This window comes from Schistocerca americana, chromosome 8, assembly GCF_021461395.2.
Source record: "Schistocerca americana isolate TAMUIC-IGC-003095 chromosome 8, iqSchAmer2.1, whole genome shotgun sequence".
NCBI classification, from domain to species: Eukaryota; Metazoa; Arthropoda; class Insecta; order Orthoptera; family Acrididae; genus Schistocerca; species Schistocerca americana.
In genome coordinates, this window is record NC_060126.1 from 176,703,275 (window position 1) to 176,764,222 (window position 60,948).

Here is a 60,948-nt window from a genome sequence, read left to right on the forward strand (position 1 = left end):
CTGTGGTAAACTATGCCTTCAGAGATCAAAAGTTATTTCCCTGTACCTGATGGTACATTATCATGGGAACCCATTTTAAGCTTGTATGTACACTGTGCAGATGGCAATACCTTTATGGGTGGTGCACCTTGCGACATAGCCTTGCTTGCAGCAGTATCACCCAGTGGAAACAAAGGCCCTCCAAGCTCTATGGTATGTCATGATGTTTAGTAAGGAAATCAAACACAAGAAGTGCAGAATACCCTTCACCAACATGGGGCAACACTTCCATGTGCTCGGAAAATTCTCTGCCTGAATGCTAAACTTTACCCAATGAACATATATCATTAATACCAACTCCACATAACCTGTAATGCAGAGACCCTAGTCTCTTACTACCCAAGAGATTTAACGTAGTGGCCGAAACATGTGCCCCTCTATCTACTAAAAGCCTATGATCCCTGCCACCAATAGTAGCATTCAATCTCTGCATTTGCTCTTGCAGTACTATACTTTATCGAGAACATATTCTGGCAGCTGATACATTCCCATTCATGTTTAACACACACTTTTGCTCATACCAATTTTCCCATTTCTTATTTCTACACTCCCAGATACTGTGACCCACTTGTCCACACTTCTAGCATTCCAGCTGATGACAATACACTGAGAGTCTTATTCTCAGTGTAGCACTGTACTGACTTCCTTATTCTGCGTTAGCCCATAGGTTTGGACTTTGATCTTTCAAATCCTATTCGAGAACGGTTCCATTGCGTCAACATATTTGATTTCTCCCTGATGAAACGAATGCTGTTTTGCATATGATACTGCTGTCATTATCCCTCAGATAACTGTTTGAATGTCTGCACATCCTACAAGGACTCATGGAAGTAACATATGCCTTAGCCTCTCAAATCCACCACAAATTGGCTGTAAAAAGGCAAATTTCATCAGACCAGCTGCCCAACTCAACTGGATCTAAGCTGTCATTGAGAAATGCGGTCATGTCCTCTGTTTCCTGGCCAGAAAAAGGCAATATCAAGCTTACTACTGGAGGATCGATAGAAGGAGAGGGTACACTCATTACAGTCTTAACATCTTCAACTTGCCCTAGTACTTGCTGCTTCTTGGCATGCAGTAACTCTGCCTGGTTCTTGTAATCTTCTAATTCACCAGCTTTCTGTTTAAGCATTGTTGTAACTTAATGATCTGCTCTGTCATTGTGGCAAGAGAATTATTCGGACTAGTGGTGAGCATTTCTACTGGAATCTTGCATATTCTACTACGGCCCAGACAATTAAGGAATATATAATACAAAAGGGAATGACACCAGGTTCAGGCTACAGAGTGCACAATACACAATGACTTAGTCTAGTTCTTCCGGCGTATCAAAGCCCACCTAAATTCACTACAATCTCATGCCAAAATACTACACCATAGATGAGTGAAACATATGTCTGGCACAGACTTCATGTATGGTGACCCTTGCCCGGAAAGACTGCAAAGTGCACACATGACAGGCGTTAAATGTGACTAAAGACAGTTACCCTTAGCAGCAGACAAGTCAGGAGGCATAGTTGAACAAGAGTGACCTTCACACTAACATTAATGTCCCTAGTCTCCACCATGGTCAATGAATTACACAATAAAAATGACGAATTGCAAGATAAACAAAATGTTTCTCACACGCTGCCCTGCATTGTACAAAACATTGGTTGCATGATGAGCAAAGCTGTTGTGATAATGACAGCAATGTCAAAAACTGGTACCAGTGATAGCGGCATCGGCATGAGGCCCACTTCTGATCACCAGCTGCACTGGTCACCCTGTATATAAGGATTTTTAGTGGGTGTGGAAGCAGAACAGGTGAGGTGGTAGTGCTATTGGTCCAGGAGACCAAGCTCGAGAGCTGGTGTGGGTGTCTGTCATATTCCCTATGGGGTTTGGATTGTCTTCTCTGGTGCAGAAGAAGGTGGGCTGATTCACACATTGTGACAAGGACTGCAGACACTGCACTTTGTCAGCTGTGGCCATTTTGCAGATCAGTACTCAGCGACAATGCCATGCAGGTAGCTGAAATAGGAGTCTGTACACACAGGTCTACAGTGGCTCACCAGCAGCTAGTGCAGGCCACCTCAGCACTCTCAAAGACAAGTGTGTTCTTAGGCATGTGCCAACAGTGTATCACAGGTGGTGTGTGCCATGAGACAAAAGCACAGGATAGGATCCAGCAACAGTGCCATGAGGATAGCTGAAACAGGAGTCTGTACACAAAAGCCTACCAGAGCTCACCAGTGACTAGTACAGCCCACCCCAGTACTCTTGAAGACAGCTGTGTGCTTAAGCAGGTGCCAACAGCATATCATGAATGGCGTGTATCATGAAGACGGAAGGCCATGATCCAAAACAGCAATACAGTGTACACCCAGTGAGGTGTTACGATGTAAAACTATGGAGGCGGCACTCAGGTTCTTGCCCAACAGGTTGTAGGTGGTAGTTTGCAGTAACCTGGTACAGGGGAAGACCCAGGCTTGCCAACATCTTCACTGCAGCAGTGACCAAGCAATAGAGGCAGCTCGCAGTAAGCAAGCTCCACTACAGCCAGCTGCAGTCTTGGAGGCAAAGTCTTCTCTCACCAGAAGGCAGCACATCATAATTCGCCAACCAAATTATCCTGTGACTGAAGAGACTGTCATTCTATCAGAATCAAAGATGCAAAAGGGATGGCAAGACACTGAAATGGAGGCTTTTGGAATTATTGTAATTAAACTGAATATAACATCATAGTGCCTGGTGATGCTGTCATTTGCCCTCGTTGTCTGGAGGTGTCATCAGAATTCACTGTAGTGTCTTATTTGTTGTCAGTGCCCCTTGCCTTCACACTTTCTGTTGGTGCTATGACACTGTTGAGTGGCTGAGCTTGGAGGCTACACATTATGGCTCTGTATTGCAAGGCTCTCAGAATGATGCATAAGGTGCTCTCTTACTGCAGCATTTGCACTTCTTGATTATGGCTCACCTTGGTGTGGAAATGTATTATAAGCAAAGCCCAGTCTTCTGCAACACTGTAGTCCTTACATGCCCCAGGTACTGATTGTGTGACACATGTTATCTACCGGATCTGATTTTCTGCTGCCTGCACCAAGTAATAACGTTAAAAATTTATAGGTGCACTCCGCTAGTTGGATCTGCTGTGCAACATAGCTCTTCCTCTTGCACAGCCCCTGATTACAAGCATTGCTTTATATCTTACAATTTCTCAGTCGCGAGTACATTAAATTTTGAAGACCCATTTGCTGTCAATTGGTTTCTTCTCTGGACAGCACTCTGTTAACTCCTATCTCTCTTTAAGTTCCAATGACTTTATTTCTTTGTTAATTGCTTGCATCCATTTGTGTTCATCACATCTTCTTCATATATCTACATAAAATTCAGGAACAACAACAACAAAATATTGATCTTGCAAAGCCAATCCTACACAAGTGTCAAATTGGGCAGGCATCCTTTGTTTCCTGTTGATTTGTTGAAGAGTTTACTTTTCAGCTGTCTTGGCCAATTCTATTGAATTTCCGGTCTTCTTTTCTTCTGTCTTGTGTCCTCCTGCCTTGTCTTTACCTGTGGGGTATTGCTGTTTTCTTCTTCTCCTGAAAGCCACTGTTCAATAGCTGTACTACCAAAAATGAATTTCATTTCATCAAAAACTGCATCCTTTCCCAAAATTACTTTTTTCAGCTCTGGCCACCAAAATCTTTACTCATTTGCACAATGCCAGACAGAAATGCAACTAACTGAATGTGACTGAAACTTTCTAACTACAAGTTCTACTTCTATATCTACATCTACAGCTACATCTATACTCTGCAAATGACCATGAAGTGCATGGTAGAGGGTATGTCCCTTTGTACCGGTTATTAGGGTTTCTTCCTGTTCCATTCATGTATGGAACATGAGAATAATAAGTGTTTGAATGCCTCTGTGCATGCAGTAACTGTTCTAATCTTATCCTCGCAATCCCTGTGAGTGATACACAGGAGGTTGTAGCATATCCCTAGAGTAATCATTTAAAGCCAAATCTTGAAACTTTATTAACAGATTTCCTCAGAATAGTTTATGTTAGTCTTCAAGAGTCTGCCATTTCACTTCCCTCACTATCTGTCTGACCCTCTCCCATGATTAAACAAACCTGTGACCAATCGCGCTTGTCCTTCTCTGTATACATTCAGTATCCCCTGTTAGTTCTATCTGGTACGGGTCCCGCACACTTGAGCAATATTCTAGGACAGTTTGCACAAGTGACTTGTAAGCAATATCTTTTGTAGATTGATTGCACTTTCCCAGCCTGGCTTTACTATTAATATTGTTTGCAAGTACATTAATATACAAAATAAACAGCAAGCATCCCAACTCAGTTTTCCAACGCTCTTCCCTGGGGCACACCTGAAGCTACTTCTACATCTGACAATGACTCTCCATACAAGATAACATGCTGTGTCCTCCCTACCAAAAAGTCCTCAGTCCAGTCACTAATTTCACTTGATGCTCCATATGATCATACTTTTGACAATAAGTGTAGGTGCAGTATTGAGTCAAATGCTTTCCAGAAATCAAGAAACTCTGCATGTACCTGGTTGCATTGATCCAAAGCTTTCAATTTGTCATCTGAGAAAAGTGCAAGTTTTCGAAAAACATGCTGGTTGACATTGAGGAGATCATTATGTTCAAGATAACTCAGTTTATTTGAGCTGAGAATATATTCTAAGATTCTACAGTTAATTGTCAAGGATACTGGACGGTAGTTTTGTGGATCACTTTTACTACCCTTCTTGTAGATGGCAGTGACCTGTGTCTTTTTCCAACAACTGGGCATGGTTTTTTGTTTGAGGGATCTGTGATAGATTACGGTGAGAAGAGGGGTTAACTCAGCTGCAAGTTCAGTAGAGAATCTGACAGGGATTCCAGCATGGACTGGGGCTTTATTTAGTTTTAATGATTTCAACTGTTTCTGAACACCACTGACACTAATATTTATTTCATTCATCTTTTCAGTTGTATGAAGATTAAATTGGGGCTATTCTCCTGGGTTTTCCTTTGTAAAGGGATGTTTGAAAATGGGGTTAAGCATTTCAGTTTTTGCCTTGCTACCCTCAATTTCAGTTCCTGTCTCATTCGTTAGGGACTGGACACTAACTTTAGGGCCATTAACAGCATTTACGTGTGACCGGAATTTCTTTGGGTTTTGTGAAATGTCATTTGACAATAATCTGCTATGGTAGTCTTGAAGGCATCACACACTGCTCTATAGACAGCCAAAGGTGATTCATCCAACATCTCTCTATCTATATCCCTATGCTTTGTTTTAAACATATTATGTAATTTCTTTGGAATTGTTGAAAAGATTATACAACAAACCACTTTCACCTTATCGAATTTCTTCCATAATGCAGAACTACTGAAGCTTTTTCTTCCAAGCCTGTAGAGAGACTCCTGTTTGTAACAGACTGTGGCAAATGCTACTTTTGTCCAGAAACGCTTGTCTAGTTTTGATCTGAGAAGCATATAACATGCTTTGTTCAGTTGAATGACCACAATGTAGGGAGATAGGCATGTGCATGAGTGTTTCTCCTACAGACTGAGAAAGGAATTTCATTCTGAATGCTAGCAAAGCAAAGCTCTGTACCTTTTGTTTGTGTATCTGTCGATGGTGCAGCACATAATTCATTATTTCCACCAGAACTTTCTCTGCATTGTCCTGCTTATATGTCCTGATACTCCAATGTGCTGGTTTGCTGGTTTTTATACTTCACTGTGCACACAGATTGAATGGCCGGCATTCACAGAAAGACTTAAGCTCATTTGATTATACTGGAGCCCATTATCAAAATTCAGGAGAGTATTTTCAAATTAAAATGAGCTATAGACATTGCTTCTAAAATATAAAAAAAATTGTCACTTCTGACTTTGTTTCTCATCAATGTACACAAGGAACTTGAGTAAGGTCATCGATAAATGGTGAAATGTCCCTTTTATGAGTAAGTCTTAGCGATCTGGTTGTTTTTACTCTTCATGTTTTATGAGTCTACGACGTGTGATTTCCTTTAACACATATATGACAAATATCATACTCAGACTTGTAAGATTAAGATTCATACCATGGGCTTGCATCTGAATCTTACAAATGTTACCTTAACTCAGATGAACCAATATTTTGTGCCATATTTCAATCGTCTCTGTTGGTGAAGCTACATGATGCTGAAGTTCCTTGTTTATAAAATGTAGTGTACATGTTTGACTCAATTCTCTGTTCAATGGCAAGAGTCATGTTTTCCTCCTGAATAATACCTTTCCAGTTCTCAAAAACTACTCACAAACTTTTTTAATGCTAGTTTACATACTGACAACAAGTTATAGCTGAGGCCTGGAACTGACAATGTTTGTAACCAAAACTGGAATTTTCTTGCCATTTACATAACTTACAACTTCAATTTCTCATTTACCATATAGAAATGTTACAGACTTTGAAACATTAATTTTAATTGTTTCTGGCACCATTTCACATTTTTCAACTTCATATTACTATTTATTCTATGCTCTGTAGCTCTCAAATTCAACTAATATTTAATTTCAGTTTAAGTTGCAAAATTTTCATGGTTAGCTGCAGGGAATAGAAATTATTCTCTTTTCTGTATTGATCAACCGAGGCTACACCTGCAGAATTTTGTTTTGGCTTTTGTGGTACATTTTTATTTGGTTTACGACAGTCTTGTGACCTTTCAACCCACAGTTATAACACTGAAAAATAAAACAATTAGTCATATGTTATCTAATTTGTTATTGTTACCCACTTCAAATTCTATCCTGACTCCTACAAAAAAGTTAATTACTTATGTGGTCTTTCCTCTTCATCTCTTCATCCAAAAGTCAGTTCTTCATGAAGTCTAGAGTTACTGCACCTGGTGACAGTGGGGTGATTAGATTATCAACTGGTGAACAATAGATGGTAAACAATATCAGTTCCTTCTAACCTTGCTCTAGATGATTGTGAAAGTGGTAGTTGCTGCTCACCATGTAACAGAGATGCTGAGTCATAGATAGGCACTTTCCATTGCTTGCTTTAGATGATTGTAACTCTCAAATTAATTTGTTGAATTACAGAAAACGACCAGGAAGCAAGTTATTTGATAGGTCAAATTTATCATTAGCAAAGTTTTCCAAATTAACGACTGATCTGCCATTCCTCTTCGCTCAAAAAACACTGCAAAGTGACAAGCATAGATCATCAAGTGGGGTAACTTTTTTTTGCGTACTCCAATACTTGCAAGTCAGCAATTTCTGTATGATTTGAGACTTACATTTGTTGTCACATTTCTTCAAATTTGTTAACTGCACATCTTTCTTTGTGTGCACTTCTGCCATATCATTCTCTTCTCATATGACCATTTCACAATATTTCATTTGAATATCTTCCAACAGCTCCATTTCACTTAAAAATACCCCAGAAAGAATTTCCAACAACTAAAACTCTTTTCATCAAACAGTGGACTTTTTTATTTCTCTGACTCGTCAACTTTAATCGATAGTGAGATCACATTCATTGTCAATAGAAAAATCACATAAGTAAATTGCATGTACTGTACATCAACACAGCTCTGGGCCCATAACCTGATTAACTTAGAGAACTGCAAGGATTTACCAGACACACAAATTATAAGTCAGTTGTTATAATAACAATTTAGTTGCCAAAATGATGACTTAGCAACTACTGTGTAAGTAAAAAGAAACTGAATCACATGGCAACCACGTATCAATAACAACAGAATAAAAAGATAATATAACTGAGTTACCATTAAAGAGAAAAGGAATATATTTAAAAAAAGAATTAATTTGAGAGATTCGAATTGCAACTCTCAACAATGCTGGTTAGCTGTTTGATTGGTGTGTCACAATAATGGATCAGGAAACATATGAGCTTGTAGTATTGACAGTTTACAGGATACCAACATGGAAATAATTGTTTTTGGAGAATTTAATTTTGATTTTCTGTCAAACAGCACTAATCAAGAGCACCTACAGTTGCTGAAGGATCTAGTGCAATAGCCACTGACAATTTGTGTTTAGCAATGCTTTGGCTGTGGAACTGACAGTCAATGGTTTATTTGATTACGATGGTCAAATGTTAAAAACAGAACACACTTACCAGCTTGGTTCAGATCACAGATGTAAAGTATGGTACCACAGTTTCATAAACAATGTCTCACTATTAGAAATAAGTTACGTGAAGAATGTCAAGAAGAGGTTCATAAAATAGTGTAAATGGAAAATTTAATTATATATATAAAAACAAAGGTGAGGTGACTTACCGAACAAAAGCGCTGGCAGGTCGATAGACACACAAACAAACACAAACATACACACAAAATTCAAGCTTTCGCAACAAACTGTTGCCTCATCAGGAAAGAGGGAAGGAGAGGGGAAGACGAAAGGAAGTGGGTTTTAAAGGAGAGGGTAAGGAGTCATTCCAATCCCGGGGGCGGAAAGACTTACCTTAGGGGGAAAAAAGGACAGGTATACACTCGCACACACGCACATATCCATCCACACATACAGACACAAGCAGACATATTTAAAGACAAAGAGTTTGGGCAGAGATGTCAGTCGAGGCAGAAGTGTAGAGGCAAAGAAGTAGTTGAAAGACAGGTGAGGTATGAGTGGCGGCAACTTGAAATTAGCGGAGATTGAGGCCTGGCGGATGACGTGAAGAGAGGATATACTGAAGGGCAAGTTCCCATCTCCGGAGTTCGGATAGGTTGGTGTTGGTGGGAAGTATCCAGATAACCCGGACGGTGTAACACTGTGCCAAGATGTGCTGGCCGTGCACCAAGGCATGTTTAGCCACAGGGTGATCCTCATTACCAACAAACACTGTCTGCCTGTGTCCATTCATGTGAATGGACAGTTTGTTGCTGGTCATTCCCACATAGAATGCATCACAGTGTAGGCAGGTCAGTTGGTAAATCACGTGGGTGCTTTCACACGTAGCTCTGCCTTTGATCGTGTACACCTTCCGGGTTACAGGACTGGAGTAGGTGGCGGTGGGAGGGTGCATGGGACAGGTTTTGCATCGGGGGCGGTTACAAGGATAGGAGCCAGAGGGTAGGGAAGGTGGCTTGGGGATTTCATAGGGATGAACTAACAGGTTACGAAGGTTAGGTGGACGGCGGAAAGACACTCTTGGTGGAGTGGGGAGGATTTCATGAAGGATGGATCTCATTTCAGGGCAGGATTTGAGGAAGTCGTATCCCTGCTGGAGAGCCACATTCAGAGTCTGGTCCAGTCCCGGAAAGTATCCTGTCACAAGTGGGGCACTTTTGTGGTTCTTCTGTGGGGGATTCTGGGTTTGAGGGGACGAGGAAGTGGCTCTGGTTATTTGCTTCTGTACCAGGTCGGGAGGGTAGTTGCGGGATGCGAAAGCTGTTTTCAGGTTGTTGGTGTAATGCTTCAGGGATTCCGGACTGGAGCAGATTCGTTTGCCACGAAGACCTAGGCTGTAGGGAAGGGACCGTTTGATGTGGAATGGGTGGCAGCTGTCATAATGGAGGTACTGTTGCTTGTTGGTGGGTTTGATGTGGACAGACGTGCGAAGTTGGCCATTGGACAGGTGGAGGTCAACGTCAAGGAAAGTGGCATGGGATTTGGAGTAGGACCAGGTGAAACTGATGGAACCAAAGGAGTTGAGGTTGGAGAGGAAATTCTGGAGTTCTTCTTCACTGTGAGTCCAGATCATGAAGATGTCATCAATAAATCTGTACCAAACTTTGGGTTGGCAGACTTGGGTAACCAAGAAGGCTTCCTCTAAGCGACCCATGAATAGGTTGGCGTACGAGGGGGCCATCCTGGTACCCATGGCTGTTCCCTTTAATTGTTGGTATGTCTGGCCTTCAAAAGTGAAGAAGTTGTGGGTCAGGATGAAGCTGGCTAAGGTGATGAGGAAAGATGATCCTAATGCTACTCCTAATGATCCGACTCCTCAAGACACCATCCAAATTGAACCCTGCCTGGAACAGTTCCGTCCTCCGTCACAGCGGGACCCACCTCCTCTTCCTCAAAATCACCCTCTCCAAACCTTCCAGGAATTTCTGACTTCCAGCCTTGCATCTCAATCCTTCTTAAAAAACCTTAATCCTACACCCAACATCACCACTGCTGAAGCCCAGGCTATCCGTGATCTGAAGGCTGACCGATCCATCGTCATTCTTCCGGCGGACAAGGGTTCCACGACCGTGGTACTTGATCGTCGGGAGTATGTGGCTGAGGGACTGCGTCAGCTTTCAGACAACACCACATACAAAGTTTGCCAAGGTAACCCCATTCCCGATGTCCAGGCGGAGCTTCAAGGAATCCTCAGAACCTTAGGCCCCCTGCAAAACCTTTCACCTGACTCCATCAACCTCCTGACCCCACCGACACCCCGCACCCCTACCTTCTACCTTCTTCCTAAAATCCACAAACCCAATCATCCCGGCCGCCCCATTGTAGCTGGTTACCAAGCCCCCACAGAACGTATCTCTGCCTACGTAGATCAACACCTTCAACCCATTACATGCAGTCTCCCATCCTTCATCAAGGACACCAACCACTTCCTTGAACGCCTGGAATCCTTACCCAATCTGTTACCCCCAGAAACCATCCTTGTAACCATTGATGCCACGTCCTTATACACAAATATTCCGCACGTCCAGGGCCTCACTGCGATGGAGCATTTCCTTTCACGCCGATCACCTGCCACCCTACCTAAAACCTCTTTCCTCATCACCTTAGCCAGCTTCATCCTGACCCACAACTTCTTCACTTTTGAAGGCCAGACATACCAACAATTAAAGGGAACAGCCATGGGTACCAGGATGGCCCCCTCGTACGCCAACCTATTCATGGGTCGCTTAGAGGAAGCCTTCTTGGTTACCCAAGTCTGCCAACCCAAAGTTTGGTACAGATTTATTGATGACATCTTCATGATCTGGACTCACAGTGAAGAAGAACTCCAGAATTTCCTCTCCAACCTCAACTCCTTTGGTTCCATCAGTTTCACCTGGTCCTACTCCAAATCCCATGCCACTTTCCTTGACGTTGACCTCCACCTGTCCAATGGCCAACTTCACACGTCTGTCCACATCAAACCCACCAACAAGCAACAGTACCTCCATTATGACAGCTGCCACCCATTCCACATCAAACGGTCCCTTCCCTACAGCCTAGGTCTTCGTGGCAAATGAATCTGCTCCAGTCCGGAATCCCTGAAGCATTACACCAACAACCTGAAAACAGCTTTCGCATCCCGCAACTACCCTCCCGACCTGGTACAGAAGCAAATAACCAGAGCCACTTCCTCGTCCCCTCAAACCCAGAATCCCCCACAGAAGAACCACAAAAGTGCCCCACTTGTGACAGGATACTTTCCGGGACTGGACCAGACTCTGAATGTGGCTCTCCAGCAGGGATACGACTTCCTCAAATCCTGCCCTGAAATGAGATCCATCCTTCATGAAATCCTCCCCACTCCGCCAAGAGTGTCTTTCCGCCGTCCACCTAACCTTCGTAACCTGTTAGTTCATCCCTATGAAATCCCCAAACCACCTTCCCTACCCTCTGGCTCCTATCCTTGTAACCGCCCCCGATGCAAAACCTGTCCCATGCACCCTCCCACCGCCACCTACTCCAGTCCTGTAACCCGGAAGGTGTACACGATCAAAGGCAGAGCCACGTGTGAAAGCACCCACGTGATTTACCAACTGACCTGCCTACACTGTGACGCATTCTATGTGGGAATGACCAGCAACAAACTGTCCATTCGCATGAATGGACACAGGCAGACAGTGTTTGTTGGTAATGAGGATCACCCTGTGGCTAAACATGCCTTGGTGCACGGCCAGCACATCTTGGCACAGTGTTACACCGTCCGGGTTATCTGGATACTTCCCACCAACACCAACCTATCCGAACTCCGGAGATGGGAACTTGCCCTTCAGTATATCCTCTCTTCACGTCATCCGCCAGGCCTCAATCTCCGCTAATTTCAAGTTGCCGCCACTCATACCTCACCTGTCTTTCAACTACTTCTTTGCCTCTACACTTCTGCCTCGACTGACATCTCTGCCCAAACTCTTTGTCTTTAAATATGTCTGCTTGTGTCTGTATGTGTGGATGGATATGTGCGTGTGTGCGAGTGTATACCTGTCCTTTTTTCCCCCTAAGGTAAGTCTTTCCGCCCCCGGGATTGGAATGACTCCTTACCCTCTCCTTTAAAACCCACTTCCTTTCGTCTTCCCCTCTCCTTCCCTCTTTCCTGATGAGGCAACAGTTTGTTGCGAAAGCTTGAATTTTGTGTGTATGTTTGTGTTTGTTTGTGTGTCTATCGACCTGCCAGCGCTTTTGTTCGGTAAGTCACCTCACCTTTGTTTTTATATATAATTTTTCCCACGTGGAATGTTTCCTTCCATTATATTGGAAAATTTAATTCATTCTTAAACACAGTGGTAAATCAGTTTGCTGCCTGTTTCCCTCTAAAACAAAACAAATGTAAAATTGCAATGGATAACTCTTGGAATTAAAGCACCTTGTGTGGGGAAGGGAAGAGTTGAAACTTCATTATCCCCAAACTGTTAAATCCTCCAGTCTTTTTTTTTTAAAAAAAAAGAAGAAGAAAAAAACAAAAAAAGAGGGAAACACATGTACTATGCTCAAAAATAAAGCACTCCAAGAATGAAGCAAAATCAATCTAGAAGAAACAAATAAGTAAATAAATAAATAAAAAGCAATCCTGCTTCAAACATTAAGACATTTTTTTAAAATTGTAGATGGAATTTCAACATATAATTCAGTAGCCTAAATAACACCTTGTTCACAAGCTCAGTCAGTTTTGTATTGTGTATCAGAGTAATTAGATGCTGTTTTGTGAACTTTCAGTTGTGAAACTCACGTGTGTCATTGGCCACCTCCTCCCCATGGAGGTACCAGATGTGACTTTTCATGCTTTTGATGATCTTATGTTAAACAATAATATAGTAAGTTGACAATATGACAAACAGAGTTGTTATAGGTTTCTGAAGATTATAAAATACAGTATATTTGGTGCTTTTTTGTAATCCAATTGTTTGTAAACAAGCAATGCTAACTGCAGTTAAATAAACTGATGATACGTGTTCCTAACAATGAATGGATGTACTATTACTTCATACTTTGACATGTAGTTTTTGAAAATCACACTGCAGAGCTCAAAGGTCAAGTTACATGTAATGGGTCTTTTCTAATGACATAACAGTTAATCTAGTGATCCAAAGTAGCTTTGAAATCATATCAAAAGTGGGCTGTTAAATTTCAAACTAAAAGGTACTGTTAAGGCACAAGATTACTATAGTAATTGGAGGGTACTTTGACTCTTAACTAAAAAATATAAAAAAAATATTAAATTTAAAGTAAGGTGCATGCTTGCTAACCACACACTGAGGTAACATAAGTCATGAGATACCTCCTAATAGCATGTCAAACCTCCTTTTGCCCAGTGTAGTGCAGCAACACGATATGAAATGGGCCCAACAAAATGCTGGACGTTCCCTGAAGAAATATTGAGCCATGCTGCCTCTACAGCCATCCTTAATTGTAAAAGTATTGACGGTCCACAATTTTGTGCATGAATTGACCTATCAATTATGCCCCACAAATGTTTGATGGGATTCATGTTGCTGACTTGGGTGGCCATTCATTCGCTTGAATTGTCCAGAATGTTTTCTAAGCCAATTGTTAACTGTTGTGACCTGGTGGTCACTCTTGTCATTCATAAAAATTCAATTTTTATTAGGGAATGTTAAGTCCATGAATCGCTGGAAATGGTCTCCAAGTAGCTGAACTAACCATTTCCAGTCAACGACAGGTTTAGTTGGACCCACACCATTATGGAGCCTCCACCAGCTTGTACAGCGCCTTATTGAAAACTTTGGTCCATAGCTTCCTGCAGTATGTGCCACATTCAAACCCTATCACTAGCTCTTACCAACTGAAAACAGGACTCATCTGATCAGGCCACAGTTTTCTAGTCATAGTCACGAGCCCACGAGAGGTGTTGCAGGTGATGTCGCGCTGTTAGCAAAGGCACTTGAGTCGGTCGTCTGCTGCCATAGCCCATTAACAGCAGATTTCACCACACTGTCATAATGGATATGTTCACCATACATCCCATATGGATTTCTGCAGTTATTTCACACAGTGTTACTTGTCTGTTAGCACTGACAACTCTATGCAAATTCCACTCTTCTCGGCCATTAAATGAAGACTGTCAACCACTGTGTTGCCTGTAGTGAGAGGTAACACACAAAATTTGGTATTCTTGGCCCTCTCTTAACACTGTGGATTTTGGAATATTGAATTCCCTAACAATTTCCAATATGAAATGCCCCATCCATCTAGCTCCAACTACCATTCCGCATTCAAAGTCTGCTGTGTGGCAATAATCACATCAGAAACCTTTTCAAATCACCTGAGTACAAATAACAGCTCCACCAATGCACTGCCCTTTTATATCTTGTGTACGTGATACGACTGCCATCTGTATATGTGCATACCACTGTCCCACGACTTTTGTCACCTTATTGATCAATGAAAGAGGTAGCTTGATTGGAGTTTTATTCATACCATTTGATTTGTTTTAAAAAACGTTCTATCACCTAGAAGTTGCTGGAAACACATTAAATACATGCACCTACACTCAGATACACTGTATCTTGTCAATATTTCTCTATGAAAGGAAGCAAACAAAATACACACTGATGGGAAAAAAATCACAGCATCAAGGAGGAGTTGTGTGAGATAAATGAAAGTTGTTTTTACTTCTGGAAGATGACGTCCATTCAAATTTTGCACCAGTTGCATAGCTGTGGTGCTAGTAATGCCACTATCAGGATGCAAATCAGGTTTCCTTTAAACACATGCTGTAACAGTTGTGAGTGTTAGTTACCTTTGGTATTGCATATGGTGAGTTGATGTTAGTCAAAAATGACAAAGATGTCATTATCAACACCTCACTGAGTTTGCGTAATAGGGCCATGAGAAGCTGGAAGTTCCTTCTGCAATACTGCAGAAAGACTTGGCAGTAATATAGTCACTGTACATGACTGCTGGGAGCAACAGTCACAAAAATGTAAATTTTCAAGAAGAAAGGTCTTCGAACAACCACGTTGCAGTACTGAGAGGGAGGATCATGGTGTTCAGTGTATGGCTCTGGTGCATCGTACTGCATCTGCAGCAGCAATCTGAGCAGCAATTGTAACAACAGGGACACAACAAACTGTTGCAATTCATTTACTTCAACAACAACCCAAAGCAGTGTACAGTCCACTGACCCCAAACCAACCCATTTGCAACTTCAGTGGAGTAAAGCAAGAGCACATTAGAGGGCAGGGTGGAGGTCTGTTTTGGTTTCTGATGAAAGCTGCGTCTGCTTTGGTGGCAGTGATGGGCATGTGTTGGTTAGGAGGAGGTCGGTCAAGGGCCTACGATCAACTTGTCAGCATGTTAGACACACTGGACGTACACCTGGAGCTATGGTCTGAATAGTGATTTCATAAGGTAGCAGGAGTGCTCTCTTGTTTACCCCACTTCCCCTGACTGCAAATTTATATTTCAGTCTGGTGGTTTGACCTGTTGTGCTGCCATTCATGAACAGCATTCCAGTGGGTGTTTTCCAACAGGATAACATTCAACCACATACTGGAGTTGTGACCCAACATGGTCTACAGTGTGTCGACATGTTGCCTTGGCCTGTCCAATCACCAGATCTGTCTCCAATTGAGCACATATGGGACATCATTGAACGACATCTCCAGCATCATCCACAAATAGCATTAATCGTCACAGTATTGATTGGCCAAGTGCAACAGCCATGGAACTACATTCCACAAACTGACATTCAGCACCCGTACAACACGATGCATGCACATGCATCTCTGGAGCTAGGCAGACACGCGTATACGAAGCTCTCGCTAAGTGAAGTGATTAATATTGAAATAAGAGCTAATTTAGTTAATATTACATTTTAGACTAGTGTATATACTTCTTCTGTAGGCCATCTATTGAAGGTTTTGCTTTTCTGACCGGATTTAGATAAAAAAGGAAGTATTTCGTAAAAGGCCGGTAGTCACTAGTTTTGTTTAACTTTTTTACTCGTAAATTTTGCGTGAGTGTAGATTTTCGTTTTTGACTAGAGCTATCGCTTCAAATTCAAATTAATTCATGTTGGTCATACAGAGTTTAGGTAGTTAAATCTTTCGGAAGTAAGTTTAAAAGTTTGTTTACATTAGTGTTTATTTACGGATTAGTAAGCTACAGATTCCGAAACTACTGTGGCCTTGCGCCAACTTATTCTCTGATTTTTTATTGAGCTTGCCTATCAAACCATGTGTGACAAATGTGGTGGTTGCTGTAGAAATTTGAAATGGGGGTGTTCTGTGTAGACTGTAAGTTATGGTTTCATTGGGGCGAATGTAGCGGCGAGGAAACGTGGGTAGAAAATGAGGATCATCCACATCAGTGTAGGTTATATAGAAAGGACAGAAAAATTGCTCAACAGGAGGCAAAAATTTGTACCCTTAAGGCTGAATTAGAAAACTCAAACTTGGAATTATGTAGGTTAAGGGAGGAAAAGAGACTGGGAACTGGAAAAAGGTAGCAAGCAAAGGGTGAAAAAGGGAAGCACTGGAAAAAAACTCCAGAAATTCAATTAGTAAATCAGTTTGGCTTGCTTTCTGAAATGGAGGAAGGGCCTCATCCAGATGTGGTTGAAAGGGGGTTGAAGCAGAATATTAGCTTGGAGAAAAAAGACAAGTCGCGATCAAACCAGAATAGGAAAACAAGAATTCTGCTTGTAGGCAGCAGTCATGGGAGGGGTGTGGGCCAGCAGCTTCAGAAAAAATTAGGTGCAGGGTACTAGGACACAACTTTTGTGAAACCAAGTGCTAGCCTTGGCCAGGTGACAGAAAACTTGGGTCAGCTATGCAGGGACTTTGAGAAGGAAGATCACATAATTATAGTTGGGGGAGCAGGAAACAGTCTGGCTATGAATCCAAGATACAGTATTAGGAGTGGCCTGGATAGAATGGGAGCAGAAACTGAGCACACAAATGTGGGGCTTGTGGAGGTCTTTCACCACCATGATCAGCCCTGGGTAAACACTGTTGTAAGGCATGTTAACACTAAGCTGAAGAGGATGCTCCAGTCACCAGCAAAATCTCACATAAGTGTTGTTCCAGTAAATGCTATTGGTAGGTGGGGCTACACTACACGTGGCCTACACCTGAATAGGATGTGGAAAAGTAAGTTACCTTCTCTATTAGCAGAATCTGTAAGGTGGTCCAGTCACACAAGGGGTGATCCCTGTGATTAATGGGTCCAGGCAGACAGGATTTTTGGGTTAAAGACAAAGCCCAGACAGGTGACAATCAAGATATATAGAATAAAAGAAACTTCATGTACAGTAAATATGGGAATCTAAGGGCAGTATCAACTTACTTCATCAAAATATCAGGGGAATAAAAAATAAAGTGGATGAGCTATTAATGTGTTTAGATGATCTCAAAAATAAGAATGAGATTGATATACTCTGACTGTCTGAACACCATGGAACTGTGGGCATGGATAGTGACAGTATAATTTAGCATCTTACAGTTGTAGATCTAGGATGGATATAGGAGGAGTTGCCATTTTCATAAAACAAGGGTATAAATGCAAAACTGTGGAAGTAAGGAAATTTTGTGTTGATCATCACTTTGAGGTTTGCGCTTGCGAACTTCAGCTAGATAATGTAGTATTGATATTAGAAACAGTGTACAGGTCCCCATAAGGAGACTAGGATCTGTTCTTAAAAAATTTTGACTTCTTATTATGCTATCTGTCACACAAAAAGGAGAAGTTATTAATATGTGGTGATTTCAATGGAAACTTTCTGAGTAATTCTGAAAGGAAAAGTGAACTAGAAGTGTTATTAACAATATATAACTTAGAATCAGTGATCGATTTCCCTACACGTATAGCTCAAGACAGCAGCACACTAATAGACAATGTATTTGTACAGAAAGAGGATGTAAAACAAACAAATGCTTTTCCTGTGGTAAATGGATTGTCAGACCATGATGCACAACTGATTAACTTACAAAACCTAACAAGGTGTACAGTTCGGAAACCATTAAGTAAAAGTGTGAGGTCGTTCAACCTGGTATCTATGGAGTACTTCAGAGAAAGCTTAAGAATGTTAATTGGGGAGATGTATATAATGATACAAATGCTAATGATAAATGCAACATATTTCTTGATAAATTTATATCCCTTTTTGAACATTGTTTCCCAAAGAAAATTACTAAATGTAACACCATACATCTTGGATTACTACAGGTATTAAAGTGTCTTCAGGAAGGAAAAGAAAACTGTATGAGGCAGCAAGAACTAATAAAGATCCAGAACTAGTTTTACACTATAAAAATTATTGTAACATACTGAGAAAAGTTGTAACGAAATCAAGAAATATGTATGTTAGAGAAGAAATTAACAACCACGGCAACAAAATAAAATCAATATGAAATGTTGTTAGAAGGGAGACAGGAAAAGTAACCACTGGGGTAGGTAGTATTACTATTAAAGAGAACAAGGCCATCCTAACTGACAGTACACAAGTAGCTAATGTATTTAACAACCATTTCTTAATTGTAGGAGAAAAAATTGGTGAGAACAGTTCAAAAGAAAAAGCCAGGCAGTACATGGAAGAGTCTGTTTTGAAAAAAATTAGTCTGATTAACTTTCACCTAACAACCTCTTGTGAAATAGGTAAAATTATTAAATCTTTGAGAAATAAATGTTCTGTTGGAATAGATGACATCTCTAATAAGATATTAAAACAATGTGGAGCAATTACAGCTGATGTTCTGAGTCACTTATGTAATGCATTACTAACTCAAGGTATTTTCCCAGACAAGTTAAAATATGCCATTGTCAGGCCTCTCTATAAAAAGGGGGACACCACAGATGTCAATGATTATCACCCAGTATCCTTGCTTACAGCATTTTCAAGAATCTTCGAGAAAGTAATGTACTGAAGAGCGGTTAGCCATCTCAACAGTAATGGGATACTTAGTAAATCACAGTTCGGATTTCAAAAATGCTGTTCCACTGAGACAGCAATACACAGTTTCATTGTCCACCTAATAGTCTTTAAATAGTAAAATGTCACCAATAGGAATTTTCTGTGACTTGTCCAAAGCATTTGATTGTGTGAACATGACATTATATTACAGAAATTACAATTCTATGGTATAAATGGAATAGCATGCAAGTGATTTAAGTCATACCTACAGAACAGGAAGCAAAAAGTTTCCTTATATGGGTCAAGTGATTTAAATAAGTTTGCCACTTCATCTAACTGGGTTGAAATTACATTAGGTATTCCACAGGGTTCAATCATGGGTTCCCTTCTGGTCTTGATATATGTGAACGACCTTCCTTCCAATCTGAAACAAGAAGCTGAACTGACTCTGTTTGCTGATGATACAAGCATCATTATTAATCTAGTAAAAGAAACTCCAATTGAAAATGATACAAATAAAGTCTTTGGAGAAGTCATTAATTGGTTTTCAGAAAATGGGCTTGCTCTAAACTTTGAAAAAAAAAAACCACAGCACATCCAATTTTCTGCTGCAAAAAGTACAGTTCCTTCAATAAATATAACCACATCAACAGAAGTCAGTAGACAAGGTACAGAATACTAAGTTTTGGGTGTACATATAGATGAGACTCTTAATTGGAAAATTCATATTTTGGATCTTCTAAAGCAACTAGGTTCAGCAATTTTTGCAATCAGAATAACTACCAATTCTGAGGATATAGAAATTAGTAAGCTAACATACTTTGCAAACTTTCACTCTCTGTTGTCATACGGAGTAATACTTTAGGGTAACTCAACATTTAGACAAAAAGTATTCACTGCTCAAAAGAAAGTGGTTTAGTAATGTGTGGGGTTTATAGTTGCACATATTGTAGGCATCTTTTTAAAAGATTGGGAATTCTTACAGCAGCCTCACAGTACATGTACTCACTAATAAAATTCGTTCTCAACAACATGGACCAGTTTAAAAACAACAGTGGCATTCATGATTATAATACCAGAAAAAAGAAAGACTTACACTATCCTTTATTCAACCTGTCTTTGGAACAGAAAGGGGTGAAATATGCTGCTATAAACATTTTTGACAAATTACCAGATGAAATAAAAGTCTGACAGACAGCAGTAATAGCTTCAAAAATAAATTGAAATCATATCTCCTTGACAACTTCTTCTATGCCATAGATGAATTCTTGAATAGGAATAAATAAATCTATAAATATAGTATATGCATTTTGTGCCATTTAAGGGAATGGGGTACATAATAGAAATATTAATATTAAAATCTCTATTGTTATATATAGAGGGAAACATTCCACGTGGGAAAAATATATCTAAAAACAAAGAAGCTGTAACTTACCAAACGAAAGAGTTGGTATGTTGATAGAGACAATAAAAACAATAAAAAACACACACACAAATTTCAAGCTTTCGCAACCCAAGGTTGCTTCATCAGGAAAGAGAGAAGGAGAGGGAAAGACAAAAGGATGTGGGTTTTAAGGGAGAGAGGAAGGAGTCATTCCAATCCCGGGAGTGGAAAAGGACTGGTATACACTCACGCGCGCGCGCCACACACACACACACACACACACACACACACACACACACACACACATCCATCCACACGTATACACACACAGGCAGACATATGTAAATGCAAAGAGATTTGGCAGAGATGTCAGTCAAGGCAGAAGTACAGAGGCAAAGATGTTGTTGAATGACAGGTGAGGTATGAGTAGCAGCAACTTGAAATTAAAGGAGGTTGAGGCCTGGTGGGTAACAGGAAGAGAGAATATACTGAAGGGCAAGTTCCCATCTCCGGAGTTCTGATAGGTTGGTGTCAGTGGGAAGTATCGAGATAACCCGGATGGTGTAACACTGTGCCAAGATGTGCTGGCCGTGCACCAAGGCATGTTTAGCCACAGGGTGATCCTCATTACCAACAAACACTGTCTGCCTGTGTCTGTTCATGCGAATGGACAGTTTGTTGCTGGTCATTCCCACATAGAAGGCTTCACAGTGTAGACATGTCAGTTGGTAAATCACGTGGGTGCTTTCACACGTGGCTCTGCCTTTGATCGTATACACCTTCCGGGTTACAGGACTGGAGTAGGTGGTGGTGGGAGGGTGCATGGGACAGGTCTCACACCGAGGGCGGTTACAAGGGTAGGAGCCAGAGGGTAGGGAAGGTGGTTTGGGGATTTCATAGGGATGAATCAAGAGGTTACGAAGGTTAGTTGGACGGCAGAAAGACACTCTTGGTGGGGTGGGGAGGATTTCATGAAGGATGGATCTCATTTCAGGGCAGGATTTGAGGAAGTCGTATCCCTGCTGGAGAGCCACATTTAGAGTCTGATCCAGTCCCGGAAAGTATCCTGTCACAAGTGGGGCACTTTTGGGGTTCTTCTGTGGGAGGTTCTGGGTTTGAGGGTATGAGGAAGTGGCTCTAGCTATTTGCTTCTGTACCAGGTCGGGAAGGTAGTTGCAGGATGAGAAAGCTGTTTTCATGTTATTGGTGTAAAGGTTCAGGGATTCAGGACTGGAGCAGATTCATTTGCCACGACCGTTTGATATGGAATGGGTGGCAGCTGTCAAAATGGAGGTACTGTTGCTTGTTGGTGGGTTTGATGTGGACGGATGTGTGAAGCTGGCCATTGGACAGATGGAGGTCAACGTCAAGGAAAGTTGCATGGGATTTGGAGTAGGACCAGGTGAATCTGATGAAACCAAAGGAGTTGAGGTTGGAGAGAAAATTCTGGAGTTCTTCTTCACTGTGAGTCCAGATCATGAAGATGTCTCATCAATACCCAAGCCTGCCAACCCAAAGCTTAAAGGGTCGCTTAGAGGAAGCCTTCTTGGTTACCCAAACCTGCCAACCCAAAGTTTGGCAGAGATTTATTGATGACATTTTCATGATCTGGACTCACAGTGAAGAAGAGGCCTCCTGGTGCCAATGTCAGTGTTATCCCGGCCAAGCATGCGGCAACATGCTTTCTCCTGCTAACCTCACACTGATCGCCACAAATCACTCTCATATCGCATCCATCCATCAAGATGTCACTTTGTCTATCCACAGGCGCAACATTTCCTTGGACCTTCCAAGTCACCGATGTGGATGAACCTGTGATTGTTTTGGACTTTCTACACCATTACAAGCTTTTGCTGGACCTGCAGGCTGCTACGCTCCGCCGTGCATCTGGTCCTACCATTCTGTGCTTGAACGAGTGCAGTACGTCTCCGCTCTCCACGTCCTGGGCCATGCTTTCTACATGTGCTCCTCTGCTCTAAGATATTACGGCTTGCCTCTCTGATTTATCAGACGTCCACCAGCAGATTGACAGACTACGCACTCATAATGCGGAGTTACACTACCGCATTGCTACCACTTCCACTGACTTGGCTCATGCACGGGTTACCTTACGCTGCCTCTCTGCAGAGCCACTCCTGTCAATGCAGCCTCCCTCTCCTACTGTGTATTCGCTCTGCTTCGCTCGTGTCGAGCTGCACCTTTCCTGCTGCCGGTTCCGTGCGGACGCAGTTGGACCTGCAGGATGCTCTTGTCCCTGTTTCACGGGATCCTTCGCATCGCATGGCCATTGTGCCACGTCCACCTTCACTGTCTCTTGCTGAGAGCCCGGCCACGTCATTCTGGCCTGGTTCGGGTGCTCATTTTCCCACTTTGGGGGATCACTCTTTTTCCGTGACTACCGCGCCGTGTGCTCAGCCATTGCCTACTGCCGATATTTCGTACACGCCACCCTGGCACACCAAGGTCAGTCAACTGTCGCCACTCCTGCCCCCCATCTTGCCCCACCATGCGTGTCTCCCTTCACGGGTCTCTGCAATCAGCAACGGCACCTGACACCGAATCTGCACCACAGATGGCCCTGCCATATGTCACAAAGCTTGACATCTTAATGCTTCAAAATTGTAGCAAGCGAAAGAGATAGTTCAGGATTTACTGGCTTTGGGTGTCCTCCGACCATCGGACAGCAACTGGTCTTCTCCCATCCACCTAGTGGCCAAGGAAAGCAGTTCGCTCCGCATGTGCGGAGAATACAGGTCCCTTAATGCTAGGACTATTATAGACAACTATCAGATTCCTCATATCCAGGATTTCACGCAGTTCTTTTCTGTCTTGGACTGTTGGAAGGCATATCAGAGAATTCCAATGCATCCGCTGGACATTCCGAAAACAGCGATCATTACGCCGTTTGGCATTTTCGAATACTGCTTCATACTCTATGGTTTAAAAATTGTAGCACAGACGTGGCAATGTTTTATTGATTCAATTTTGCTACCACTTCCTTTCACTTTTGCCTATTTGGATGACATACTTATCTTTTCCTCGTCTGCGAAGGAACACCAATTTCACTTTGATGCAGTTCGTGCAGCTCTTGTGGCCTATGGCGTGGTTATCAACCATGAAAAATCGCAGCTGTGTTCCACATCTGTTACTTTCCTTGGCCATATGGTCTTGGCTGATGGCATCCAGCCTACTAATTCACGAATTGCAAACATCCTTGCTCTGCTTCTCCCTGAGGATCACACACAACTGCACTGTTTCTTAGGGATGATGAACTTTTATCGGCAACATATACCTCAGGGTGCCTCTGTTCAATCGGCTCTAACCGACACCCTCTCCAGTAAAAAAACAACAGGAAAGTGTAAACAGGACTGGCGCGGATTACTGTCAACACCGACACTAGCGAGTCAGCGATAGGTGACGTCCTCCAACAGCACACTGCAGACTCAGTGCAACTGCTCTGTTTCTTCTCAAAAAAGCTAACAAGGAGTCAGTGTAAATGGTTGGCCTTCGATCGCGAGCTCCTCCCGGTTTATGAGGCAGTCAAACATTTCAGGAGCGACGTTGAAGGATGCACTTTCACCATCTATTTGGACCGTAATCCTCATGTTTACGCGATCCACAGCCCAGCGAAAGATCTCCCACCGCACTGCTTCCATCACATGGACTTTACTTGCCAACACTCTTCGGACGCTTGTTACATCTGCATTGCGGAAAATGTAGTTGCCGACTAACTCTCCTGCATTTTGATGATCTCCGCCCCATTGAACTTAGAGGAACTGGCGTGGCTTCAGGCTGAAGACATGGACACACAACGTCTGCTGTTGGACACCAGACCTTATTTGTCGTCAAACCTATTGCCCTGCACAGGTCGTCAACTCCTATCATCTGTGACGTCTCTACTGGTTCACCCCACTCCTTGGTGCCTTCCCCCTTTCGGCATGGGATTTTTGACTCATTACATAATCTTGGCCACCCCGGAATGTCTGCAACAATACACCTGGTAATCGAATGTTTTGTCTGGCCGGGCATGCGGCACGTTTGTTGCTCGTGGTCACACACGTGCGTTCCTTGTCAACGGAGAAAGGTGAGCAGACATGCACAACCACTGTTAGAAGAGTTTGATGTCCCCAGATGCTGCCTGTGCCATGTGCACATTGATGTGGATGGTCCTCTTTCCACGTCCGAGGGATACAAATACATCCTCTCCGTGATTCACCGCATCACCCATTGGGTGGAGGCAGTACCCCAGGTGGACATTACAGATGAGACAATCACTTGAGTGTTCATTTCGGCGTGGGTGGCTAGATTTGGTTGCCTCGTCACTTACCACGAACCAGGACCACCAGCTCAAGTCCTCACTTTTTGCTCGCCTGTGTGAGTTGTGCATGCAGGCAAAATTTCACACGACAGCATATCATCCGCAGGCCAATGGACTAGTGGAGCGATGGCACAGAACGCTAAAAGCTGCACTCATGTGCTGCAGCAGGCTTTCGTCTGAGGCTCCGCCATGGGTATTGTTGGGAATCCACTCCGCACACAAGGAGGACCTCAGTGCTTTGTTGGTGGAGATCCTGTATGGTGAACTGTTCATCCTGCCTGCCGAATTTGTCGATGACACTTCTCTGACGGATGCTACTGACCTGCCGGCCCTCGACGAACAAGTGCATGCTCACGATGCCTGCCCCTGCCTCTACCTCATGCTCACACCACGTCACAGTTCTTTGTTCATAAGGACTTGAAATCATGTGATTTCGTCATGTTATGAGATGACTCTGTTTGTGCAGCTCTGCAACCACCATACTATGGCTCACACATGTATTACGCCGTGGGGGTCAATACATTCGTGATTCTGCTCAATGGCCACCCAAGTACAGTTTCGGTACAACTTTTAAGGCCTGCGTGGTCCCTCCTGGAGCCACTTCTCGCTGCACCCTGCTGACCTGCCTCTGCCGACACCTCGCCCACTGCAGCCCCCATCGACTCGCCACCGCCTGCGCAGTTGTCCGATGCACGGGACCCTGACGATGATGCGCCTGAACCATGCAATTCGCATGTTGGACGTCGCCTCCGCCCGCCACGCTGGCATGAAGATTTTTTTGTGGACATGTGCTAGCTCTGCCCTGCTGTGCTCCGCAGTGCCAGGGACGGGGTCTCTGTTGCGTCTCTTGATGCGAAGTGACAGTTCTTTGGCTATGCTCTTTGGTTTTGTCTACTTTTCTTTGTGTTCTAGTGCTATGTTTGACAGCCATCTTTCTGTATTCGCTCTATAAAGTGATGAAATAAATGTTGTTTTTATCCTAAAAGTGTGTTACTATGGTTCAACGCCATGTAAAACCCACACAGTTATGTGAACAACAATGTAGGAAAAGACAGAGTGCTATTTCCCACAGAGATATGTTAAGTTGCAAACAGGCACAATTAAAAGACACTTACACACAACCCTTCAGCCACAGCCTTCCTGAGGACAACAAGGAGAAACACCTACCATTCTTTCACACAAGCAAGCAGATGACTGCCATGACCATATTGGCTGGTGGTCATATGTGCGTCAGATGTGCTTGCTTGCTTCTGTGGCCGAATGTTGTGTGTTTCTCTTCCTTATTCTGATAAAGACTGTGACCAAAGGCTTATGCGTAAGTGTCTTCTAACTGTTCTTGTCTGCAATTTAATGCATCATCTTTTCGGTAAGCAGCGATCTTTCTTTTCCTACATTGTTGATCTTCCAACCTGGAATTTACATTGTTTGGTTACGTGAACAGTCATGTCTTGGAGTCAGTTAAGGTGCCAGTCATTCATGCTCCATCCAAAAACTGCCACGTCATCTGCTTGGGACCTGTCATTTGGTCTATTGATCTGCTGCCACATTTCAGACTAATAAAGAACTTTTCCATCTGTATTTATTTGATTTCAGTTTTACTTTTAATTATTCTAACCCAAATCAAAGAGTACAGGATAATTTACCCAAATAGGAAATCTAATACAATATATTTAAAACTATGAATCAGACGTGTGACACAAGGTGTAAATAAAGAGAAACTTTTTCATTAAATACAAATATATTATGATTATACAACTCTCAATATGTACAACACCAGATTCAATTTGGTTGGCTTGGCCAATACATAATGGTGACAATGAACAGATATTTTCACATTTATCTTTCTGCATCTGCTGTAGGTGACATTATCCAATCCTCCCACATACACACAGAAAGTGAAAGTGTGTCACAATAAAGAAAGCACGAAGAATACTCCACACTGGTCCAGAAAGGTTGTAACAATTTGATGATTATTGTATTACTCAAGCCTTTGTGGTTGAATACATAGTTTCCAGATCAGCTGAACAGATGAACTGTGTGCAGCAAGCATGAAGAATTTTAACAATTTGATGATTATTGTATGACTCAAGCTTTTGTTGTTGCCAGCATAGTTTCCAGATCAGGTGAACAGATTATACGATTGTTGACAGGCCCAAGATTTATCATTTCTCCACCGTGTGTTGAAGGGTCCAAGTTGACACATATAACATCCTGAAACAAAACTAATAGTTAGCACTCAGAAAGCGGATACGTAATTTAGCTGATACGCACGCGCGCGCGCGCGCGCACACACACACACACACACACACACACACACACACACACACACAGAGAGAGAGAGAGAGAGAGAGAGAGAGAGAGAGAGAGAGAGGAGAGGGTGGGGGAGGGAGGAAGGGGCAGGAGGGGGGAAGAGGTTTTTTTTGGAGGGGAGGGGGTGGGGTGAGTTTGCAGATACATATAAACATTTGACAACAAAAGTGATCTTTCATTATATTAATGAACAATGGGAACTGTAATGAACAAAACTATGACAAAGTAATGGAACAGCCCTCTAACATTTTCAAGGTGAGACTTCTCTTGAATAGAAAATATACAAGAACCATGAACAGAAAAACAATCAATAATCAAGAAAGACAACCACTCGTATGTAGCTGATTGATGGGTGGTGTGTAAACGAACATAACAACTCACTTTTGCACACAGTATCCAACCATACCAGTCAATGTGCCTGCAAAATGGAAATTTAACTTTTTCTAAATTTTTCTCTTGCATGCTTCACATTAAATATTAAACAAATTCTCATTTATAATCATATGGTCTGAAAATTTTTTATACATGGAGTCTGATTCTTTAAAGAACTGGAAATTTACTGGTATTTCTCAGACCCCTCATTTGTCTGCCAGGGGAGCCACTCAAATAGTCAGTGTTCTCATGGGGGTATGTATCTGTTTTTGTACTGAGATTCTAAAAAGAGTAATAGATGTTTTGCTTGTTTCTCCACTCATTTTCCAGTTCTTTGACATTTCTCTCTTTTCCTCTAATGCTCTACATTTTAAAGTAAAGATAATTTGAAATACAAAACCTAAACAAATTTTACAGTTCTAGCTAGAGTTTTTGCCTTAATTTTGGGCATACTCTTGTTCAAGCACACAGTAGTATACAAAAATTGAAAATAAATATAAGTTTTAATGAACTTTCTCTGTTTCACATGTATCAGTAGAAGAACAAATTACATTAAAAGAATGGGAGTCTTCCAGGACTTGGATGGTTTTCCTTAATAAGAAACTCAGAATTACACAGACAGTACTGACCTGTCGGAAGCCAAGCTGGGTGCCCATTTCTAAATTAAGCACTGTATCACCCAGCACAAGCCTTGCACGCCCAGACTTCAGCAGCTGCACCTTGCCAATCAGACCTTCTGACAGATCTTTTAGAGTGCATCTGTTGCTATTTTCACTATCAGTTTCATTTGCCTGCAAAAGGTAATTGCATTAAAGGTACTTTATTCAAAACAAACTGATCATTAAAAAAAGAAGAAGAAGAAGAAGACTAGAAAACATTTTGGTTGACTCAATAAAGCTGCTGGAGAATGTAAGACTGTTCCATTAGGTCAAGTAATTTCCAGGAAACTATTCAGAACATACTGCAATTTATACACACTGTTATGAACAATCAGTTCTAAAATGAACTCCAGACAAGAAATTTGCACCTTCTTCTTGTACTAAAAGGGTAAAATGATAGGGACCTTTTAATTATGAACACAAAAATATGATTATAAAGCCATAGACAAAATAGGAAGTCATATGGCAATTCATTTTTGGCGGCAACATTTCCACTGCTACCAAAAACAAATTACTACACAGATACTCCACTTTATCAATGGGTTGCACAAGTTTATTTTGGCTCCTCAAGGGGCTGCTACAATATTGTGATGTGTGATGTTCTGTGTGCACCAGAACTACAGACATGTAACCACAAACAAACAGAAAATTAATTACATCACTATTTTTGGATGTATAATTCAAACTTTATAACAACCCTAATATGTTAGATGAGAGCTTGTCCAATATATCTGCACCAGAGTACTTAATCTTATTCAGAATCCTAGACTATGAGACAAAATCTACATGAAATTTTTTTTTCTGCTTTGTGCTGCGTTTGTGTGCACAACAATTCAGCTTAATCCATTAAGAAAAATATACTGGGAACTGAATGTAAGAATTCCAAAATACTTAAAAAGGTTCCTGAAAATGTTCAGTTCTCAAGTTTTCACAATATTCTTACTGCCCACTTCTGCAAATAAACAATTTTGTTTGGCTGCACTGCCCAAGAAGATAATTTCATGGGACAATAATGAGTGAAATGCAAATTAAGTCAATACACTTGTCTTCAGTTCAATACAATGATAGGTTCTTCTGAGAGCAAAACATGAGAAACTGAACTGTTTGATTAGTTGATCTGTGTGTTGACCTCATTTTAATAGTAATCTAACTGGACCCCATGGAATTTTAAAAAGGGTGTTTAATTTAGTGTATGAAGGTTAATGTCTACTTCTGGTGCCAGCCAGTATGGAAATTTTTGCTTGTTCAAAACTGCATAATATGAGTCTTTGTTAGTAGGTCTGTTCATTTATCCTCTGGATATACCCTGTAAGAAGGAACAAAGGAAGATCAGAGTTTAGCATCCCATCGACATCAAGGTCATTAGAAATGGAACACACACATGGAATGTTTGAAGGATAGAGAAGAAATCAGCCATGCCCTTTCAAAGGAGCCATCCCAGCTTTTGCCTGCAGCAGTTTAAGGAAAAAAGAAGACCTGTATCCAGATGATCAGATGTGGATTCAAACTGCCATCCTCCCAAATGTGAGTCCAAAGTGTTTGTTAACCACTGCTCCACATTGCTCGGTCTGTGTCTGGTAAGAATGAATGGGTACGCTTGACTAGTATGCTTGTCATCAGCAAATCCTACAGTTGCTGAACTACCATTTGAAGTCACTGGCAGATCATTTACATAGATAAGAAAATGAGTGGGTCCAATATCAATCTTTGTGGGACATTGTACCTTTGTGGGACAATGTACCTCATATGTTAAGGCACCACATTTACCAATGTAACAAAGACAAAAGTTCACTGATAACAGTATACTGTATGCACCTAAGCTATTGCTTTTCATCTTGTTCTCACATACATGACATAAATACAATTATAAAAGTGGAAATCATATCAAATGAATCTGAAGCAGACACAAATATGATGTGTGACTCACATGAATTTTCCTACATGATGGAAAAGAGGTGAGCAGTGCAATGTAATCAGAAATTACCAAACTCCAAGTTAGTTCAGCTAAGGAGCTTAATACATAGAATAAGGAAATATTTTTACCGAATGTTCAGCTGGAGCTGGTGGCTTTGCCGAGGTTGAAGGCCTTGCTGCAGTTGAAGGTCTAGCTGTCGATGGCCTGGCAGGACCAGATGACTGCTCAGGTTTCAAACCAGGTAGACAATCGGGAAACTGCAAGGAGAGAAGGCAGTGCTAATACTTTTATTAACAAGAATTAATAATGAACCTTTTGGATGTCCTGGAGATATAAGTTAACTTACATACTACCTTATTTTCATCATTAATATGAATATAATTGTTATTAAGTGCTGCTTTGGATAATGACTGGCAAATATCTGATTTTTGTATACTTACATCTATTGGTAGTTAATGATTTTATTTAATATCAATTATATAAGAAGGCAGTGGCTTGACACACAAAATTATATTTTATATTTCTTTTGACCAGGGATGACATTACATTGTCAAATAAGCAAAATTACAGTTACCAGAAACATTATCTCTAAAAAAAGAATGTAGGAGATAGCTTCATTTAATACAGTACAGAATACATATACAGGGTGAGTCACCTAACATTACCGCTGGATATGTTTCGTAAACCACATCAAATACTGACGAATCGATTCAACAGACCGAACGTGAGGAGAGGGGCTAGTGTAATTGGTTAATACAAACCATACAAAAATGCATGGAAGTATGTTTTTTTAACACAAACCTACGTGTTACAATATCTCCGGGTGTAATTAACATTTTACAATGCAACAAATGGCACTGATTACGTATTTGTTTATATGTTCAGATGTGCTAACAAAACTAACGGGGTTCCATTTAAAAAAACGTAGGTTAAAAAACATACTTCCGTGCATTTTTGTATGGTTTGTATTAAACAATTACATTAGCCCCTCTCCTCATGTTCAGTCTGTGGAATCAGTTCGTCAGTATTTGATGTGATTTACAAAATATATCCAGCGGTAACGTTAGGTGACTCACCCTGTATAGGCACCTGAAAACAGCACACTGCAAATGTGTGTTGTTCTTTAATTTTGCAATAAAATAGTGACAGACTGAGAAATTGTTATGTTGTCTATTTGTACAAAAGATTCTGTTAAGGTGTGTGCTTGGAAATAATTCTGGCTTCTAGCTTTTTTCTAAATTATCAAGCATCAGCAACAAAGCAAAAAAGTGATCTGCTCTTTGATGTCAGAATTTGTTGAAAGGCTTATCTGTTCTCTGGTGTGGTAATGATCCTACTGTTTCAACAGGCACACCTATTTGGGAAGTGAGCTTGAGGACTGTGCTCCAGAGGATGGCCTGATGACAGTACTTGGCATCAAAACCAATAGTAGACTGTAGCAAATAACCGTTTCTGGGTTTCACATGAACCCCATTTATCTCTTACCCCACTAGCTCTTAGTCCAAACCTTGGAGATGCTAGCACTCACTATTACTCCATACTCTCCTCTGATTTTCTTTTCACATTATCATTAAGTTTTCATGACTTTTGTAGTTCTCTCTTACATTTTCCAACTTCTCCTATTGTTTCATACTTTCTTAAATGGCTTCTCACCTAAGCTATGCTTTCTTTAGGTTGCTCAGGCCTTGAAAACTTTTTTATGGATTGTATAATTTCTACACTTGCTTATTCATAGTACAGTTGATACCCTTCTACTCAACAATAATGCTTGCAAGCACGTGTCTGTACGTATCTGAGCCCCGTCACTACTGATAAAAAATACATTTGCATGAGAATCCCTTGCTAGTTCACTGACATCTTATCCAGACTTATGCTACAAGCTCTCTTTAATATCCTGCAATGGGAGAACTTCAAAATCATTTTTGATCAAAATGCCAAACCAATCAGTCACTTACAATAACAACAAAATATTCCATGGTAAAAATATGTCATTCAGAATAAATACAAAAATTCATATTCTCTGAACAGGTTGTTCTAAAACTGTTCATACAGAACTTTATAAGGTGAATATTGTTCTTCAGCACATATCTACTTCCAAACGACTGCCTGATAACAACTTACTACATTGTCTTGGATTACCATATTTTCCTCAACCCCAGGCCTTTCCCTGGTCCACATATTGCCCCTCATTTTTTGCCCCCTCCTTTACTTTTCAGATTTGCTTCATTCTGGGCTGGTGATCATGTTAGAACACTTGCTGCACCCAGTCCCTGTGATACATATTCCAAATGTCGTTCTGTCTCTTTTTCATCTTACTTTACTGATGCTTCCCATACTAATAATCTTGCTGGGATCATATGCTCCTGTTGACTTACTTTTTTCCATGTTTTCAAATTAAATTTGGGGTCTTAAACTCCACCTTCCAGAAAACACAATGCATTTCTTTTTCTACTTACCCAAATAAACGGGGTTTTGGAGAAGGTAGACTTCAAAAACCCTAATCCCTGTGCAATGGAAACTCCAGGTTGGAATAATGACAATATTAAGAATAGGATAGATTCCTACTCACCATATAGAACAGAGCGCAGAGACAGACACAAAACAAAATGACTGCTAAAATGTGCGCTCTTGGCCAAATGGCCTTCTTCTAAGACTACTATCTCTATCTAGCTGAAAGCTAACATGTTTAGTAATCTTTCTGTTGCACCTGTCTGTGAACTAATATCTCATCATCCATATGGCGAGTAGCAATCTATCATTTTCACACGTGAATCTCCCTTTGATATTGTGTGTTTTGCCAATTACAGGGCTGGTATGTGTGGTGGTAGGAGGGTGCATAGGGCTCAGCTACACACAAAACAACAACAGTACTTACACTGTGACAGCTGCCCTTCTTTCCACGTCAAACATTCCCTCCATACAGCTTTTGCATTCAAGGCAAACATATTTGTCCATATGCAGTCTCTTTATAGCAATACACCCTCGTTCTCACCTCAGCCTTCAGTGGACATAATTACCCCACCAATCTAGTTCAAAAGCAGATTTCGTGGGCCATCACATCAAATCCTAGTACTGTTCACCCCTTTTTTTTAAAAAAAAACTTGGGAGTACACCACTTATCACTCAGCATTATCCTGGTCCTGAATGTATTAATTAGCCCTTCAAAAAGGGTATGACTTCCTAAAATCATGCCCTAAAATGTGTTTCTTCGGTCCAACATTTTGTCCACCACACCCAGAATAGCTTTTTGTCACCCCCCAAACTCCGCAATATCCTTGTAAGGCCCTATGCTCCATCTGCACCCATCCCTCTACACTATGGCTCCTACTCCTGTGACTGTCCCCATTGTAATGCTTGCCCTATGCACCCTCCTACCACCACTTATGCCAGCCCTGCAACTGGCAGAACATACACTATCACAGGGAGAACCACCTGCGAAAAGACATATATTGTGTACCAGTTATTATGTGAAGACTGTCTAGCCTTTTATATTGGCTTGACTATCACCAAGTTATCAGTCAGGATGAATGGGCATAGGCAGAGGGTGTACACTGGCAACACACGATATCCTATTGTAGAGCATGTTCTACAACATGACAGTCATGACCATGGTGCCCGTTTCCTCACACCTGCCATCTGGATTCCTCCCCCAGACACCATTTCTCAGAACTCTGCAGATGGAGACTGGCACTACACCATGTCCTTGGTTCTAGCCATCCACCTGGCCTTAATTTACATTAATTTCTTCAGTCTCAGCATTTCTTCATAGTAACTATTCCTTTCTTCATTCCATTTTCGTTTTCCATATCTTTCATTTTTTGACCTGCCTATTTTTTGCCACCCTCTCCCATGTCTATCGCATACAATGAACTTAGCTTTTCACTCTTATTAGCTTGTACATGATGTTCTGGCAGTAATCTCCATCCTGTGTATTACCCTATCTTCCACCTTTAAGCTCCCAGGTTTTCAAATCTCATCCAGTGCAGTTCCCAACAATAAGTCTTTCCTTCTCATCCAGCCCATTACGTCTCCCCTGACCTGGAATTCTGAGTGAATTTTCCTAACCCTACCCCTTTTCCTAAACCTCACCAATCTTTTTCCTTCACCCCTCTTCCTTCCCCTTCAACCTTTCCACCAGAAGAAGGAGCCACTGGCTTCAAAAGCTTGTAAACTTTAATACCTTTGTATGTGTGTTCTCCTGCTCCTGCTTGGTGAGTAGGTTTTTTATCTGTTAAATTATATTAGATTTTTATAAATTCAATATTATTGTTGATAAAACCATCCTTTTCATAATACTGTCAAATTCCTATAAGTTCATTATTCCTAAATCCCTACCAAGTGAAGTGGCGCAGTGGTTAGCACGCTGAGGACGACGGCGGTTCATACCGCATCCAGCCATCCTGATTTAGGTTTTTTGTGATTTCCCTAAATTGTTTAGGCCAATGCCGGGATGGTTCTTCTTAAAGTGCATGGCCAATTTCCTTCCTGATCCTTCTCTACTATGCTCTGACTGATGACCTCGCTGTTTGGTCTCCTCCCCCAAAAACCAACCAACCAACTTAAATCCCTTAACAGCAGCATTCCCTAGTACAGGTTTAACACGAAATTCCTCCAAAGCTATTCTTCTTAATACACCATCGTTATGTAATTTTTAATATCCTACTGAATCATCACATAAATTGCCATTTTCCTGCAGTCAATACTTCAATTTCACATAATTCTCTGTGCTTTCACTATAACAACATTCAAATAACATCATCACAATAAGATTCCATATAATACATACCAATATGTGATATTCATTCTCATCATTTTCTCACATCTCTCTTTCATTTCAGAGTTATTATATGCTTAACCCTCTCTTTACCATTTCGATAACTTCACTTATTTATTGTTTACAAATAAAGTAGCTACAAATCTGATGTTTCTATCCCTCTGTTCTTTTTGTAAACATTTAGTTCAAACATATTGAGTAAAATAAAAATAATGTGTAGTAAACTGACCTGAAAGAAAATAAGTTGTGGTTCCGTACTATTAAAAATCCTATGCATTTCATTTTCAGCACCAGTTTGGGCACTGTGTCCTCCAAAATCCGTCTGCATAGTTTCAACATCATTTTTATCAGGTTTCTCCTGCTTAACTGAAATAACTGTTTCTGTTAATGAAAACATCATAAGATTAAAGCAAGACTCCTGAATGACAAAAATAATGAAACATGAGTAACTAATAAGTCAAATTATATATATATATATATATTTTGTAAAGTAATAATTCACTTACTTTCTATTTCATCCACATCTTTTTCCTTCTTAATTTCAGGTTTCACTTCAGTCTTTATTTCTTGCTTCACATTTTTTTCTGGAAGCAGGAAATACATTTTCTTAAATTTACATAGCCATTAGCAGGTACTACTTCTGAAATTAACTAAATTCTCATAATACTGATATTGTAAAGATCAAACAGTAAAGTTATCACATCGCAGGTATGAATTCACAGCACTTGAAGACAGATATCAACCATCTTGCCAAAGCTTACTTATAAAGTTTCAAAACATGTAGCAAATATAAATCTAGGAATATTGTACACTGCCCTACGTATCACTCTCTCAGGAACTGCAGAGAAGTTTAAATTAATTAAAGCTTATATGGAACCATTAAAACAGTCCTACTTTCCCCACTCTGAAAGTGAATGGAACAAGAAGATAAAATGTGCTACACTGGAAAGTACCCTTTGCCATGCACTTCACAATGGTTAGCCGAGTATGTTTATAGATGCAGATAACATTAAGTACTCAAGCTGCACAAGTGAGAGATGATGTCTTCTAGAAACATTTTCATATTTAGTAAATATGCTGGTAGAAGAGAGCCCCAAAATTTTTAATAATTTAATTAGCACAGCACACAAACTTCCAACTGTCATTTCACATCATTGACAACATAACTTCCATTACTAGGGTGAAAGAAATTAATAAATAAGCAGCTGATAGAGCTACTATGAGCAGCTTAGTACTTTACTGTGTCAAATTACTTTCCTCTATTAACGATGGACACAGTCATTTTGTAAAGATCATGTTTCCTTAACACAGACCATTTCCATTTATGGAAGAAATGGGAACAGTGTTTCAATGACTGGGTTATGACTATAACTTGATTAAACTTTTACACGCTCACAATACAATCCACCTCAATTTGGAGTTGGACTCCATACCACCTGTCTCTGTCTTTATCAGTATTCCCTGCTGAGGTGAAGTAGGTTAGTTTCAAACAAGCATTGCATATGCTTGTCAGGCTGGTTATAGTGGGTGATGGATTGTGTTTAAGAGAAAAGGTACGGATGTGGTTGAGACCAGCAGATGTGTGATTCCTGTGGTGCTTGATTAGCCCACATATAGTCGGCTCATTGCTGTACCTGAATTCTGTTGATGTCCAGGTATGTCTTATCTGAGTCATTCATCTAATAGCTATAATTTACTGTCTGCCATTGCCATTGTCAATGACATAAGCTTAGAACTGGGACTCTAGTGAAGAAGGTGTTACTTCTGCTTGCTCCTGCCCATCATAGACAAGACCATTTCCATTGTGAAGTGACTTGTTTTCTCTGGTGGGACATTATCACTGCTTGATTATTTTGCAAGCTCTAACACCTGTTGACTTCAGTCAAATCTAAAATTTTTGTTTGTTGGTTGAATGGGGGAGGGGACTTAACAGCTAGTCATTGGTCACATGATCTAACAACACAAAGAGCAAAATCCAGTCAAGAGGAAGGGAAAATGGGCGACGAGGTAAAAGGAATGTCAGGTCAGCAGGAAAAGAAAAAGAGTACGAGGGACCCGGGAGAGGGGGGAGGGGGGGGGGGGGGACAGCGAGAGCAGGGGCGCCCCAGAAATGCTACGCTTGTTGGGGCACTAGCGCTGCCAACAACCCTTCCCAATCCCCACACAATTTCATTATCACGACACAACAGGTACAATGCACAACACCAAGGGAAGAAGACACAAGAAACGAGCAAACAAAACAGCACAAAAAATCAAACAAAATGTATGGAAAAAGTGGGAGACAATCTGGCCAGTGTGGAGGCAACACCAAGGCCTCCATGGTCAACACTAACTAAGGAATTCCAATTTCAGAGAGAAATTCGAGGACTTAAACCTGGGAGGAGAAACCTCTTTCATGAAGAAAACCAAGGACGGACATAGTTGTGCAAGGATCATCTCCTAACATACAGAAAAAGGAATTAAGCAAAAAGGTATTTGATGTAAAGCTGCAAACCCATCCTGGAGCTGTCACAGAGAATGAGTGGTAGAAGGCCACCCCAGCCGAATGATCAGCAAGTACATTGCCCGGGATTCCAAAGGAAATCAATCGGATAAGTAGCATCACATGCCCCCCTCCCCCCACCCATGAACCATGGATCTTGCCACTGGTGGGGAGGCTTGCGTGCCTCAGTGATACAGATAGCTGTACCGTAGTTTGAACGCCAACGGAGGGGTATCTGTTGAGAGGCCAGACAAATGTGTGCTTCCTGAAATGGGGCAAAAGTGTGGGTGACTGACTGATCCGGCATCATAACACCAACCAAAATGGCCTTGCTGTGCTGGTACTGCGAATGGCTGAAAACAAGAGGAAACTACAGCCGTAAATATTCCTTTACTGTATGGTTAAATGATGGTGGTGTCCTCTTGGGTAAAATGTTCTGGAGGTCAAATAGTCCCCATTTCGGATCTCCAGGTGGGGACTACTCAGTAGGTTGTCGTTATCAGGAGAAACACAAAACTGGCATTCTATGGATTGGAGAGTGGAATGTCAGATTCCTTAATCAGGCAGGTAGGTTAGAAAATTTAAAAAGGGAAAACGATAGGTTAAATTTAGAGATAGTGGGAATTAGTGAAGTACGGTGGCAGGAACAACAAGACTTCTGCACTGGTGAATAAAGGGTTATAAATACAAAATCAATTAACAGTAATGCAGGAGTAAGTTTAATAATGAATAAAAAAATAGCTATGTGGATAAGCTACTATGAACAGCATAGTGAACACATTATTGTAGCCAAGATAGACACGATGCCCACGCCTACCACAGTAGTACAAGTTTAAGTGCCAATTAGCTCCACAGATGATGAAGAGATTGAAGAACTGTATGATGCAATAAAAGAAGTTATTCAGATAGTTAAGGAAGATGAAAATTTAATAGCCATGGGGGATTGGAATTCAATTGTAAGAAAAGGAAGAGAAGGAAAAGTAATAGGTGAATATGGACTGGGGGTAAGGAATGAAAGAGGAAGCCACCTGATAGAATTTTGCACAGAGTATAACTTAATCATAGCTAACACCCTAAAATCTGGCTAAAGAACCATGAAATAAGGTTGTATATGTGGAAGAGGCCTGGAGACTGTGGAAGTTTTCAGATAGATTATATAATGGTAAGACAGAGATTTAGGAACTAGGTTTTAAATTGCAAGACATTTCCAGGGGCAGATGTGGACTCTGCCCACAATCTATTGGTTATGAACTGTAGATTAAAACTGAAGAAACTGCAAAAAGGTGGGAATTTAAGGAGATGGGACCTGGATAAACTGACTAAACCAGAGGTTGTACAGAGTTTCATGGAGAGCATAAGGGAACAATTGACAGGAATGGGGGAAAGAAATACAGTAGAAGAAGAATGGGTAGCTCTGAGGGATGAAGTGGTGAAGGCAGCAGAGGATCAAGTAGGTAAAAAGATGAGGGCTAGTAGAAATCCTTGGGTAACAGAAGAAATATTGAATTTAATTGATTACAGGAGAAAATACAAAAATGCAGTAAATGAAGCAGGCAAAAAGGAATAAAAACGTCTCAAAAATGAGATCGACAGGAAGCGCAAAACTGCTAAGCAGGGATGGCTAGAGGACAAATGTAAGGATGTAGAGGCTTATCTCACTAGGGGTAAGATAGATACTGCCTACAGGAAAATTAAAGAGACCTTTGGAGAAAAGAGAGCCACTTGTATGAACATCAAGAGCTCATATGCGAACTCAGTTCTAAGCAAAGAAGGGAAAGCAGAAAGGTGGAAGGAGTATATACAGGGTCTATACAAGGGCGATGTACTTGAGGACAATATTATGGAAATGGAAGAGGATGTAGATGAAGATGAAATCGGAGATATGGTACTGCATGACGAATTTGACAGAGCACTGAAAGACCTAAGCCAAAACAAGGCCCCGGGAGTAGACAACATTTAATTAAAACTACAGATAGCCTTGGGAGAGCCAGCCATGACAAAACTTTTCCATCTGGTGAGCAAGATCCATGAGACAGGCTAAATACCTTCAGACTTCAAGAAGAATATAATAATTTCAATCCGAAAGGAAGCAGGTGTTGACAAATGTGAAAATTACCGAACAATCAGTTTAATAAGTCACGGATGCAAAATACTAACGCGAATTCTTTACAGACGAATGGAAAAACGGGTAGAAACTGACCTCAGGGAAGATCAGTTTGGATTCTGTGGATATGTTGGAACATAAGAGGCAATACTGACCCTAAGACTCATCTTAGAAGACAGGTTAAGGAAAAGCAAACCTATGTTTCTAGCATTTGTAGACTAAGAAATGCTTTTGATGATGTTGACTGGAATACTCTCTTTCAAATTCTGAAGGTCAAATACAGGGAGCGAAAAGCTATTTACAATATGTACAGAAACCAGATGGCAGTTAGAAAAGTCGAGGGGCATGAAAGAGAAGCAGTGATTGAGAAGAGAGTGAGACAGGGTTGTAACCCATCCCTGATGTTATTCAATCTGTATATCAAGCAAGCAGTAAAGGAAACAAAAGATAAATTTGGTGTAGGAATTAAAATCCATGGAGAAGATATAAAAACTCTGATCTTTGCCAATGACATTGTAATTCTGTCAGACACAGCAAAGAACCTGCAAGAGCAGCTTAATGGAATGGACAGTGTCTTAAAAGGAGGATATCAGCTGAACATCAACAAAAGAAAAATGAGGATAATGAAAGGTTGTTGTTGTTGTTGTTGTGGTCTTCAGTCCTGAGACTGGTTTGATGCAGCTCTCCATGCTACTCTATCCTGTGCAAGCTTCTTCATCTCCCAATACGTACTGCAGCCTGCGTACTGAATCTGCTTAGTGTATTCATCTCTTGGTCTCCCTCTATGATTTTTACCCTCCACGCTGCCCTCCAATACTAAATTGGTGATCCCTTGATGCCTCAGAACATGTCCTACCAATCGATCCCTTCTTCTTGTCAAATTGTGCCACTAACTCCTCTTCTCCCCAATCCTATTCAATACTTCCTCATTAGTTACGTGATCTACCCATCTAATCTTCAGCATTCTTCTGTAGCACCACATTTCAAAGGCTTCTATTCTCTTCTTGTCCAAACTATTTATCGTCCATGTTTCACTTCCATACATAGCTATTCTCCATACAAATACTTTCAGAAACGACTTCCTGACATTTAAATCTATACTCGATGTTAACAAATTTCTCTTCTTCAGAAACGCTTTCGTTGCCATTGCCAGTCAACATTTTATATCCTCTCTACTTCGACCATCATCAGTTACTTTGCTCCCCAAATAGCAAAACCCCTTTACTACATTAAGTGTCTCATTTCCTAACCTAATTCCCTCAGCATCGCCCGACTTAATTCAACTACATTCCATTATCCGCGTTTTGCTTTTGTTGATGTTCATCTTATATCCTCCCTTCAAGACACTGTCCATTCTGTTCAACTGCTCTTCCAAGTCCTTTGCTGTCTCTGACAGAATTACAATGTCATCGGCGAACCTCAAAGTTTTTATTTCTTCTCCATAGATTTTAATACCTACTCCGAATTTTTCTTTTGTGTCCTTCACTGCTTGCTCAATATACAGACTGAATAACATCGGGGAGAGGCTACAGCCCTGTCTCACTCCCTTCCCAACCACTGCTTCCCTTTCATGCCCCTCGATTCTTATAACTGCCATCTGGTTTCTGTACAAATTGTAAATAGCCTTTCGTTCCCTGTATTTTACCCCTGTCACCGTCAGAATTTGAAAGAGATTATTCCAGTCAACATTGTCAAAAGCTTTTTCCAAGTCTACAAATGCTAGAAACGTAGGTGTGCCTTTTATTAAGCTAGATTCTAAGATAAGTCGTAGGGTCAGTATTGCCTCACGTGTTCCCATATTTCTATGGAATCCAAACTGATCTTCCCCGAGGTCGGCTTCTAGCAGTTTTTCCATTTGTCTGTACAGAATTCGCGTTAGTATTTTGCAGCCGTGACTTATTAAACTGACAGTTCGGTAATTTTCACATCTGTTAGCGCCTGCTTTCTTTGGGATTGGAATTATTATATTTTTCTTGAAGTCTGAGATCGAATTAAATCAGGTGATGCTGAGGGAATTAGATTAGGAAATGAGACACTTCAAGTAGTAGGTGAGTTTTGCTATTTGGGGAGCAAAATAACTGATGATGGTCGAAGTCAAGAGCATATAAAATGTAGACTGGCTATGGCAACTAAAGCGTTTCTGAAAAAGAGAAATCTGTTAACATCAAGTATAGATTTAAGTGTCAGGAAGCCTTTTCTGAAAGCATTTGTATGGAGTGTAGCGACATATGGAAGTGAAACATGGTCAATAAACAAAAGAGAAGAAGAGAATAGAAGCTTTCAGAATGTGGTGCTGCAGAAGAATGCTGAAGATTAGATGGGTAGATCACATAACCATTGAGGATGTACTGAACAGAATTGGGGAAAAGAGGAATTTGTGGTGCAACTTGACTAGAAGATGGGATCAGTTGGTAGGACATGTTCTGAGGCATCAAGGGATCACCAGTTTAGTACTGGAGGGAAGCGTGGAGGGTAAAAATTGTAGAGGGACACCAAGAGATTAATATACTAAGCAATCTCAGAAGCAGGTAGGTTGCAGTAACTATTCAGAGATGGTGAGATTTGCGCAGGATAGCATAGCATGGAGAGTTGCATCAAACCAGTCTCTGGACTGAAGACCACAACAACAACAACAACAACAAGCATCACCAAGACTGGCGATAAAGTCATGGATGGCTGAGGCCAAGGGGTAGCACCGTTTAATAAAGCAGAGGGCCTGATAGATGGCCATCAGTTCCACAGTAAACACACATGGCAGACAATAGATGATGTTCTGTTGAGAAGATGTGAAGGCATATCTCATGACATCAGTGGATTTATAACCATCAGTGTAAGAAACAATGGCATCCTGCAACTCCCGTAGAGCGTTCGCTACAAACAATAGTACACCACTGGAGCAATGGACACTTTTGGACGCTACAAAAGTCCCATTTGAAACTGTGGCAAAGGAACTAACCAAGAAGGGGTGGTGCAAAGCCCAACTGGTAAACTCACCCAAGGGGAGGGGAGCTGAGGGGGGGGGGGGGGGGGGGGGCAGACTGCAGGCAGGCAAAATCAATAAGCCACGAAAAGAACCAAATAAGAAGTGTGAGCAGGGGAAGAGTGGGTAGTGACAGCATAGGAAATCAGGAGGTGGGATCACTGAATTGAAAGGGGAGGGATCCCAGTGTCAACCAGATGACTAGCAACAGTGTGGAAGGGAATGGTGACTAAATGGATACCACAATGGTGAACCATGTCCAACAGAAGCAGTGTGGAAGGGGCAACTGATCCACAAATGAATAGGAAAATAGGAATGTGGGTAAACTACTACAAACAGCATAGTGAACGCATTATTGCGGCAAAGATAGATATGAAGCCCACGCCTACTACAGTAGTACAAGTTTATATGCCAACTAGCTCTGCAGATAACTAAGAAATTGAAGAAATGTATGATGAAATAAAAGAAATTATTCAGATAGTGAAGGGTGACGAAAATTTAATAGTCATGGGTGACTGGAATTCGGTAGTAGGAAAAGGGAGAGAAGGAAACGTAGTAGGTGAATATGGATTGGGGCTAAGAAATGAAAGAGGAAGCTGCCTGGTAGAATTTTGCACAGAGCACAACTTAATCATAGCTAACACTTGGTTCAAGAATCATGAAAGAAGGCTGTATACATGGAAGAAGCCTCGAGATACTGACAGGTTTCAGATAGATTATCTAATGGTGAGACAGAGATTTAGGAACCAGGTTTTAAATGGTAAGACATTTCCAGGGGTAGATGTGGACTCTGACCACAATCTATTGGTTATGACCTGTATATTGAAACTGAAGAAACTGCAAAAAGGTGGGAATTTAAGGAGATGGGACCCGGATAAACTGACTAAACCAGAGGTTGTACAGAGTTTCAGGGAGAGCATAAGGGAACAATTGACAGGAATGAGGGAAAGAAATACAGTAGAAGAAGAATGGGTAGCTTTGAGGGCTAGAGTAGTGAAGGCAGCAGAGGATCAAGTAGGTAAAAAGACGAGGGCTAGTAGAAATCCTTGGGTAACAGAAGATATATTGAATTTAATTGATGAAAGGAGAAAATATAAAAATGCAGTAAATGAAGCAGGCAAAAAGGAATACAAACGTCTCAAAAATGAGATCGACAGGAAGTGCAAAATGGCTAAGCAGAGATGGCTAGAGGACAAATGTAAGGATGTAGAGGCTTATCTCACTAGGGGTAAGATAGATACTGCCTACAGGAAGATTAAAGACCTTTGGAGATAAGAGAACCACTTGCATGAACATCAAGAGCTCAGATGGAAAGCCAGTTCTAAGCAAAGAAGGGAAAGCAGAAAGGTGGAAGGAGTATATAGAGGGTCTATACAAGGGCGATGTACTTGAGGACAATATTATGGAAATGAAAGAGGATGTAGATGAAGATGAAATGGGAGATACGATACTGCGTGAAGAGTTTGACAGAGCACTGAAAGACCTGAGTCAAAACAAGGTCCTCGGAGTAGACAACATTCCATTGGAACTACTGACGGCCTTGGGAGAGCCAGCCCTGACAAAACTCTACCATCTGGTGAGCAAGATGTTTGAAACAGGCGAAATACCCTCAGACTTCAAGAAGAATATAATAATTCCAATCCCAAAGAAAGCAGTTGTTGACAGATGTGAAAATTACCGAACTATCAGTTTAATAAGTCACAGCTGCAAAATACTAATGTGAATTCTTTACAGAAAAATGGAAAAACTAGTAGAATCCGACCTCGGGGAAGATCAGTTTGGATTCCGCAGAAATGTTGGAACACGTGAAGCAATACTGACCCTACGACTCATCTTAGAAGCTAGATTAAGGAAGGGCAAACCTACGTTTCTAGCATTTGTAGACCTAGAGAAAGCTTTTGACAATGTTGACTGGAATACTCTCTTTCAAATTCTGAAGGTGGCAGGGGTAAAATACAGGGAGCGGAAGGCTATTTACAATTTGTACAGGAACCAGATGGCAGTTATAAGAATCGAGGGGCATGAAAGGGAAGCAGTAGTTGGGAAGGGAGTGAGACAGGGCTGTAGCCTCTCCTCGATGTTATTCAATCCGTATATTGAGCAAGCAGTAAAGGAAACAAAAGAAAAATTCGGAGTAGGTATTAAAATCCATGGAGAAGAAATAAAAACTTTGAGGTTCGCCGATGACATTGTAATTCTGTCAGAGACGGCAAAGAACTTGGAAGAGCAGTTGAATGGAATGGACAGTGTCTTCAAAGGAGGGTATAAGATGAACATCAACAAAAGTAAAACAAGGAATGCTGAGGGAATTAGATTAGGAAATGAGACACTTAAAGTAGTAAAGGAGTTTTGCTATTTGGGGAGCAAAATAACTGATGATGGTCGAAGTGGAGAGGATATAAAATGTAGACTGGCAATGGCAACGAAAGCGTTTCTGAAGAAGAGAAATTCGTTAACATCGAGTATAGATTTAAGTGACACGATGTCGTTTCTGAAAGTATTTGTATGGAGTGTAGCCATGTATGGAAGTGAAACATGGACGATAAATAGTTTATACAAGAGGAGAATAGAAGCTTTCGAAATGTGGTGCTACAGAAGAACGCTGAAGATCAGATGGGTAGATCAAGTAACTAATGAGGAGGTACTGAACCGAATAGGGGAGAAGAGAAAGTTGTGGTACAACTTGATTAGTAAAAGGGATCGGTTGGTAGGACATGTTCTGAGGCATCAAGGGATCACCAATTTAGTATTGGAGGGCAGCGTGGAGGGTAAAAATTGCAGAGGGAGACCAAGAGATGAATACACTAAGTAGATTCAGAAGGATGTAGGTTACGGTAGGTACTGGGAGATGCAGAGGCTTGCACAGAATAGAGTAGTGTGGAGAGCTGCATCAAACCAGTCTCAGGACTGAAGACCACAACAACAACAAGTACAAAGGAAAGACAAGATTGTGAGTGGACACTACAACCAATGAGTAATGCCAGGACAGGAATTTTGAAGTGCTGGCCAAAGTACTGTCTAACTATAGTTCGCGTTACATAGGAAGATGCTTCTGCGCAGAGAGGCAGAGCAATAGGGAAGTGTGGAGGGGGTAATGTCTGCATAAGCATGGTGATATAGAGAGTACAAAACTCCGTGTTCCCAGGTTCATTTGTCTATGGTACACTGTATTATACATTCACGCTATGAGGGAATAATAAATTTTAAAACCTATTAAGATCAATCATCCACATGAGAGAAATCTTACTTCACATCTTGATGACATTGTGCCTGCTGCTCTACAGCTACAGTCCATGTGGCATTACAAGGTGAGAACAGCTTTTGTGAAGAAGACTCGTACAATTTTTCTCAAAATGACGACTGTCTAACAAGGTCATTGAAACTATTTGCAATAACTGTCATTTTACTGTGATCTGGACTGTATTATAAGCAACATAATTAACACTTCAAGCACAAACCAAAATCATCATATTTGTTTAACAACTGCTTCTACTCCAATGAATTTTTTGTAAAAAGGGAGAGGGGGGAGAGAACGGGGTGGAGTTGGGGGGGGGGGGAGAAGGGGGGGGGGGGAGAGAGAGAGAGAGAGAGAGAGAGAGAGAGAGAGAGAGAGAGAGAGAGAGAGAGTGGGGGGGTGGGCACTGTAGTTAACTTTAAACTAAACAATGGAAAATCCAGGATGGAATAGTGACAGTGTTATGATAAGGCTCGATTGCTACTCACCATATAGTGGAGATGGTGAATTGCAGACAGTACAACAAAAAGACTACTAAACAAATTTGAATTATTGGCCATAAAAAGTAATTACACTACTGTGTAAATGGTGGATATGTCATTATATTTTTTGCAGTCAATGACCATTATGAGTGTACACCAACATTCAACATCACATTTCAAAACCACATTTATGATCCATGAAACAAGCAAGTGATTACCATCATCTTTGAATGCCTCCCCCCCCCCCCCCCCCCCCCCCCCGCCCTCCACCCCATATAACTAAAAACCACTGATATCTAGACTGGTAATTTTAAGGCATTTTCCAATTTATGGCTTGAAAATGACAGGTGTTACCTGTACAAACACCAGAATTTTTTATAAATTTATCTGGCCATTTTCTCATGAATTATTAGAGCACAGAACTCACTGAGAATAGCTTAAATTGCACAACTAGCTAGCTGGCTGCTTTGCCTTAGGCAATGTGGTGAAAAATATAGTTACCAATCAAACAGCAGGAACTCTAGGTAGGAATATCACCAATGTAGGAAGAGACACAATTGCCATTTACTGTAAAGAAGACATGTCAGGTTGTACACAGGCCCAATTGAAAGACACATACAGCTTTTGACCACAGCCTTCATCATAAAAGACACACACACACACACACACACACACACACACACACACACACACACACGCACAGAGAGAGCCACTGTATCCAAGTGCTAACACCAGACCGCCTTACCACCCTAAGACAGTGGCCATGTATATGTGATTAGTTGGTGAGTGAACATGTGTGAGTTCTACTTCTGAGGAAGGACTTTGTCCAAAAACTTGGTACAAGATGCAGTATACTAAGAAATTCCTTTCTATATTCCACTGTAATTCTAAGGAGCTTTGAGAATACATCATCAGTGTTTGACAGTAATGGAATTTTATACAGTGATTGGAATAATTATGTTATTACTAAATGAAAATTCATACCTCTTTTAATCATTGGCAGCTCAACAGGTGCAAATGATTTGTCCAGGGCAGCAGGATCATCTACAAAATCGTCACGCAGGAGCTCCTTGAGTTTTTGTTCATCCTCTTCTTTATCAAACTTTCTCTCATACTGGAAAACAGAAGATAGTAAAGAAAGTCCTAGTGCCACACAACCAACACCCTCTCTCTATAGCAACCACATTAGTGACCAACAGCTGACTTATAGTACTAACTTTGTGCAGGCACATGTCTGGCTCTCAATGGTCAGGTAAAACCTCCCAAAAAAGTGGAAGAAACCAAAAGTAGCATGCTAAATGAACTCAGGCACATAAAACACACAACTAATTGACCTCTAGCTCAAAGAAAATGCAGTATTGTTCATTTAATCTCAAGAACATAAAATCTTTCATAGAATTCACATACATTACGAAATGTGTGTATAAACTGAGATTGATTCCACTACTGCCAGGATACCAAACAATAAATCAATTCCAGGCTCATCATCCAAAAGCAGCTTACATAATCCAGCTTGAGGTCAGAAATTAATATAAAGTGAACAACAGGTCCATTGTGTACTTAGTAGGACATATGCCACAACACTTTGGTGTAAATCATCATGTGCAAAGAGTACATTCTGATTCAAATTAAACTTCGAAGAGCACATCAGCCAACACCAGGAGAAAAAGTACATATTCTTGATGGCAAGTTTCAGATTGTATCCATAGAGAAGTGCCTGTTGAAACAAAACAGAGCACCTGTGCGAGTGGTTACCATCTGCTGAAAGTCTCTTGGCAATGAAGGTTCACTATCAAAATTGTTATCTGACATTTGTCAAGTGGCAATACAGTCACTGAACTACACACCATGCATCCCTAATAATTAAGTGCCTTAGATATGAGAATTACTGCCATATAAATTTAGTTGCCAAGAATTAAAACATCCACAGCTGCTTCTTCATTAAACTGTGTGACACATCCCATGTCTTGCTTGCAAAAAGACATCTCTCACCTATATACAATGGTCTTTCAAAAAGTAAAGATACAATGGCTCACAGGCTTTAAATAGAACATTTATTTAGAAAACATCAGTTACATCTTATGAACTGGATTATTTGTTATTTTTCGACCTAACCACCCCCGTTATCCAAACATTTGTTAAGTTGGTGCACAAGTTTTTGTATCCCACGGTCATAGAAGGTTGCCGCCAGTTGTTGGAACCACATTTCAATTTCATCTTTGTTCTCTTCATCATCATGGAATGATTTTCCACCAAGATGTGATTTCAGGTAACGGAAGACATGGAGGTCGGTGGGTGCAAGGTCCGGGCTGTATGGCGGATGGTCCAATACGTCCCATTTGAATTGTTTGGGCAGTGCTTTGGTTATGAGCGCTGTGTGAGGCTGAGCGTTGTCCTGAAGCAAACGGACTCCACTTGTCAGCTTTCCCCTCCGTTTGTTTTGAATTGCCCTTCAAAGACGTTTCAAAGTCTGGCAATATGCAGCAGCATTAATTGTCGTTCCAGGAGGCATAAATTCCAACAGAAGAATGCCTTGTCTGTCTCAAAAAACAGAAGCCATGATCTTCTTCGCTGAAATTGATGTTTTGCATTTCTTGGCTTTTGGTGAATTTGAATGGCGCCATTGCATTGATTGTTGCTTGGATTCAGGTCTATGGTGATAAACCCATGTCTCGTCACCTGTCACAATGTGATCAAGGAACTCATCACCTGCTTCAGCATAGCATGTGAGGAAGTCGAGTGCAAAGCCCATCCTTTTCTTTTTGTGTTCTTCCGTTAACAGTTTTGGAACCCAGCACACACACAATTTCCTGTACACTAACCTGACAGTCACAACACCATAAAGAGTTGTCATTGACACATCCAGTATGATCAGATACAATTCTTTCAATGTGAGACGTCTATTGGCACAAACTGCTTCCTCCGTTCTCCGAAGAAGGGCATCAAAGATCACAGATGGCCGACCTGTTCCTTGCTCGTTATGAACATCGGTCCTACCTTCAGAGAAATGACGACACCATTTCGTTACATTTTGTCAGTTCATAATGTTCCCATAAGCAGAAACAATTTCATTGTGAATATCTGCTGGTTGCTGACCTTTTGCATGAAGAAAACGTATGATGAAGCACATTCCGCATTTGGCAGGATTCTGAAACGGCACAGCCATTTTAAACACGACCTACTCCAACCAGAAGCAACGTTCAACTGCCGAACGACCGCGAGGAGAAAGCTAACGGTTCAAGGTTAACACCAGTGTTGCAACTTGCTCGCCAAAACTCTTCTGTTCCTCTGGCGTACAGTGTATCTTTACTTTCCGAAATACCCTCGTACATAGACACAGATGATTATCAGCACTGAAACTACTTCTGTTATACTTTACATCACAAACAAAATTAAATTTCTTCAACAGAATAACCTGGAAGCAATGTGAAATGAAGCATGCTATGATTTTAACTCTATAAAGATAGATAAACGACAGCAGTATACCATAAGAACCTCAAATAATGTACCAATATGAGTAATTAGTTTGAATATAAAAGGTTTGTGGCTTAAAGTAAATTTCTTTCCAATTGATGTCTCAGTTTGCTCAAGACAAATAAGCACAAATAAATTTTAAACAGTAGTGCCCCATGAGAAATGTTTGATAAGTGCAGAAAATTTCATTCTATGAACATTGGATTCATGTAAAAAAATCATGACAGGACAAAAAGTTACAACACACTCTATTCTACAAGCTCCATTAGTTAATTTTCTTTCAGAAAAACAGATGCTGGACTGTAACATTAGCTTTATCTTCTTCATTGCTTCTAATCTGTACCTCTACCACAGCTACTCCCTTTTGAATGTGCTTTCACTTATGTAGTCTATTTAGCAAGGGGTCAACACTATCCTTATAATAGGAATCTTTCCAGAAATAACCTGCATCTATACAGTGTGTTAACTTAAGTTGGCCGATTTCAAAAGGGTGTAGTGGGGAGCAGAAGAAGCAAGCCTGGCCCCCTAATTGACCACCACTGGATGAGGAGCTGTGTGGCAGGGGGGAACATGCCATGCCTGCCCCCCATAGTGATGGCCCCGGAAACTGTACTTAAAGCTCTCACAAAAGAAGAAGTCACACACAGAAGTAAAAATTACTTAAATCTTGTTTGTAAATGAAACTGAAATGTGCTGACATGTTCAATAAAGATTATTATGTAAACTTATATCGAAGAACTTACATCACAGAAGAGAAACAGTATGAAATACAGTGAAGTGCAACAAAGTAACAAAGCAGACACACAGTGCTCTCAATATTTAATGTTGGCTGCAGTCGAAAACTAATGATTGCTGGCTAAAGCCGTCTGACTTTTACCAGGTTATGCTGATTCAGGACTAGGGAGCAGATTGGTCAACTTTAAGTTAATACACTGCAGTGAATTGTTTTAAATTAAGTAATCTCATAACATGTTGACATTTTGTCTTGTATTGTTCTGCCCCTGCATCATGAACAGGAATTTGTCACTCATACTTTATGCCACTTAAATGAACAAATATTAAATCAAACTATGACCAGAAACAATTATTTCAAATTTTTATCTTACCGTTAGGTTGAGCTTTGGCTTTGGTATGAAGGTGGCTTCATTATCTCTCTCACTGCCATAGCTTACTCGAGTACCACGTTTCTTCTCTCCAGCTGCTAAACCTTCTGAAAATATACCTGTTGACTAAAAATACACCTGTCTAAGAAAACAACACAATAAGACTGCAACTAAACCAAATACAACCATTTTAATGTGCAAGTCACAGTAAAATTAACTGATATGAAGGATTTAGCAGAGGTTCGACAGAAGGAAGTGGAATAAAACTGGGTGTGTGGGATGATGGGGGAGTTGGGGTGGCGGGGGTGAAGGGGGGAGGAAGGGGCAAGATTAAGCATGGGGAATATGAGGGGGAGGAAGCAAAATAATATCTTCAGTTGAGAACAACACAATAGCAACAACACTAAGCCCAACTAAATCTCATAAGACAATTTGTTTGGTCAAATGTCTTTCTTGTACTATTTTAACCTATTTTAGTAAGCATAATTTCTGTCACTATTAACATGAAATATACTAATTTCATGTTTTCCTTCTACATGGTCAGACAGATCAGCTAGATAAGTACCAGGCTCAATTCAGGGTTCCTTTCCTGGCTGATCACTGGGAATGTAGCATGCTTTCATAGCACAAATTATCTGCACAGTCGATAATGTCAATGCCGAACACAAACACCATACAAAATGGAGAAAATGGAACAATTAGGCATGGCAGACCATTGCCTAGAGAATGGGCACAGATACTGTTTGACGAAACAAGGACCTTATCCCAGGTGACAATGTAATGTGATTCAATTTTTAAAAAAAGCAGCTGAGATTTTGATTACATCATAATAAATTCAACAGAGAAGAGGGGTACACACTTAGCACAACATGGATGCAGGCTTTGGACACGGGATGAAAACAAAAATGTCTGAGAATGCAGGAAGGCTGGAGTGCAGTTTTGAATATTGCATTGGCCCCTCACTCTTGCTGATGTAATCACTGTGGAGGATGCTTAACTCAACTTCCTATACATGTATCAAATCACCCATCTCTGGAGAATTCTGGACACTGCTGCCTTAGTGGTGTTCACCTTTCTTATCTTGGCAGTCAGAAGTTTTAACTGTTGAGAAAACTGGTGGAGAGTGCTGTCAAAAGATGAGAAATTTTATCTCAACTGACACAGCTTGAAAACTGAGAACACCTCATACAGCTATACCAAGGTAACTTCTTAAGCAAATGTTAACAGGTACCTGAAACTTCAATGTGTTTGTGTTTCACCTAGATTAAAGCAATGAGTGCCCTTTCCATGTTTCAAGGTTGTGTCTTTACTAGCTTGTTCAGAAATGGTAACAAAAAAATCTCAAAATTTAGCACTGTCTGCATAGACTAATTGCTTTGCACCTGCTTCCCCTTATGTGAGGAATCTAGGGACCACAAAGACAAGACCATATTGATTACAGAGGTATTTAAGCAGCGGAAATGCTATCTACCATGCACTTCTGAGTGGTTTTCAGAAGATGAAGGTACATCATCTTAACTTACATTAAATATAGTGAAAGCCTCACATAACACAAGTTCATGTGCAACAAATATGCAACAATGCTGAAATTGAAAATTATTAAGGGCTCGAGTACCATGTAACTTATACCGTTTCCTATTATAAAATATTCTTTGTACAAAATCTTGACAGAGCAGTATATGACTACCATTAGACAATCAAGTGGTGAAGCACTGCCAGGGACAATGAAAAATCTTAACTCTTTGGTATACATATACGATATGATAAGATGGGTGAAGAAAGTGTGGATATTGTATATAATGTGTATTAAGTTCAGTATCACAAGTACAAATTTGTTTGGAGGTAAATATCTGTAAATCTAAAGGCAAAATGATCTGTGCAACATTATTATAAGAGGTGGAACAAATTAATAAAAATGGAACACAATCTTTGGACATGCCCGGTGTCGTCTAAAGGAGCTGATAAACTAGAAATAATTTAAAAATTGAAAACAATTCACCTGGAGATGAATGGTGGATGGTGAAATAGGCAGCAGTGCACCAATTCAGCTTTTGGTGGGATTGTCCCCAAATTTAAAGTACTGTCCAGCATCCCTGGTAAAGAGACTCTGGGCACACTTTTATTCTGCCTTGTGCCAAATTTATGAATCACGTGAATGAAGAGAAAGAATTACATGTAAATTTCCTCCCCCAGACACTACACATGATTTGAAATTCACATCTGCCTGTCAAATTAGAGTTAAATGCATATTTCAAATCCTATTTGAGCATTGTGGAAACAAAAGAGATTGGCATCCAGAAAAGACATTTTGTCCTTCCTCGAATGATGAAGATAATTTATCAGTTTCATCTGTTCTTAAAGTTAAAGTTAAAAGATATACGGCTTTCAATAAAGGTTTGTTTCTCCACATGGCTGATGAAAGAAAATGACTTCACAACAAATTGTGTTTTTTTACTTCACCATGTTTTCAATAAAATCTGAAAGGACAAAAGCTATAGTGGATCATCAGAATACAAAAAAATTAATTCTGGCACAACAACAGTGTTACAAAAATAAAACAGTTATAACTCTCTTTGAGAAGAAACATACGTCTGAAGAAGATGCTGTGAAATGTGCTGCAGTTGTATCTGTTTATCACAGTGTAAAACACAGCCTTAGCTACAAGTCATTGGATTGCCACATGAAATTACATCTTTTCTTGTTCCAGAGAGTAATACTGCAGCTAAAATTTCATGTGGATGAACTAAGGTAAGGCTGCCTCGAAAAATTTTCTTGGCCCATACAGTGAAGATGTAGTCATAGATGAGCTTCATAAAGCCTTTTATTTTTGTCTTCTGATGCTTCAAACTGAGGAAATACAAAAATTTTCCTTATGCAGCTCAGTACTTTGATGTTATCTGCAGGATATGTCACGGACTGCTAGATTTTATGAAGACTCCAAAGAACGCCAGAAAGACATTTTCTAGCAATAAAGAACAATACATAATTTAATGGCTTTCATATGAATCAAGGAAGTGCATACAGTCCTGATACTGCTCCAGTGAACTATGGCAAAAACAATTCAGTTTTTGTCTTACTGAAAAATGACAATCCATCCATTCTGAGTGGTAACTGCAACTGCCGGGCCGTAAATAATATTGTAAAACATGATCTTAAAATATTTCATTATGATATAAATGCAGTAGTTTTCAAAATTTACAGTGAATCTGGTTCCCCTGCATCAAATGTTCAGTCACTAATAGAAATCTGAGGGTGTGGAAATATGAGTTTAAAGAAATATTACAACACATCCATACAAAATGGCTCTTGCTACTTCTTGCAACTGACAAAACTGTGTACTGCTGGCCTACCATCATGTCATATTTTATTTCAAATGCCGAAGAATATTATTCAAGACTGATTTGGCAGTTTATCACCTCAAATGGGGAGCATGACACTGAAGAAACTGAACATTCACTTCCTCAGTGCTATCTATGTTTTGTGCAGCATATTGTGCCCTGAATGAAACTACTGTTAGCAAACTGGTAAAAACTCAGTTACTTACTGGAATCTTAGGAGCAAGCTAGAGAGCAGGAAAAAAGATAAATTCATAGGAAGGAAAGTTCATGAAATCCTGGAAGAAATACCAAAATCACAGAGATTGAGTTTTGAAAATGATGCGCAGCTTTTCTTGTTATATTGCATTGACTATTTGTCCCAAATCTATAACTTTTCTGAGGACAATGTGTTCCACCAGCTTACAAATTGTTCACTTAAAGAGCAAGAAGATTTTCATCTGCAATGGCAGTATGTTTTAAAGGTTACCAAAAAACTGAATTTCAACCTGTGATTTCCAGAATGCATAGGCTGGACTTGATGAAAGTAACACAGAACACCAGATTGTATAGATCTCAATAAGTAGGAGTCCACAACTGACAACTACCATTCCCAACTGCTTTGACTCACAGCATACATACTTACTGTTCCTACCAGTAAGTTTAACTCATTTGCTGAAGGAATCTTCAGTATGAGGAAGAACCAGTGATCAGAAGAAATAAATCAAATGTCCATGACCTTAAGGAAAAGAGAACTTTGAATAAATGAGAACTTTTCAGAAACTTGTGGTGAATTGCCACCTCTCTTGAAACGTCGCGTCCCTAAACATAGGCATGCGTAAACAAATCAGCACTAACTTTCAAGTGTCTGTAGTTTTGTAGTAGGGCAACAAGTTAAGAATAAGGTTGTTAATTATGTATTTTGAGGAGGAGTGTGCTATACGGACAGCTGCTTTTTACGAAGCCAATGACAATATAACAGTGACACATAAACTGAAGCTAGACTTTAATATCATACCTCATTAGGAATTTGGGGAGGTATGTTCCATATATTCACCTAATTGAAGGCAGTTTCTTTAATTCTACATGCATTTTACTTCTTTAGTGGCGGTTTTCAGCATTGTCAGCTCAAGAGTGAGTGTGGTCCCAGAGATGTATTCATTAGTGTCCATGCTCCAGTTGGCTGATTTACGGCATTCTTTCAGCACTATTTGATTCAAAACATCGCATACATTACTTGCAGTTTGCATTTTGTGCTCAACATGTGTGTTTACAGAGTGTAGTGTTGCCAACTCAATACTACACACCATAAACACATATATTTTGGACACAAAATGCAAAGTGCAAGTAATGTATGCAATGTGTTGAACCAAATGAGGGTGACAGAACGCCTGAAATCGCAAGAAGACTAATGAACACATCTCCAGAACCACATGCATGAGCGAATAGCATCGGAAATCGCCACTGAAGGTGCTTCACAAATAAAAGCAGCGCAATGTGAACAGCAGTAAACAAACTCCCTTCAATTAGTTGCATACACGGAACAATATATCCATGAACTTTGAAGCAACTAAGGAAAGACAGAAAACAGAAAAAAAGATGTCTCATCAGGAATCTCTATGTCCCTTGGAACCAACTGCAACTGGTGCAGAAATGTGAAACAAAGAGGCTGTTTTAGTGGCTGATTTTGTTAACCTGCCATGTCGCGTCACAGAGTAACAGCAATATTCTGATGACAATTAATTTGAGAATCTAGTGACAAGCAACATGCGGCAACTTAAAGAAATGTTTAAGGATGTAAAAGACTTATCTAATAAAATATATCCTCATTAACACTGTTTTATAAATCACGAATTCAACTGTTCAGTACAGTAGCCAAGCATTTCCTGTCACATCTGTTGGAATTACTAACTCACAACCAAAATATCATGTGCCAACCTATAACAGAACATGGCCCCACTAGGGATCTGCCTGTCACCATTGCTTCCATTAAAATTATCCACACTAACCAACTCCTTAACAATGCACCAAACTAACCCCTGGGCAAGAAAAAAGCTTAAAGAACATAGTGCTTATTTTCTCATCTTTCACTGTTTATCTCAGTTATCTTTCTAGTGACAAAACAGTTTGAATCTTTGACAACAACAAATAACAGCAAAGCATCAGGACTGGCATCTGCCCAATTCGTAACATCAGTCTGTTTTAACCTAAGTGTGCACACGCAGTTTACTAACAGTATGGACGTAGACAATCATCTGACGTGGTTGTACTCTGTGACAGTAAAACTACTATTCTCCAATGAGAAACTGCACTAGTAGAACTAATCCTAAGACAAACTGGATAATGACATTTGGCTTTAAATACACTTTTCAAGATGAACATAAGATCAAATGGGATTTTGGCAAAATTCTCCTGTTCTTCACTTACACAGTTCTCCTCGCAAGACCATGAAAACGATCTTGTGGCGATATTTGCTCAGGGTAGTTACAAAGGGCCGCTCACATTTACGAATCGTTAAGTATTGCAACGTTATAACATAACACAAGCGACACAAACACTGAATGCTACTTAGTGCAGTAGCACCAAACAGGAGGAGTCAGTCACAAGCAAAACAATTATTAGACGATTCCCAACCTGCACATAGTTGGCGTTCCTTGTCCTGTTCGGTCTCGGGTCCCTTTCTTTTTTATTATCTCTCCATCTAGGGTGCTGTTCCGTTCCCTTTCCATCACTGACAAAAACAATAAAATTGTAAATAAGTTGCTTTGCTTATAAAATACGTAGGTACATATACGTAAAAGAAAACATATAGTAATTGTAGAACACACTCTTTATTTTTATTTCGCTGCACATTTACGTTGGGTCTGTACACTTTACGCTGCTTAGAATCGCCAATGTTAGTCTTTCCTGCTGTTAAAGCACCAAGTGTTAGATCCCGTGCGCCCCTGAAAGATGGTAATCGCCCAGGAGATGCAGAAGTCCCTGGTTCAATCTTTATAGAACCTATCAAGCTAGAGATCTGTTTGTAATCCTTATTGCCTGCCATTTTCACGAGAAAACTACAGTACACACGCCGAACACATTACACATTCATCAAGTACAAAAGGTATATAATGACATGAAATTCGTGTTTACAAGCACACGCACAGCATTTGCTTGTCTTCTGTTTCTTTCAAAACTATTGCCAACATCATAAAATTTATAGCTGTCACTGAATTTACTTTTTCTTCGTAAGTCATTTGATTCATTGTTACGATTGTGGAAATCTTCGAAAACAGCGCACGATTCACGAACTAATAATTTCAGCTGCTACACTAAAACATTATTAGAGCATACAATAAGAAAAAGTGACGTAGGGCGGCGCCTGAAGATCTGAAGTCGATAACGGTTCGTCAATGCATAAACAGTTAGTTTATTTACGAGGTGATGTGAATCAACGGGAATGAATAAAATGCGAAGTACTATAGCTGCGTAGATGCATCAAGGTTTAGTGTAGGCTACGCATGGTGAATTATTGCAATTTTTATGTACTAATGCATACGCCGGGCGATCGGCTGGAAAATTACAAAAATCGTCATTAGTATTGTTAAATATGAGTTCAGCAGCGTTAAGGGCGTACGCCCAAGAATATTTCAGCTCTATTAATTCAATAGCTGAAAGAATTCGGGCAGACGTCAATACAGCCGTAACTGCGTATGAAGATTTGTGGCATACATTAAGTCCTGAAGACCAAAATCAGGTTCTAGACGATACCATTATACATCCTGAGGCTGTACTGAAATATTCTCTCTGTCAACAAAATGAAATAGAAATTGAATGTTTTCCACGGCTACGTTTAGAAACGGGTTATAAATATGTGACAGATGACGACGGAGGAAAGGAACAAGCAAGTGACTTTTTCTTCTATCGCCTCCCCCCATCATTGTTAAACCATGAATATAGGCATTCAGTTCTTTAACTTACTTGTTTGTTCACAGGCCGTGAAATGGAGGGATGAACACTCTGCACCATTTACATGGATGACCCAGAGCCAGCTGAATCTCAGCATTATGGACTCCACTGAAAAAGACAGCAGGAAACCTCCATTACAGTCTTCTGACACTTTATTTACACCATCAAAGAAACCTTTCACCACCTCTGACGGTTTTGTTGACCCACCAGATGTAGTGTTGGGTGGTTCGTCATCTCGATTGGCAGCTAGTCTTAGTCCAAAAATCAACTTAGCAACAAAAAATCCTTGTGGAGAAGATAGCTTACTAACAAAACTTAAAAACAAGACAGCAGTATTAAAAATACAGACAACTTTGAAATCTTCAATGGGCAAACCAGAACCAGAGAGAGTTCCTTGTCAGTCTGATAATGACAAGCAAGCCCTTGTTCACACAAAGACAATCCGCAGTACTACAAACAATTTGAAGAATACAAAGAATTTGGGTAATAAACCACTGGTGTCTAAACCAAAGACTCCTCCTCCACCACCTCCCACAAAACAGAAACATATATCAGAAACCAAGCTAGAGGAAGATCCTGAAAGAAAAGCTTTATTGCCAGGTGCTCCTACTAGTGGTCAGAACTCTAAAGAAACTAAGGAACATTTGGTAGTGAAATCTACTACTTCCATTGATTCAATTGATTTAGATGATTTCCGTATTAATCTGAATAGCCCATCAAAGGATGTTCCAAAAACAGGTTTTGATTTCCTTGACAACTGGTAGTTGTGCTTCATTTTTTACATTTTTCTTTTGCATGGGTCACCAAAGATACATCTACTGAACGATATTTATGGTGTGTAAAACTTCAAAGTCTTATGCTCTGTTTTACTTTTGTATTCCTATGGTTCATAACTGTGATTTATTAATTTTAGAGATGTTCAACTCTATATCCTGCATCGAGAACTTAAAGAACTGCATAGTGTATTTTTGCTGTCTTGAACAAGATATATCTAGCTATAGAGTATGAAAAGATAAACGGAACTGTAGTGGTATACATTTTCTGAATATTTTTACAATTTTTGTAAGTGGATTTTATAATGATTTTAGTGAAATGTGAAAAAGTATTACTTTTACCTATTTTATACCAGAAATAGTGTTGATGTACCTGAGTGTTAAAAAGGCTCATAACCTGTAAGAAGTTTTATTCTCATCCAGTATTGGAAAAATATAAGCTTTCGATTATTTATTTTCATGTTGGAATCGAAGTATTTTTACATTTCACAGATTAACTGAAGCCTTTGATATTGCTTTTCCAAGTAGCAACCAAAATGTTATCTTTCAGTATAACCTATACCTTGGGCTACATTACAGATCAGTTTGTCACTACAACCTGCATCCCAAAAAATATAGGCATAAAATTATTGTCAGTGCTCTGATCTTTTCCTGTTTGCATTTTTATGATGTCACGTACTATAACATCACTTCGTCACAGGATGAAGCTGACATCCAGTATTGGTAGATTCAATTGAAGGCATTTCACAGAGTTGTGGTTTTCCAATAAAAACTGATCTGATGTTTGGTATGAATAACAAATTGATACCAGGGATCACCATGCTTAGCAGCATGTTGAAACTGGGGAAACTCATTCTCAGATCCTGTTTGAAATGAATATCAAAACTTCCAACACCTGTGTTGATTTTTGAAGGTATTTTTTGTCATTTTTAAAACAGTTGTGGATAAATAGTTTTGCCTCACTCCTTTTTGAAAATTTACAGTTATGAAATGTAAATCATAATTGGCAATTATGAGTCATGCATTTTAAGTTCCAGAAAATCAGATACAAGTTGCACTGATTCAGTGTTACTTTTGTCGTCTCTCTCTCTCTCTCTCTCTCTCTCTCTCTCTCAGTTATGTTACCCTTTGTCACATTGTGTGTGACTACGTGTTTGACTATTCAGCGGATATGCCTTTAACAAATGTTACCTGTTTTTTTTTTCCCCCAAAATAAGTTGACTATGCTTGAAAATTGGCAGTTCACTCCATTTTAATACTTAAATTGTAGACTTGATTTAACAGTGATTGGTGTTAGTATCTGTGTGGAATGTTTACTTGGGTAAAGCATTTTGTTTACATTGCTAACAATCAGAAATGAGTAACACTAATCTGTATTGTCTTCATTCTTTCTTAGGCAAACTATGAAGCATCGTATTCCATGACAGCCATTAGTATCATGGATATATCTTTTAGTTAAATGTAGCAAATCAGAACTTTGACTGAATCGTGTCGCCTGTGGATGTCTATAAATCAGTTGTATGCTATATGCCATATGAGAGTGCACTGGTGTAATGGTCACCGTTAAAGAATACAAATCTCCAACAGTTAAATATATCTGTTACTGAACTTGGTCATTTTTTGTACATTGAGAATTTTTTTAATGTCTCACAAACTCAAATGGAAGAAACCAGACAGATGTTATAGAATCAGAGATACAAATGAAATGTGGCAAGTGTCTTTGTTTCACTTTGTGTGTCATGTATATATTAAGATTATTGGTCAATGTGCATATTAACATTCAGGATGCATCAACTCTATAATTGTATTTAGTAAAAATTGTTTTAAATTTTTGTTGTGTATTTTTTTTTTTTTTCCTTATTTTGAGGGTAAAAAGTGAATTTAAATAGCCTATGTAACTATGTTAATCATTATTGCATTTACTGTTTACCTTGAAAGGAACAAGAAATTGTAATATACATGCAACTTTGTGCCTTCCTGAGTGCAGCTTTTTTTTTGTCGAGTATATTTTCTAAGTATTAACCATTCTGCAATGCTAGTCCTTTACTGCTGTTACTTAATGTACCACAATGTAATTTTCATTCTGGAGCCCATAACTATTGTTACTGGCTTCCTGTTTCACATGACAATGTACTTACCTTTGTATCACAGATTGAGGTGTCAGTTTATTAATGAAATAACTACTCAGGTAATTCCTTTCACAACTGCCATATTCATAAACATAC

General features: G+C 40.2%; 2 protein-coding genes across 3 annotated transcripts; one reads left to right on the top strand and one right to left on the bottom strand.

Moving 5' to 3' along the window:
• Positions 1 to 26,514: 26,514 nt before the first annotated feature.
• LOC124545456 (DNA-directed RNA polymerase III subunit RPC4) lies at positions 26,515 to 57,179 on the bottom strand. Of its 2 annotated transcripts, none has more exons than XM_047124384.1 (9): positions 56,828 to 57,179; positions 56,634 to 56,730; positions 50,689 to 50,811; positions 47,093 to 47,222; positions 35,332 to 35,409; positions 35,055 to 35,191; positions 30,180 to 30,308; positions 28,107 to 28,268; positions 26,515 to 27,006 (listed from the first exon to the last, which is right to left on the bottom strand). In XM_047124384.1, exons 1-9 carry the CDS (start codon positions 57,043 to 57,045, stop codon positions 26,881 to 26,883), a joined length of 1,200 nt encoding a protein of 399 aa, XP_046980340.1. In that variant the 5' UTR covers positions 57,046 to 57,179; the 3' UTR covers positions 26,515 to 26,880. The 2 variants fall into 2 exon arrangements, with proteins under 2 accessions (XP_046980340.1, XP_046980339.1); XM_047124383.1 differs by having other exon boundaries at positions 35,055 to 35,206; positions 56,828 to 57,178.
• A 46-nt stretch (positions 57,180 to 57,225) lies between these two features.
• On the top strand, positions 57,226 to 60,549 carry LOC124545458 (uncharacterized protein C1orf198 homolog). Its single transcript, XM_047124385.1, has 2 exons — positions 57,226 to 57,885; positions 57,977 to 60,549. The coding sequence occupies exons 1-2, from the start codon at positions 57,592 to 57,594 to the stop codon at positions 58,712 to 58,714; spliced, it is 1,032 nt and encodes a 343-aa protein (XP_046980341.1). The 5' UTR covers positions 57,226 to 57,591; the 3' UTR covers positions 58,715 to 60,549.
• The last annotated feature ends 399 nt before the right edge of the window (positions 60,550 to 60,948 follow it).

Excerpts from the sequence above, each read along its gene's own strand:
- LOC124545456 (XM_047124383.1), bottom strand. The coding sequence starts at position 57,045 with ATGGCAGGCAATAAGGATTACAAACAGATCTCTAGCTTGATAGGTTCT. Across the intron at positions 50,812-56,633 it reads GGAACGCCAACTATGTGCAG|TCAACAGGTATATTTTCAGA; the intron begins GTTGGGAATCGT and ends GTGTATTTTTAG. Across the intron at positions 28,269-30,179 it reads CAGCTCCAGCTGAACATTCG|GCAAATGAAACTGATAGTGA; the intron begins GTAAAAATATTT and ends TACCTTTTGCAG.
- LOC124545458 (XM_047124385.1), top strand. The coding sequence starts at position 57,592 with ATGAGTTCAGCAGCGTTAAGGGCGTACGCCCAAGAATATTTCAGCTCT. Across the intron at positions 57,886-57,976 it reads ACGACGGAGGAAAGGAACAA|GCCGTGAAATGGAGGGATGA; the intron begins GCAAGTGACTTT and ends GTTTGTTCACAG.